Genomic DNA, 72,089 nt, shown 5'->3' with positions numbered 1-72,089 from the left:
GATTGCGAGAGAGTACCCTCTCCACCAGACTCTACATTGTGCTCACAGTTTCAGACAGTGCACTAAAGAATTAGTCCAATACTTTTATGATGTACAAGGATGACTTTCCTGAGAGAAGTTAAGGGTTCTTCTTTGTCCAAAAACTACTTTAAGTAAATAGAGGTAAATTGGACGATTTGTTTGCACTATTTCCTTAAAAATGTTTAAAAAGCCAGGGTGAAACAGGCAGTTCAGAAAATGCAATTTCACATGACATATTATTTTTTATTGCATCTATTCTCACTTCTACATTAAAATTCCTTGGGCCTCATTGATGAGGCCGTGCGTCACTTTTATGTCGCCGGTGCGTCACTTTTTGTGACGCACCAGCAGCGTAAAAAATGTGCCTTGTTGCACCATATTTACAAAGTGACGCATCTAGGTAGATGTGTCACTTTGTAAAACCCTGCGCTACATTATACCTACGCCAGGTATAATGTATGCAGGGGGGCGTTCTAACGCAAGTAGTATCTATAAGATTTCACTGCGCCACTTCTAGGACACAAAAGCGTCAATTTCTTACGCCTGCCTCACAGCAGGCGTAAGACTGACGCAGGCCCTTCCACATGGGGCTTGCCCCATGTGAAAGGACACATTGCTGGTGTTGCGTCACTTTTGTGACACACTCCAGCAATGCGTTACTTTTGCGCCTACAGATACGCCAGAAATACTGACGTATCTGTAAGTCCTTGCGCCAAGATGCCTCATACTGTAAATATGACGCATCATTGGTCTCACAAGGAGGGCGCAATGAAAAGTGACGCATCGCTGTTGTCACTCAGCGATGCGTCACCTTTCATAAATGAGGCCCCTTGTATGTGTAAATTTTTTTTTTTAAATAAACACAGTTCCCCAAAGCAAAGGGAGATTTCTCTTTCTAGATAAAGCAGTATCTCGTTTAGAAATGCAAACTTATTTATTTTGAATAAATACATGTACCACATCCAAACGTGGACAGATTCTTCCTTGAATTTCCATGTTTTGCCATCTCATGTCATGTATGCTACAATACTGCACAAATTACCAACATTATGCAAGAACCAGCATTATTCCAGGTGTGAGTACCATCAGTCCACAGAAGCTCACAATATTCCTTGAATTATCGTTTCCATGACAGGGCTTGCACTCTTAGTTCACTGTCTCCCAACTGGGAGGGACATCTGCATGTCATGGATCGCATGCAATTTAGTCAGCACTATGATAACATAGGACTGTGCACACATTCCTGAACACCAGTACGTCAACTAGACAATGCAGGTACTAAAGTGCGACTGTGTACAAATGATGTACCCTTTCCTATTTACCCGCAGGTATGTGGAAAGTAAAACATGATGAGAATCTTGTCGACAAATAGTACAAAATGTAATCTGTAGAATTAATTCCTGAGTACGCAAATCAAAATGTTGCACAAAGGAACACTTTCCAGAGGAGAGAATCCGAATTTCAATTTGTTTGCCAAGAAGATCCTTGCCAGGTTTTACTTGTCATCAACATCTGGGCAAATAACATTGCTTGCCTAATTTCTCCAGGCGCAATTAGCAATGTGTAGTTAGTGCATGAGCAAATAGCACCCAACTTGGTGAGAGAGCGCAATTTGAATAAAATGTATATCCGAGTCATATTTAGAGGTATATCATATAAACGTAGGAATGAAATGTATATCGAACGTGAAGTTGACGCTTATGGTATAAAGTTAACAGACGTAACCAAAGTAATATAGGAAATACATAATTGTATTCACTTTGAAATGTATTAGATTTAGAAGGCCCGTATACGTAGTGGGCTAATGTAGAAATGTGTAGAAATGCTCATGAACAGAAGAACGTGCAAAGTGAAATTCATGTATGTACGTAACTTTAAATGCAGAAACGGCGAGAAATGTAACATGGAGAAATGTGCAGAGAGCATACACATAACGATGTAACCAATGAGAATATAACTTTATATTCTATGTAAATTATATTCTATGTATTAAGGTTCATATTCTACATAATTGTATTCTATGTAAAATGTATTCACATATGAGCAAGAGATTTGCTAAATGCGTTCATATATAAATGTATGTTAAGGGTTATACTGTATAGAAGAAGTTTGTAGGAATGTTAGAAGAGTTTTAGGTCATTTGTGATTATAACCTGACTGACCAAGGGTTCGCAGGAGTGTAGTCCGCTGTTGGTAATTTAGTGGGCTCACAGGAGTCGTGAATAGCCTTCACTTGAATGTGCGAGCCGAAGAGTCTAGTTCTTGTTAGATTTAAGGTGACAAATGTCGAACGAAGTTTATTGCCTAAACATGAGAGGAGACGATTGGAATTTGAGTCTTGTTTTGAAATGACCATTCACAGGACCAAATGAGGTTAAAGTACAGCCGTAAAGAATAAAAGTTCTGATAAAGGGGATAGATTTTACTCCAAAAGTGTCAAAGGTAAAGTTGAATGAAGTCACCAGCAAGAAGACGAAGATGGCGGCTAAGGTGAAAGGTCAACTTAACGGACGACGCGAAGAGACGAAGCCATGGAAAAAGCTAGAAAATGACATCATGGGGGAAAGTCCGTGGTGGGCGTCGAAGGGGCGTTCCACCCACACTGTGATTGTGTATTTTAGGGACAGCACCCCGGGGAGAAGTTGGCGAATTGCTCAGAGCGAGAACAGCGAGAGGCAAGTTAGAAAGAGCAGATGACTTGAGCAGATGCGCTGAGAGAGATCAGAGCGCAAGGGAGCAGTAGGCCGAGGACCCTTAGAGATCGGATGGGTAGGCAGAGAGGGTACTGCTTCTTTAAACTTAAGTTACCTTTAGAGGCTAAGAGAGTTTGAACTTCTTAGGGAGTCAAACTGCTGACACCTTTTTTAGGGTTCTAGAAACTTGCGAAGTAGGGATGTCACCTAGTATAGAGTAGGGACAGATTTAACTTGATTATTTTTCTCTTTCTGTAGATGACGCAGAAGAACCACTTCATATCGATGCTTTTTAATTTGCTGATTTTGGAACTGACTTTAATTGTATTCGTTTGTAGATTGAGGTTCTTTAGGGAATATATGTTCCTATTGGTTCCTGTATATTTGATGAATTTGATCCTGAGAGGATTGTATATGCAACTTTTCTTAATTTTATATTAAACCTTTTAAACTTTAACAGTCGTAAGTGGTTCTTCAGAGTGGTGTCAGTTAATGGGGTTTATCTAACCTATGCAGGGGTTTGTCTTTTACTCAATGACAGAAATCAACCGATCCAAAATTGTCGAATGAGATAAGTTATCAAATCGATCATAAAAGATATTAAAATCTCATTCCCCGCAGTTGGTAGCAGAGAAAGATGGTTTTCTTCTTGAGGAAGACAACCTAGGTCAGATTTAGTTTACCCCAAGGTCCCTAGTCATCGACGACCAGAAGAAGAATCCCTGCCGAAGAAGGTGCTGACGGTGCGTCGAGAGAAAAGCAGCAGAGTCGGTCGAGAGTGAGTATAAGGGTCATGCGTTGTAAGATTGCGGTGTTTTATGTTGTTCCTGTGTTGTAATGTCAAGCGGAGTTGAATGCCTGTAGTGTGATTGAGGGAAGGTTGTGAGCGCGCGCAACCGGATAAAATCTTATGTCCAGAGAGGGCTTAAGTGGTTCGGGTGTATCGAACACCCAGAGTAATTTGTCTACCATTTAAAGGGGGTCATGAGGTACCATTGATCGCCCGACAGACCGATGATAGGGGGAGCGTTTGAGTGAGTGTATGAGTAAACGCATGCTGGTCGTACGTTTACTGTGTGTAAGTAACCTATCAGTTGAGGTGAACGTCTGACCGTAAGAGGAAGACGTTTCGCCAGTTGAGGTAGCAATTACAGTTAGACTGTGGCCGTACAGTCAGAGAAAAGTGATCGCTTGGACGGAAGTAGTCATTTTTCGGCGTATGAATGAAACGCATGTAAGACCGCGAGACGAGTTGAGAAACGAAGGAAACTGCTGCAGAGGGAACGAGTGACGTCAGCGTAGAGTCGCGCTGAGATTGGTCGGTTAGCGTAGAACCGAATTGGGATAGGCTGATTAGCGAGAATCGCACAGGGATTGGTGGTTTGTCATCGGGACATAAACAAGGAAGAGAATTAATAAGAGAAAATCGTAGATTATCAAAAATGAAGTGCTTTAAGGGTTTAAGAAAAATCTTTAAGAGAAATAGAAGAAACTTATATGCTGGAGAAGAAGCTCCACCAGAAGGCACACCAGCTTATCATATGGCAGTAAATGTCGGCTTACACTCGATATTATGGATCTCCGAGTGGAATAGGCTAACGGAAGGGGAAAAGGAACTGACGTTTCCGAGATTCGGAACATTTAAGCTAGACGTGTTGAACCAACTGAAAGCGGTAATGCTTGCAACAAGACCTCTACCGAGGCCAACACAATTCGAAGCTCTTAGTGCATGGTTTAGAGCAGCTCACGAAAAGAGCGTAAAGAGACGTCAAGAAAGGGTGAGACGATCAGTAAAGGCAGTGCAGGATGCCAAATGGGATGAGGAAGCTAAGAAGTGGAGAGTGCAAAGGATAGAAGCAGACAAACTGTTCACCATGATAGAAGCCACGGGAGAAAAGAAACCTCTAGAGGAGGAAGATGAGGAAAGCGAGACGGAGGAGGATCTGATAGAGAGGCTATTAACAGATAGACCACCTCCGTATAACAGCGAAACCGCAAGTCCCATACTACAGCAAGGGGACGGAGCTAGATGGGGTGAATATAAATCGATCCCAGTAACAGAGTGGGACTCCAACAAGAGTGAGGAAATACCCCAAGCTAGTTCCGAACAGAGAGTAGTGGGAAGATTCGTGGTCCAGAAGGTGCCAGAGACTCAATGCGCAAGGTCGTACCAAATGCCAGACGCTCTACAAGTACCTGTTACCATAGGCCCTATAGTGTCAATCAATAACCCAGAGGGGGTCCAGCAGGAGGAACAGGCACGATGGGACAGGGAAAGGGCAGAGATGGAGAATAGGAATAACACGATGAATCCTCAGAGGCAGATACTAGCACCAGTGAGTCGGAGTACCCCATTAGATTCCGCAACGGGTCCCTGGATAGAACAAGGGGGTCAAAGAGGATCAATGGATTTGAGGGGACCGAAACCGAAATCCTATAAGGAATTAAGGGAATATCTGAAAGAATGGGATACTGCCGAAGAGGCTCGGAATAAAAGTTTAGAAACAGGAGCAGAGTGGAGAGACCAGGATAACAAGATCCTCTCTCATTGTGGAGCTGGCGAAAGCAGCCCGGAGTGGGAGAGAGGGAGTCAAGGAAGCAGAGGAGATACTTGCCCTATTACTAGTGGCAATCGGCAAATGTGTAACGACAGGAGTGCAGGGTGTGGGGAAGTGCCTCGCGTCACCTTTAGTGAGGGAGAACGAAGGACGCAGGAATACCGAAACACTTTCAGATGCACACACCATACTCCGCATGAAAATGTGCAACATTGGAATCACGGGAACATGGAGAGCCGCGAAGGGTCTCGCCATGCGTCCGGTGATCAAGAACAGAGTCACAAGAACATAGGGAGTCGCGAAACGTCTCGCCATACATCCGGTGATCACGAACGAGATCGCGGGAGCATGGAAAGCCATGAAGGTCCTTATCATTTGTTGAGTGATACCAGACAGCAAGCGAGTTACAGTGGTCTAGAACAGCACGGAGGATCCTATCTTGTATCTGGAGAAACAGGGTCGAAAAGACGGAATGTAGGGTTGAGGGATGGAGCATTGTTCCACCACACCCCAAGGGAAGATGGAAAAGCTTGGGATCTAGAGAGGTGGGAACAAAGAGATGGAAGGAAAATTCCTCATAACTCACCTGTGCTTAGGCGTAGGGCGCATAGTGGAGGTGAGAGGGGTATGAGCGATCAACCTAGGACTGACGTACTGAGAGCTGAAATAAAAGCGAGACGGATTGATGTAATGAGTTTAAAATCAGACTTGGACGAAATAATTGACGGCACAGTGGCAATTGAGAGGTTAGAGCTGTACGCACCAGATGAGATTCTGTTTTTGTCTAAAGACGTTACTCGGAAAGCGAGAGCAGCTCATGAAAGGTTATCTGAATTGGCAGAAAAGTACATGATAGACATATCACGAACTAAGGCTTTACAGGCCAACCATAGGTTGAATTGCACGGATCAAGATTTAGATGAGCGCAGAACGATTGGGCTAAGAGTACACATAAGGGAATTGGTCATGTGCATTAGGATATGGAGAGATCTGGATAGATGGGAGGAAAGATGGTCCAAGAAGGGATCTGTCAGACGGAGTACACTTATAAAGTCTCAGGATACAGACTTAATGCGAATGGAAGCTTTCCCTTTGCGAGAAATCGCGAACGGAAACTACGTGCATGTACCATGGAGTAGGGGGGATTTAGCGGCATTCACTAATTCCTTCCCGAAGCTTAGAGAAAATCCCGTAGAGTGGTACAAGCAGGTAGAGAGATTCGTGAAGATCTCTAAGGTACTGTGGATCGATTTGAACACTTTGTTCGATATCGTGGTACCCGGAGATTTGTGGACGGCATGCAAACTTAGTATTGAATGGCCCGCTTGCGAGCCTCCGAGGGATACACAGACAGGCGGTCCATCTGACAGAGTCATGGAAAAATACGAAAGAGTAATAACATGGCTAAAAGAGAAAGTGCCGGTGCAAGACATAGACTGGGTTAAGATAGATCGAACAACTCAGGAGCCTAAAGAGACCGTTCACGAGTTCTATGAGAGGTTACTGAAAGCATTCAAACAGTACAGTGGATTAGACGTAATGGATCCTAAGGACATAGGTCAGTTTGTGTCGAAGTTTGTTCTCGGATTGAGACCAGACATAAGCCTGATGATTCAACAGCATTTAATTTGCTGGCAGAACAAACCTTTAGATGAGATTCTGAGGTATGCAAGGTACTGTAGCGATGAGATAGATACAAAGGCAAAGAAGCTTAAGGAAAAGCTGATGTTAGTACAGATGCAAGCAGCCTGAAAGGGTGGACAGCGACAGCAGGGAACAGGAACGCAAGCAAAGAAACAGAATAATCAGAGCAGAGATGAGGAAGAAAGACCGAGACCGAGAATGGATATCGCAACACTGAAAAAGACGACAAGGTGTCATCAGTGTAATGAGGTGGGACATTGGAGACGCGAGTGTCCTTATAATATTGAGACAGGGGAATTAGAACAGGAGGAGGAAGAGGTACAGAATAACGTGGTTAAGGGAGCGACAGTCCCGAAGGGAAAGTTTATCAAAGGGGGGACTCAGACTCCTCGAGCCCCGTTTCCTCAACCGCCTCGAATTACGAATGGAGGGAAAACCTATAGACAAATGCCATTGTTCGTAGGAGGAGAAGAATGCTACTACGTTGATCCTCTTACAGGGCAACGAGTGAATAGGGAAGAAGACTGTACTCTAGGAGCAGCCCTGGAAGTAGATCAGAGAGGACCATACGTAGAAGCTGAAGTAGCTGGATGTCCTACGACCTTTTTGGTGGATACGGGAGCCAATAGATCCACGTTGAGATCAGCGGTAGTCCCAGGTCTGCCGATATCAGGAGAGATGATTCAGGTGGTAGGAGTCGCAAACAAGAGGATGACGAATCCTCTGACGGAACCAGTGTCAGTAAAGATAGGGAATTACAGTGACGAACATCAGTTTGTGATCTGTGATTCTAGCCCGGTGTGTTTGTTAGGAAGAGATCTGTTGTGTAAACTGAATTGCACAATACATTGCACACCTGAAGGAGTAGAAGTGCAGACCAATGATGAAGATGCCGATTTCAAAGTTGTAAATTCGCAGGAATGTGTGGAATTATATCCTACCTTAACAGTGGAGGAGCTTCCACAAGACTTGAGGGAGAAAGTGTCAGCTGAGGTGTGGGATTTTACTGGAGAGGAAATAGGATTGATCAAAGGGGTAGAACCAGTCAAGATCATGGTAAGACCCAATGCCGAGTATCCAAGAACACCACAGTATAAGTTGACACCGGAGACGATTGCAGGAATAAAGCCTGTGATCGAGTCCATGATTAAACAGGGAATACTGAAGGAGATCGTGGGTAGTCCATGTAACTCACCGATTATGGGTTTGCAGAAGCCTAGTGGAAAATACAGAATAGTGCAGGATCTTCGAAAGATTAATAATATTGTTGTCTCATGTTGTCCAGTGGTACCGAATCCATCAGTGATATTATTTCAGATACCGTTCCAAGCTGAATGGTTCACCGTGATAGACTTGTGCCAGGCTTTCTTTTCGATTCCTTTAGATGAAGAGAGCCAGTATCTTTTCGCTTTCAAGCTGGAAGATCGCGTTTTAACATGGTGTCGTATCCCTCAGGGATATACAGAAAGCCCATCGATTTTTAACCAGCTATTAAAGAGACATCTTGAGAGTCTAGTACTGCCCAAGAACTCAGTTCTAGTCCAGTACATAGACGACCTCCTAGTTGCGTCAGAAACAGAGGAAGCTTGCAGAATAGACACCATCACCTTACTAAATCATTTGGCCGAGAACGGGCATAAGGTGTCTCCAAGTAAATTGCAATATTGTCTTACCGAAGTGCAATACTTGGGCCACAGGATTGAAAAGGGAAAACGGAAGGTGTCTCCAGACAGAATAGAGGCGATTATGAAAATGAACGCGCCTACAACACAAAGAGAGGTCAGGATGTTTCTAGGCATGGTCGGTTATTGTCGGCAGTGGATAGCTAACTTCTCACTGAAGGCAAAACCTTTATTACAACTGACGCACAAAGGAGTGAGTGATCCGGTACCATGGGACAAAGACTGTTTGATGGCGTTTTTGCAGCTGAGGGAGGACTTATGTCGCGCCCCGGCTCTAGGAACGCCGGATTACACAAAACCATTTTTGCTTTACTGCTGCGAAAGAGAGGGATGCGCTTTAGCAGTTTTGGCCCAGATTCATGGAGATGCGCGTAGGCCAGTAGCGTATTTTTCGGCTACATTAGATCCAGTAGCCGCAGCGTTGCCCGGATGTCTCAAATCCGTTGCTGCAACGGGTGTCAGCATTGAAAGATCTGAAAGCGTGGTGATGGGACATCAGTTAGTGGTGTACGTACCGCATTCTGTGGAATTGTTAATGACCAGGACTAAGACTCAGCATCTGACGAATAGCAGGCTCACACGCTACGAGCAGGTCATACTGGCTGCCGAGAATGTGACCCTAAAAAGATGCTCCGTCTTGAATCCTGCAACTTTGATGCCACTTTCAAATGATGTGGATGATGAAATTTGTACAGATCATGATTGCCTTGATGTGACTGAACTATGCACCAAACCGAGACCCGATATCGTAGATGAGCCATTGACTGACCCCGATGAAATTTTCTTTGTTGATGGTTCATGCGTAAGAGACGATATTGGTCAGCTGAGAGCAGCTTATGCAGTTTGTACAATTACCAGAGTTGTAGAAGCCGCTTGCCTGGAAGGAGTACACTCCGCTCAGGTAGCTGAAATTATTGCCTTGACGCGTGCCTGTTTAGCAGGTAACAAAATTCGAGTCACCATATACACCGATAGCCAGTATGGTTTCGGGGTAGTTCACGATTACGGGCAGTTATGGTCTCAAAGAGGTTACATGACCTCCTCGGGTTCTCCCATTAGGAATGGAGAATTCGTGAGATTATTGTTAGAGGCATTGCAAGGCCCGACAGCTATCGCAGTAGTCAAATGTGCTGCGCATACAAAAGGCGTGGATTTTGTGTCACAAGGTAACTGCTATGCGGATGAAGTAGCGCGTTACTGCGCAGAACAAGGATATTCTCACACGGATGTGAAAGTGGGGGGGATCCAAGAAAGAACTGAATTGACAATGTTGTTAGACACTGTAGATACGTGGGATGAGCTAAGGAGTGTTCAGGAGAATGCACCAGACGAGGAGAAAAAGGGCTGGGAAACAGCTGGGTGTATAAAAAGTGAGATGAACTTTTGGATCTCCGCCGATGGGAGAGCAGTTTTACCAAATGAACTTGTTAGTCCAATGGCAAGGAAATTGCATGGATCAGCACACATAGGTAGAGATGCCATGGTGAGAGTATTCAGACAAACATGGTTTAATCCCAAGTTTAGAGTAGCGGCAGAAGCAGTATGTCAGCGATGTGCGATCTGTCAGCAACTAAACGTGGGAAAGAGAACACCAGTTACATTGAGTCACATTGGGAGGTCTGGGGGGCCTTTCAATAGAATGCAGCTTGATTTTATAGAAATGCCTAAATGCAACAGACTCAGATACGTTCTTGTGATTGTCTGTATATTTTCTAGATGGGTTGAAGCTTACCCTACACGTAGATGTGATACACTTACAGTAGCAAAATTGTTACTTAGAGAGTTAATACCGAGGTTTGGGGTGCCATCCTCTTTGGAATCGGACAGAGGAACTCATTTCAACAGCGAAATAGTGAAGATGTTGTGCTCAGCTTTGAGTATCGATCAGAAGCTCCATTGCAGTTATCGACCAGAAGCTTCAGGGATTGTAGAGCAAATCAATAGCACAATTAAGTCCAGACTTGCCAAAGTTTGTTCATCGACATCCCTGAGTTGGCCAGATGCACTACCAGTGGTTCTTATGAGCATACGTAGCACACCAGATAGAAAAACAGGTCTCTCTCCACATGAAGTGATAATGGGGAGAGCTATGAGATTGCCATCGGTTCCGACTGCAGCGTTATTGAACATCACAGACGACTTGATCTTGGACTACTGCAAGGGACTATCTGATGCCATTAATTCTGTGTCCCTCCAGGTCCAGGCTGCAGAGGTTCCATCAGCACAAGACTTGTGCCATGACCTGAGTCCGGGGGACTGGGTCTTGGTGAAAAAGCATGTCAGGAAGAACTGCTTAGACGTGCGTTGGCGAGGACCATTTCAAGTCATACTTGTCACGAACACTGCAGTGAAGTGTGGAGGCCTGCCAAATTGGATACACGCTTCACACACTCGAAGAGTGCCAACACCTCTAGAAGAAACAGCTCCTCTCTCGGATGAGAATCCAGCGGAAAGCGGAGAAGACATAGAGGGGGAAAGCCAAGCTGTAGAGGTGATCAAAGAGGCTGAGACTGTGACGGAACAGGTCGATGAAGGTCAAGACATTAGTGAGACCGAAGTCGCCTCAGGAGAAGAAAGTAACTGGGAGATTGAATCAGATACTGAACAAGCTGAGAGTGACCAAGAGACAAGTCCCAGAACAAGGAGCAGGAGGACAAGGAGTGACGAAGCCAGTTGGCCAGAGAGAAGAAGGAGGCCAAGCTTAAAGACACAACAGGAGAAAACTCTTGTCCCGATCTCTGAAGAATCAGACCAAGAAGAGGAAACTACAGACTCAGGAACTGAGAGTCCAAGAAGATCGAGAAGGGTACGTGTGCCCTGCAGAAGGTACGCCACCCCAGAGTGGACTTATCTAGCAGATGTCTTGGGGACAGAAATCTGGGAGAGTGAAGAACGTGAAAGTAATCGATCTCGATCCATTTGTGGCAGTGGAGATATGGATGTTGACTCCTGGACTCGAGACTGAGGGATTACTGACTTTCACACTTCCCATACCCCCATACTTGAGTCAGATTAAAGATTTTGTGCTAAACAGATTACAATTTCCAACATTTGGTCATCAAATTCCGGAAGAAGAAGAAAAAGTCATTCGTTTTGAATTATTGGAACTTGTTGCGAGAGCTGCAGGTACGAGAATAATTGTTGATATATAAAGACTTTTGTATATAAGCTATAAAGAAGAAGATAACCTAGCGCCGAGTGGAAAGAAGAATAAAATTAGGGATTACATTTAGAGGACGGAGAAGGGTTAGGGTTGCCTGTTGTTAAAAATAAAGAGACATTGTTGCGTAAAAGAGACTTTGGTGATAAAGAGCACTTTACAAACTGAGAAGAAAATAAAGTAAACAAAGCAAGCCAAAGACTGGAAAGGAAAAGAAAACTTTTTCGCAAAAGAAAGAGTTACGCTGTTTTTGACAACATGGAGAACGGCAACCCAAACGGAAAAGCTAGATGTATAATAGGTACACTTATAGCAGTAGTAATATTACTCATAATTACAGTAGTGACAATATCATACATAGTAGGACATGAAACAGATAAAGAAATAGCAGATGTTAAGCCTGTAACGACTTTGAAACCTGCTATTGATGTGAAGAAGGAGGAGAGCAATGTTATTCGTGAAAAAGCGTTACTGGCTGATGAAGCTCGTAGATTACATGTAGACGAGTCACAGGGAAACTTTAGGTCAAACGCATATGCTAAACTGTTATACGAATATATCGATGCCATGGAGGCCAAGGATTGCTATGTATGTATGCAATTGCCGGCTTCTGTAGATGAAGGCATTAGATATCATCATCTCCCATTGACTTATGGGATAACATGTAGTTTACTGCTTAGTATATTTTATGGTAGAGAAGGATTTGAGTACTACTTTTCAAATTATGATTCGGTACTACCTGAAGTTCCGAATTATAAGCAAATGAATAAGTGGGACTATTACAAAAAGGAGGATAGACTAGCTAAATTCTTCCTTCCTTGGGATACATTAGATACATCATACGCACGCAGAAATAATTTGACTTGCAAAGTGTCAGAGATTGAGAAAAAGTTCATAGGACAAGTAGATGACCGATACAGAAGGCAGAAGATTTTAAAAATGTCAGGACAGTGGAAAACTGATTGGACCGAAGAAGAGAAGGCACATAAAAGGAAAGGTAGCAATGGTCCAATAGCATTGGATAGAACGCAGAAAGGAAAGTTATGTTTAACTCGAAGCAAGACATATTATGAGAGTGTATTTGTAGGTGAAGTAAATTGCGAACATTCTTTTCGATTAGAGTACTACACGAAGGATTTCATGAAGGAGATGCAAGTGATTCCTAATGTATATTTTGTATGTGGAAGAAATGCCTATGTAAAACTGCCTGACAATTGGTATGGTTCGTGTTACTTGGCAATTGTCTTCCCCAAAATATACCATGCAAAGGATTTAGCGATCATAGAAGGAAAGGCTTCGACAAGAACGAAAAGAGAAGTAGGAGATGCAGAAGTAGTAGGAGACGTATTTGGAGCGATGTTTCCTATGTTAGGTTTAATACTTAACGATGCTAAGATCAGGAGACTAGCTACAGTCGTAGATAGATTATCTGCAAGTACTGCAAGGTCATTAATGCTAATAGAAGGTGAGATGCAATCGATTAGAGCAATGGTTCTTCAGAATCGACTTGCTCTTGATGTGCTATTAGCAAAAGAAGGCGGAGTTTGCAAGGCTTTGAAGGTCCAGGAATGTTGTACTTATATTCCTGATAATTCAAAACCACTTGAGAAGGTCATAAGAAACATTACACAGATTCATCAAGAAATCGAAGATTTGACAAAAATAAATGTTTGGGAAAAAGTAGGTAATGGAGTAGGAAAGGTTGGAAGTTGGTTTGCCAACCTTGGTAAAAGTATAGTATGGTACATATTAAAACCTGTATTAATAGTATTAATTTGTATAACCATATTGTTAGGATTAGTAAAACTATATAAATGGTATAGGACGAACCGGTTACAAAGATCTATGAGAGAACAAGAAAGGAGATTAGCTGCTTTACAAGATCAACAGTATAAAAGCTTGAGAGCACTTGAAATGATGAAAAGGGGAAATGATGTAACTAGTTCTGTTTAAAAGTGCTATTCAAATTGCATTTAGTGATGACTCCTAAAGGTCATCAAAGGGGGGAACTGAGAGAGCGCAATTTGAATAAAATGTATATCCGAGTCATATTTAGAGGTATATCATATAAACGTAGGAATGAAATGTATATCGAACGTGAAGTTGACGCTTATGGTATAAAGTTAACAGACGTAACCAAAGTAATATAGGAAATACATAATTGTATTCACTTTGAAATGTATTAGATTTAGAAGGCCCGTATACGTAGTGGGCTAATGTAGAAATGTGTAGAAATGCTCATGAACAGAAGAACGTGCAAAGTGAAATTCATGTATGTATGTAACTTTAAATGCAGAAACGGCGAGAAATGTAACATGGAGAAATGTGCAGAGAGCATACACATAACGATGTAACCAATGAGAATATAACTTTATATTCTATGTAAATTATATTCTATGTATTAAGGTTCATATTCTACATAATTGTATTCTATGTAAAATGTATTCACATATGAGCAAGAGATTTGCTAAATGCGTTCATATATAAATGTATGTTAAGGGTTATACTGTATAGAAGAAGTTTGTAGGAATGTTAGAAGAGTTTTAGGTCATTTGTGATTATAACCTGACTGACCAAGGGTTCGCAGGAGTGTAGTCCGCTGTTGGTAATTTAGTGGGCTCACAGGAGTCGTGAATAGCCTTCACTTGAATGTGCGAGCCGAAGAGTCTAGTTCTTGTTAGATTTAAGGTGACAAATGTCGAACGAAGTTTATTGCCTAAACATGAGAGGAGACGATTGGAATTTGAGTCTTGTTTTGAAATGACCATTCACAGGACCAAATGAGGTTAAAGTACAGCCGTAAAGAATAGAAGTTCTGATAAAGGGGAAAGATTTTACTCCAAAAGTGTCAAAGGTAAAGTTGAATGAAGTCACCAGCAAGAAGACGAAGATGGCGGCTAAGGGGAAAGGTCAACTTAACGGACGACGCGAAGAGACGAAGCCATGGAAAAAGCTAGAAAATGACATCATGGGGGAAAGTCCGTGGTGGGCGTCGAAGGGGCGTTCCACCCACACTGTGATTGTGTATTTTAGGGACAGCACCCCGGGGAGAAGTTGGCGAATTGCTCAGAGCGAGAACAGCGAGAGGCAAGTTAGAAAGAGCAGATGACTTGAGCAGATGCGCTGAGAGAGATCAGAGCGCAAGGGAGCAGTAGGCCGAGGACCCTTAGAGATCGGATGGGTAGGCAGAGAGGGTACTGCTTCTTTAAACTTAAGTTACCTTTAGAGGCTAAGAGAGTTTGAACTTCTTAGGGAGTCAAACTGCTGACACCTTTTTTAGGGTTCTAGAAACTTGCGAAGTAGGGATGTCACCTAGTATAGAGTAGGGACAGATTTAACTTGATTATTTTTCTCTTTCTGTAGATGACGCAGAAGAACCACTTCATATCGATGCTTTTTAATTTGCTGATTTTGGAACTGACTTTAATTGTATTCGTTTGTAGATTGAGGTTCTTTAGGGAATATATGTTCCTATTGGTTCCTGTATATTTGATGAATTTGATCCTGAGAGGATTGTATATGCAACTTTTCTTAATTTTATATTAAACCTTTTAAACTTTAACAGTCGTAAGTGGTTCTTCAGAGTGGTGTCAGTTAATGGGGTTTATCTAACCTATGCAGGGGTTTGTCTTTTACTCAATGACAGAAATCAACCGATCCAAAATTGTCGAATGAGATAAGTTATCAAATCGATCATAAAAGATATTAAAATCTCATTCCCCGCAGTGGAATCCTGATGGAATTAGTCCCGTAGTTATAATCGGGTCATATGTGTAATACACGAATCTAAAAAAGACGTCACTTCACAGCGCATCTCACACCTGCCCACAATCTGATAGAGCTGGGTGGGATGGCACACCCACACTATGAGAAACGCTGCAATGCCATGCTAAGAGCAGATTGTGCCATATATAAGTGCTTAATAATAAACAAATGTCATCCTTGTGTAAAATCATCTGTCTGGCTTTTTCTACAGTATGTTGTTAACATATTATATGGGGTTTCACACAACAAAAAATCACTGTGTACTATTTGTTCATTGTGGCGGTAAAAGTACTATATGTATATAAATACTGAATACATGATCTCATTATAGAATGAAATATGAGCTGACTTCACACAGGTGACTATCATCCAGTCACACATCCTCGCATGTCCCTGTCATCCACTCTCACATTAGCACTTGCAACCACTGTCAGCAGAATGTTGTTTCTGTTTTTTGACAGAGCAGGAGTCTAATCACCAACAGATTATAAAAGTAGAAGTAGAGAAACGAAGAATAAAGAAAAGAATAGCAGTAGTCAGGCATAAAGATTGAGACAGTGTTCATAACGGCCTCCACGTTGTGGAATGAGGTTGTGACAGAGAACAGCCCACTTTGAGTGCCATGTCATCTAATAAAAGGAAGGCAGCATTACACCGTGATAGTCCTAAGGATCTAAAAAGGATTAATTTAATATAATTTCTAAAAACACACTTTAAATTGCATTTTTTAGAGCAAAAGTTCGTTGCTTGGCTCTGGAGTGCCATGCTGCTGCCCTTAGTCTTTTTCTGTGAACCTACGGCCTCATTTATGAAAAGTGACGCATTGCTGCGTGAAAACAGCGAAGCGTCACTTTTCATTGCGCCTTCCTTGCGACACCAACGATGCATCATATTTACAGTATGACGCATCATTGCGCAAGGAGATACAGATACGTCAGTATTTTTGACGTATCTGTATGGCGTAAAAGTGACGCATTGCTGGGGTGTTTCACAAAAGTGACGCAACTCCAGCAATGTGTCCTTTCACATGGGGCAAGCCCCATGTGAAAGGGTCTGCGTCAGTCTTACTCCTGCTGTGAGGCAGGCGTAAGAAATTTACACATTTGCGTCCTGGAAGTGGCGCAGTGAAATCATATAGATTTCACTGCGTCACTTCTATGACCTTTTCTTGCGTCAGAACGCCCCCCTGCATACATTATACCTGGCGCAGGTATAACGTAGCGCTGGGGCTTACAAAGTGACGCATCTGCCTAGATGCGTCACTTTGTAAATATGGTGCAACAAGGCACATTTTTTACGCTGCTGGTGCGCCACAAAAAGTGACGCACCGGCGGCGTAAAAGTGACGCACTGCCTCATAAATGAGGCCCCTAGTACTTTCCTAATAAATTCAAGAGTCATGAGGGATGGCCTCTTTAAACGGCTAAAGGCATCAACGCCGCGTGCTTTGCTGTTGGCGTGGGTGCCCAAATAGCGCATCCCTTTTAGATGGAGGCTACTGCCCTCTCAACCTACTACAAAAGACTTGCGGTACGTACAGCATAACTTGTGGTGGGATGCCTAATGGTTAACTGCGGAGGAAGTTCCTTCTCATACCTCATAACTTGGAAGGTATGATTCCTGGATTGCTGCATGTACATGTGTGGCTTGACGGTTGAGGTTCATGTTTGTGAATACAACAGGCTGAATGATTTGTGGAGCGCATTGGATTTCACATACTTGGATGTCAACAAAATGGTGGTCTGTTTTATGCAAATCTAGTTAAGATCCATGCTGTACATAGACGTTTATAGGTTTAAATTAACCAGTTGTCTTAGTGGTTTGGGAAGGTAGCTCCTTTGAGTCAGTACAGTTCCCCTGACAAATTGATATTGTTGAACCGTGCTGAAAAGGACTAGAATATTTAGTGGACAAACTATTATCATATCAGGACCTGAAATAAGACCATATTTAGCATCTATTCATTGCCAAATAGCCTTGCTTCAGGCATTAAATGTTCAGATTAAATGAATTTGGAAACAGATAATATGACCACAACAAATGAATGGAACAGAATTAGCAGAATGATTATCTCAATTGGTATCTTTATTGCATTTTAAAGGACATTTTCATGCCAATTTGATTTACGACTTATAGAGTTCTTATAAGCATTAACAAAAACCTGTAAGAATCAAGTTTAAAAGAAAAAATTCTTCTTTCGCTGAGGAAGAATATTTCATTTGAAATGATTCTTTTGAAGCATATAACCCTCATACAAACCCTCTAAATCTCCAAAATGACCTGTTCCAATTCGGGAGCAGGGTTGCCTGCCCTGTCCGTACTGCAGCATCAAATGCCAAAGGTGGTGTCAGAAACCTTCCAGTTACAAAGATTCCACTTATGCAGGCATACCAGCAGGAAGCAAATGCAGAAGTTGCCCCAGTTCACGTTAGCTTCTGGAAATCCAAATTATCAGTCTCTGAACCACATGTTGGATCGAGAAGGTGGCAAGATAGGAACCGCCCCTGTCCGTGCTTTAGGCAATTATACTCCATCAATTTCTGGTTGACTCCCCTTGACATCAGAAATTTGATCAGATCATTCTGTCTTAATGGTCAGTTTCGAGTGGATGAGATGGTGTAGTAGATAAAGTATTCAAATCCAGAAGATTAAGTAATCCATTACTTTTCATTCTCCAGAAGACCACTGATTTTTATTCATCCGATTGCTTATAAGTAGGGGAGTCCATGCTGTCATCCTTTGTCAGTCCTTTCACAAGCATATACTCTAGGAAGTAACACATTTGGTGCAAGTCCAGTCAAATAAGCTACAAGCGTGAAAGGAATTATTGAGTGCTAGAGCACAAGTAGAAACTTTACGAAAAGTTCTCATAGGCTTCAGACTATGCAGTTCATTAGTTCATGCTAGGAAGTAAAAGAAGATTGTGGTCTATATGAAATACAGTTTATGCTAAAATATGAACTTCACATCATTGAATACGGTACATTAGTTCTTCAATTAGACATGTTAATGACTCACAATTACATTATGTAGGTATAAGGTACGATCTCGCTGTTCGATGCCACGGCAGTCACGGGGGGAGAAATGGCCATGATCCTCCTAGACGCCAAAAAAGCCTTCAACCGTGTGGTCAGGGAATTTATGTGGGAAGTTTTGGCCAGTAGAGGTTTCGGAGAGAAATGCATGAAAGCAATAAAAGCTATGTATCTAGATCCAGTAGCTAGAATTACAACTATGGGATTACAGTCGGAAGAGGTGGTAATTAGGAGAGGCACTCGTCAGGGATGCCCCTGCTCTCCTATACTCTTCTCACTATATATAGATCCCCTAATTAGGGAAATCTTAGCTTCGGATAAAATCTCCCCTGTCATATTAAATGGGCATACTACCAAATTATTGGCCTATGCGGATGATTTGGCAATTGTGACCACTAACCCGCAGACGGCTATAGTAGAACTGAGTCAACTGGCTAAGGCCTTTGGAATCCGATCCGGGTACAAGCTGAACGAAGAAAAACCATAATAATCAGCACTAATAATATCTATAAAGCTGATCAGAGGTATGTGGAATCTTCAGTCTATCTTGGGGTGAGGATTAATGCAAATGTGGAGAAAATTATACAGGAAAACTATGTACCCTTGGTCACAGAAATAGATAAAGAGTTAAGAAGAATAGATGTTCTACACTTATCTCTGATTGGCAGAGTTAATGTTTTGAAGATGTCAATGTTTCCGAGAATATTGTATTTATTTCGTGCCATACCTCTGCTAGTAGAAGAGGGTCTCTTGAAGAAAATGGAAGCTGTTTTTCCCAATTTGTGTGGCAGTACGGGAAAATACGTAGATCTTTGGCTCAATTATCAGCACCACTGGAGGGAGGGGGTCTGTCTGCACCAAATTTGAGGCTGTATCACTGGGTGTGTCTAATGATGCAAATGAATGTGCTATTCAAATATGACGATATAGTTGTACCGACTGGTCTGGACAGAACCCCCACAATATTTGAATTGTTAGTAGGAAGAAAAGCACTGGGGCTCCTTACACGAGAAACAAACTGTAGGTATTTTAAAAGGTGTAAAAGCAAAGTGATGTTTAGTGCTTGGCGCACCTGGCAATCTATAATGAGATTCCTGAAGATTCCTAAAATTAATAGCATATTAGACTTGTGGCGGTCAAAACCATTTGTGCATCTTGGACAGAACAGTAATAGTAGGTTATGGAAGGAGTTGGGTATTAGCTGTTTGGGCGATGTCATGTTTGGGGATGAACTACTTGGTTTTGACTCACTTCAGCAAAAGTTTGGTATACCGGCTAGTCAATGGCTTTTATATAGACAAATGGAGCAAACAGTTAAGTCTATCAGACCCAGGATCTCAATTCAGGAGCTTAACCCAATTGTGAGTTATGTAAGGAAGGGTGGCAAGAAGATCAAAATTGGGTATAGCTATCTCTTGCAGGGTCTGGGGGATGACATCGGACAAATTGAATCAGATTGGGCGGAAAGAATTGGAGATCCTGATATAGATATAGATTTTGCCCAAGCATTGAATAAGAAAGTATTAAGAGCTTCAAACTTAAAGGCACAACACTACAAGAGTATTTTTAACCTATATTATACGCCTGCCAAGTTGTTCAAGTGGGGTAAGAGAGAAAACGATAGATGTCCCAGGTGCGACCATAGCCCTGCAGATTTATCCCACATGTTTTATAACTGTCAGAATCTTACTCCTGTATTTAAAGAAATTGAAAGATTTTTAACGGGGCTGCTAGAGATTCAGATCACTCTATCCCCTACTACTGTTTTGATCGGCAGGGACGAAAACATAAAATTAGAGTACGAGGCTGAAGCATTTATTTTTCTATCTATGGCTGTTTTTAGGATTTTAATCTCCGCTGGTTGGAAAGATTCAGTAGCCCGCACCTTCCAGATGTGGTTAACTAGGCTGTTGGGAACGCACAATATAGAGGAATGTTGAGAGAATTTGGTAAGAAGATATGGGCCCCTCTTAGAAATTGGAGAGAAATCAGATGAACAAGAGTTTAAAGATATATTGGTAACGCGGATTGTATTCCCCTATGTATTTCTGTCCGAAACAAACTAGGTTTTATGATTCTTATGACTGTATTTATAAGATGTATTCTGTACTTTTAATGCCTGATTTTATCCTGTTGATGAATGTATTTTTTTTTGTGATACCCGGAACCATCTCAATAAAAATAAAAAATAAATGTAGGTATAAGGTACCAATATAAAAGAAAATTAAACACCTCATTATTATTTTGCCTTTTAGATTTGCAAATCTCTTATCACGTTGCAAGTTTAATACATCACTCGATATGTTTGAAAAACATATCTAAAATAAACCTTTACGAAGCACAAAATATTATGGCAATTGGTTTTCTATCATCAATATCAGTGTTAACATTACACATTCTAATGTTACTGTTCATTTTCTAAATACCTAAAACATTTTTAGTCATACACGTATAAGAAAATTCATGTTATAGGTTTATCTATTATCTGTTCATTTATGCATAAAGTAAACATATATCAATAGCTTTATTTACTTCTCATTAGTTTCATCTATGGTTAGGTGTCTTTACAAATCTATGCCTAACATGATGCATGCTTTTACGATGCAGTATCTAAATCAAACTTAATTTCATACATTGTTCTCTAAACATGATAACTCAACACAAAATTGTCATATCCGTAAATTATTGTCATACATCATTTGTCTCCCAGGGTGAATTCATAGAGATTAAATGAATAATGACATCCAAGGTCTATCAATATTAAACCCTACCCTCCTCCTGCCAGAAAACTTCATACATTTTGGATGTGACCTCATGAGACTAATATGCATGCTAGCTGCACCAGTTAACACCACCTCAGGAAAAGTTACATTAAAATATTACTATGGATGTACTGATCTCTTGGTTATCATGCCCTTCCAGGATTGGAGGTGCTCCATAAGATTTAAAAGGCAGAAGAGGTCTGTTTGGTCCCTTTATAAGTCCAATGTTTTACATTTTACCTTCAATCAAAGAGGAGTCGCACAACAGTGTAGCTGAGAAACACTGTTACCCCCCAAAAGGACCTTAAAAGTTGCTGTCTTCCACCCAGACTAGGAAGAAGTCAATGCCAAGTTTGGTGAAACTGCTGCTGTAGCTCAGTGGTCAAAGTAGGAGGGATCTGAGGGGCACGATGTGCCCATACTTTTTTAATTTTAGAAAAACTTTTTGTGAAAAGACAACTGCCCTGGGAGCTGAAATGCTTCAGCTGAAGTGTAAGACAGGGAGCCTCCTGTGCTGTGAAACTGAGGGAGGGGCAGACAGCTAAACAAGCCTTCTTCCCAGGGAGCCTGCTTCTCTAAAAGAAATGTAAATGTGTGCAACTGGTCAATCTGCAAATGTAAAGGGTGCTTGGAAGCGGGTATTGGCTTTAATTGATGGAAACGCTTGAACCTTCCTGATGACACACATTTAATGTTTTTGAGCAATATTATAAGAGAACTACCAGCTACACTGTGAAGTGTGTGCTTTCAAAAGACAGTTATACAAAGTATTTGCACTATGTACAGTCTGGGTATTACTTAAATCTATATTTTGACAGCAGTTTTTTATCTTAATCCTTTTTGCCCATTTTGTACCAGTGTAATGCAAGTTTAAAATAGTGACTTACATGTTCACAGTGCTCTCTCTCACAGACTGGGACCTTGTAGCCCTAAACATATACAAGTCACGTTTCTCTACTGAACCAACCAGGATTCAATTCTGTAGCTCTCTGGTGCAGTGCTTTAACTAATAGAGGTTTCCAAATGTACAATAGTGCATTCCCATTGATTAACATATCTTGCAATTAATTTTTATTTAAGACGTGCATTATTATATATGTAATGCGAGACATCCTTGAACACACGTAGTTATACATGCAATTCGATGATCAGATGTGTAATGTGAAGTTGGGATCCAACCCTATCTTTGAAAATAACCAAATTAATTAATGGTGAACTGAGAGAGTGGCATGTTGGATGTTTACCTAATGGTGATGAATATTTTTATTTACTGGTTGATTGTCCTAGATACCTATGCCTTTAAACACTCCCTAAGGTACATAAAGATGAACTTTTTCTGCCAAACAGGCTTATTATTTCGGGGATTAGTGGACTTACTGAGCGGATATCAGGAAAGTTTGCAGATATCTTTTTACAACCCTATGTGACAAACCTACTTTCTCATATTAGAGACATGAAAAATATTTTGATTCTACTCAGTGATATAACATGGAAACCAGGCATGATACTAGATATGCTTCATTTTGTTTTATTATAAATGAGCTTTAAACATGTGCATGCCATTATGGCACTGAGACAAACTTTGAGTGCTAGATCACTTGACCTAATGGAGCACCCAGAGAAGCTGTTTGCAATGGTTAAAATCATGTGCGAGAATAGTGTTTTAGTCAACAATGTATGGATAAGACAACTGCAGGGAACTGCTATGGGCTCCCGGTGTGCCCTTTCTTATACCAGCCTCTTTATGGGGTGGTTTGAGGAGGTGCAGATCTGGGGTCCACAGGGTTCAAGTTGGATTACTCACATATTCTACTGGGGAAGATTAATTGATGACTGTTTTATGATTTGGACTGGAGATGTAAATGAACTAAAGAGGTTTTGTGACTATTTGAATTTGAATGATCCTCATTTGCACTTTACATATCAATACAGTACTGATCATATTGTCTTTTTGGATGTTAAACTATATATCAAAAATAACATCAATAGTAGGATATTTTGGAAATTTACGTCTTGTAATTCGGCATTGCATGCAACCAGCTAAATGTCAGATCAATGCTATATATTTTGATGAGATGATGAGGGCTGATACCTAACTGTAGTGATGAAAGTGAATTTTTGGAACAGAGATTTATTAAGAGGGGGTATGATGCACATATGAGTCGATCTGCTAGGAATAGAATTAAAAAAGCTGATCAGTACACAACACTATGGGCCTGATTTTGAAGTCATCAGAAAGCTTCCAATCACAGGTCGGAGACTTTCTGACCGGCATCAGCGGTTTCAATTCTGACCACCTAATTCCTATCTAGGCGGTCGGAATTTAAACTGGGCAGGCTTTTTGGCTGGCTTCTGACAGGCTCAAGGAGCCCTTCAGCCAGTTGGAACCGGCACGTAATCCCTTTGCGACAGCGTTTCTGTCATCAGGATTACAATGGCGGTATCTGACAGGCTTTCCATGTCGGGCTTTCTGACTATAAAGCCTTTTGGAAAGTTACTTTGGGGGCCCCTTCTACCTGTGACCTCCAGTTGGGGGCCGAACAGGCACCTATGATGCCCCCCATATAATCCCTGCACCATGTCTCCAGCATCTTGAGGTGCCTGCCACGCGCTGCTGGAATTAACAGAATCTCCCATTCTTTATGGGAGCTTCTGCTACAGCTGGTTCACAGCCCCAGCACAAGCGCCCATAGAGAAATGGGAGTGTGCGATCACACCATGTGCGGTCACATTGTAATACTGCAGTCAGGACTGCCGACCAGAGGTCAGTCGGTCCCGAATCTGTGAAGATGTCGGTCGGAGGCAACTCCGATCAACATCATAATCAGGGGCTTTGTGTCAACAAGGTCCAGAGGAATATACAAGAAACTAAAAGGTACAATCAATCACCAACTACAATTGGAACTCTGGCAAACTTTGGAAGTGTTTACGCAAACACTGGCATTTACTCCAGTCAAATAAACAACTTAGTGGGTATGTTTCAGATCGACCTGATATTACTAATCATAAATGAAGATCCTTAAAAATTATCCTTAGTCTGAGTTACCCCAGGCAACAGGAACAGATAAGTTGGTTGACCTCAAAGATCTAGGGGTTTTTATGAATGTAGGCACTGCAGTGTGTGCAGATGGTCCTTGGATAAGATCAAATGATTCAGTTATAGAATTTATGAGGAATTTGTGATTTATATGAATAATATTTGTGGTACTAAATTGGTTGCATATATACTTGTGTGTAAATGCAACAAAATATATGTGGGGAGCGTAATTAGATCACTTAGAGAAATGGTTGGTGAACAATTGTGGACTTTAAAACAAGGTGATATTAACGCCTTGGATGCGGCTGGAATTCCCCCGCGGTGCGGGCGAAATCCAAGTGTGCGCCGTTCAGACACCCCCCTGGTTAAATACTCCATTGTGTTACATACTGTGGAATGTGAAGCCCAGAACCAATGCCATGGCTTCCAATTTTATGGTATAGCTCACATTGCCAGGATCCCCAGGGGTAGCAACAGATGTTTGATTCTCAGATGATGTGGATCATGAAATTAAAAGAAGCAGAACAGGGGTTCATTTTGACCATGAAGGGATGGCGATTATTTTACACTGATGAACTAGAAATTAAAGTGTCAATTATATTTTTTTATCGTACATTAGGCCCTGGGACGGTGGTTGGAATAGTATAAAATTAATACTTATTGACAGTGGTTGTTTACCCTCTCTAAGATGGCAGCCACTTTGGAGAGTAGCTGGAATGCTGCTTATGGATTGTGACGATGGACAAAAGAATATTGTCACTTTCCATTGATAATGTTTGCAGTCATCATTGCCTAATTTGGTAAAGGTGTATTTGAACAGTACATTAATATAGGATTGACAATTATCAATGCTTTTTCCACGCATTTTGTGTTTAGGATGATGATGATGGAAAGACATATTCTACTAGTGGTGAAGGGTTTCCACAATGGCCACTTTAATATGATCGATATGGCATGTGTTTGATTTTCGGTTGCTGTTGGATTTTACTTTTTCTACAATTTATGATTTTGTCACCAGATGTGGGATATCAGTGGAAATGTAATATTAAGGACAGCCTGTGTAAATGGAGATTTTGTTTCATTTCTAGCCCTGATGCAGTTGTGGGTAATACGCCTTTGTGACAAAACACGTGTTGGGAGAGAAGCAATAAAAACTTAAAATGTGACAACTGGAAACGGAACTTGTGATATCATTACAGTGGACTTTTTAATTACATGTGTTCAAGGATGTTTTTCATTGTTTAGGAACCTCTTGGTCTTTTAAGGGTGTTAGGTTACCACCCTTCCTTTGGAGTACAGCAATAGAGATATAGGTGTACAACAGGTATTATTTTATTATGTTAGAAGTGTGCGTCAGTGATACCCAGCCACTGTTGAATCTGTATTGTTTTATATGTAGTTACCTGAAGGTGAAAAACTAAAAAAAGTTATAGAATATTTTGTTTTTGTAGCCAAGCCTTTGACCATGCTCACACAGTCCCAACCCCACTTTGTGCTGCAACACAGTTCCCATGGTTTTCTTCAATGGACTTCAACCACTTCTGTAGTTGCCTTGTGGATCGTGATGAAGAAGCGAAAGTGCAAACTTCCAGAAGTGACTGACTGCTAGTGAAGTACAGACCTTCGATGAACGAAAGGACCACAGGGAGACAGCAATTGGACTACATTGAATCTAGAAATTGATGGCCTCAGTAATGTTGAGTGAGTTAGCAATGATGGAACTCTTTTGGCTCCTGAATGACTCTGTAGAACTGTGACATAAGTGTTAGAGTGTAATGAAGTAAATGCAGGTTTAGAATGTTGAGTTTGCGCTTACACACAGACGAATAAAGACGTGTTATGGTAAGCTCTGTGAGTGGTGTAGTCATTTGCAGGTACCCAGGCTAGTAGGATGCTAAAACTGGCTACAAGATAGGGGATAAACAATCCAAAAATCAACAGTGCTCTCAGAGAGTTTGCCATGGTCAGGAAATTGCTTGTGCGTGCCACTTGTTCCCCAGTCGAAGTGCTGAATCAATGCTTGGTATGAATGAGCACACAATGTCGGAGAGACCTCCACTCTCAGTATCAGCCAATCACACAAATGGTTCCAGTGCCACCACCTTCCTGAAACCCACACCACTATTTGATACTGCCAAAAAGTTGAACACCGTTGACAGATCGACTGTTGGATAGAGACATTTGATGAAGAATATTTACTTATTGTTTATTTATTTTTTATTTAGAAGGTTTTATTTAGCACGAACATGACCGCCGAGGGTATCAGACCACTTTACAGTTAATACAACAAGAATGGTACAAGCAAACAAAATAGAACCAACAAAGCAAAAATTTCCCAGTCTTATAAAGTCCAACATGCTCATTAACCAGGCAGCTGGGTCACAAATCAACGGCAAATTCGCAATATCAAATAGAGTAACCAGACTGAGGCAGACATAATAGCCAGAGAGGTTGCCGAATCAATGAGGTGAGGTTTACAGTTAAGAGCAGTAAGCTGATTCAACCATTGTTCCATGACCGGAGATTGCTTGTGGGGTGCAATTAGGAGGAATTCCGTTTTGAGAGCATTTAGCTTCAGGTGGTTACGTGTCAGCCAACTTTGTGTTTCCAGAAGGACTGAGTTGAGGGACTGAATGTCTTCGGAGGAGGCTATCTTGGGTTGGGTATCATCCGCATACATGTGATAGGGAATGCTGGATGATTTCAGAATTTCCGTCAGAGCGTCCATGAACAGGTTAAAGAGCATGGGAGACAGCGCTGAACCCTGGGGAACCCCCAGAGGTAGTCGGCGTAGGATGAGACAGAGATTGGTTCATCTTGAAGCTTTGGATCTGTTATGTAGGAATGAAGAAAATCAATTTAGTACAGGCCCAGACAGCCCCATCCTGTGTTCTAGGAGGTCAATTAGGTTATCGTGTTTGACACTATTGAATGCTGATGAAAGGTCAAGAAGGATCAGTAGGCACAACTCATTATGGTCCAACATTCTTAGCTCATCATCAATAATGGGTATTAGCGCAGACTCTGTACATTGGCCTGGGCGAAAACCAGATTGCCATTGGTCCAGGAGTTGGGAATGGTCGATGTGGTTACAGAGTTGGGGGAGCACACATTTCTACAGGAGCTTTGCCAAGGTGGGGATGTTGGAGATTGGGCGAAAGTTATGAAGGTCCGTGGGATAAGCAGATGGTTTGTTTAGAATCGGGGTAACTTGACCCGATTTTAGGCCATCCAGAATAGTACCTTGCAGAAGTGATGCATTGACGATCATAGTCCTAAGTGTTAGTAAGGAGGGTCTAACTTTCTGGAAAATATCTGATGGCAGGGGTTGTTTTAGTGATTGGAAGGTTTCAAAGTCGGCAGCATTTTGCATATAGTGCCTTCATCCCAGGTTTGGAAAAGACTCCAGGATGTGTTGTTTCTGGGGAGTTAGGGCTGCGCCAGGTCAGTAATAACCAACTCTGGGGGAAGGAGGGTGTTCAGTGGACTGATCAACTGGTGATCAAGGGCAGAGCGTAATTCAGTACGCTTCAGAGTTATTGATGGATGCCTGTCCGATTCATTAAGGCGATGAATGCTGATTGAAACTCTCAGGGGCATATTCTCAAGGAACTATCGCCGAGTTATTGGCATTTTATCACAGCCAATGTCGCAATAAATGTATCTCCCCATTCACAAGCTGGTGCTAGCAGCCCATAACACCAGTTTACCTGTGATAGCAGCCCCAAAAAACATCGCCACAGATGACACCAGCAACTATCGCTAATGAGATGCAGAGTAGGCGTTCCAGTGCCAAAAGCCGTAACAACACCACTTCCCAACATTCTCAACGACCAGACAGATCGACGATAAGATCACAAAACAGGCGATAAGGCGAGTTAGCAGAGGGAAAATAACACCTGCTCTGACCTGGTGTAAAGTCAGAAGACAGCCTGCACCAGAAAAGGGAGCCCAGCCCAGATCCAATCCTGAAGGGCAACAGATGCCATAGAGTCACCGATCATGCAGGCTGGACACCCAGAGGGCCACAACAGCCACCACCACCCCCAGGAACACCCTCACCCCCCCGGACCCCCACCACCCTCGGACCAACACTGAGGCAGCGCAGACAAAGACAGCGACCTTCAGAAAATGCACCAACCTCACAGACCCAACACCAGAGAATTTCATTGCTCCCTACAGGCTCAAAGGGACAACCATCCTCCACAACCTGACCACCATTGCCCACAGGCTGATGGAACCAACACAGCAGACCAATCAATCAATCAATCAATCAAAAACATTTATAGAGCGCGCTACTCACCCTTGGGGGTCTCAAGGCCCTGAATGGGGGGGGGGGCTGCTACTGTTCGAAGAGCCAGGTCTTGAGGTGTTTCCTGAAGGTGAGATGGTCCTGGGTCGGTCGTAGGTGTGAGGGGAGAGAGTTCCATGTTTTGGCTGCTAGGTAGGAGAATGATCTTCCTCCGGTGGTGGTTCTACAAATCCGTGGGATGGTGGCGAGGGCGAGGCTGGCGGAGCGGAGTTGGCGGGTGGGAGTATAGAATGAGAGGCGGTTGTTGAGATATTCGAGTCCCATTTTGTGGAGTGCTTTGTGTGCGTGGGTGAGGAGCCTGAACGTGATCCTCTTGTTGACGGGGAGCCAGTGCAGGTTTCTCAGGTGGGCGGATATGTGGCTGTGGTGAGGGATGTCGAGGATGAGTCGACCAACATCCCACCTCAGATAAAGCTGCTGGCCGTGCTGCACCTGTTGGCCTCTAGTACCCTCCAACCAACATCTGCCTGAGTCGGAGGAGTCACACAAACAGTCCAATACAAGTTCCTCACAATGGTTGTGGATGACATCATCCGCTTGGTACCCCACTATCTATACTTCCCCCACACTGCGCAAGAACAGATGGAGACCAAGCAAGGCATCTATGCCATAGCTGGCTTCCCGCATGTGTTGGGGGCAATTGACTGCACACATGTCCTACTTGTGCCCCCTGGCAACACTGCACACAATAACCGCAACAGAAAGCACACATATTCCATCAATGTGCAGGCAATAGTGGACTACCAGAGAATCTCCACCAACGTCGACGCCAATCACCGAGGCAGTGTGCATGATTCCTACATCTTCTGACAGTCCATCATCAACCAGCACTACCAGGATGGCGCCTAAGGAAATGCACTGCTCATTGGCCAGTACCAAATGAACACACCACACACCAACTCTACAATCATGCAACTCACAATACTGGCAATGCACACATTGCAATCCCACATACAACATGCCAAACAACATGTAATAATTGTTTCTCAGGCACTGTTGTATATCGCCCCCCGGGACCCTCTAAACAGTTTTACAATCACCTTCCGTCTATTGTAGCTTAACGGGTAAGAACTGCCTCGAACTATACTTTGTTAGGGGACCTTAATTTCCATTTTGATGTCGCCCTGGATCATACTGCTATGACACTTGCAGATGATCTAGCGGCACTACAGTTAGTCCAACGAGTGAAGGCACCTACCCACATTAAAGGTCATTTACTGGACCCTGTGTTCAGTAACTGTACAGAGCTTATGGCGGAGCTGCCAATTCCCCTCCCATGGACTGACCACCTACTTGTGCCTTTCACCTGGACTACATTTAAACCAGTCCCCCCTAGACCTATCGTTAGGAAGGCTAGAGTTTGGTCCCGGTTACCAGTTGACTCCTGGTTTAGCAGACTCGTGAGTGACCAGCCCTCTCATAACGAGGACCCATGTGTGGCCAATCAGGAATATGAAGACTGGATTGTACAATCCCTCGAGGCCACCCTACCCTTATGTAAAATTACATTGAAACGCTCTCAAAAAACCACCCCCTGGTACTCAGAGGCCCTCAGGGAAAAGAAACGCCACAGCAGGAAAATAGAAAGACGGTGGCATTTAGGTTACTCATTGGATGAAAAAACCCAATATAGAGAGGCAATCAGATCCTATAAAGCTGAGGTCAAAGCTGCTCAATCTATGTACTTTTCTGATAAAATCATGCGAGCTAAGTCTAAGCCGCAGGAAATCTTTCAAATAGTGAAAAATCTCACTAAACCTCCCTCCACTAGCACGCATGTGGATAAAACTACAGCCCACTGCAATGACTTGGCTGAATTCTTTCATCAGAAAATCAATCAAATCTATTCATCCTTTCCTTCCATAGCACCAGAACCCATAGCTCAGAGTCAGACAAACTTGAGGGACACCTCATCTTAATCCCTGGTCACCTTGGACCACTTTCCACCACTAGACCTTGAATCTTTGGTTTCTATAGCTCGCAAGGTAAAATCTGGGTCTCCTTGTGATCCAGCACCCCCAGAAGTCATGATGTTGGCATCTCAGGTTGTTTTACCTATCATCATGAACCTCCTGAACGCCTCCATCACCTCGTGTGCCGTTCCTCCTGCTTGGAAGCGGGCCATGGTTCCTGCTCTGCTAAAAAAAACTAATCTGGACCCTGGTGACTTTAGTAATTACCGTCCGATCTCTCTACTCTCATGGGTGAGCAAAATTCTCGAGAGGCACATCAACAGCCACCTGGTGGACTTTCTCGAGAATAACCAGCTGCTAGATGCCACCCAGATGGGCTTAGACCTAGACATGGGACGGAGACCGCTCTGCTGGCATTCACCGAGGAAACCAGAAAGATCCTGGATCAAGGGGGATCAGTGGCAGTGATCCTCCTTGACCTAAGCGCGGCATTCGACACGGTCAGCCATGACACCTTGCTGAGCCGTCTTTCGGATGTCGGAATAGCAGGCGGAGCATGGCTATGGCTCAAATCTATTTTGAGCGACAGGTCCTTCCAAATTTTCGATGGAGACACGCTATCCACGAGGAGGCTATTGAGGTGTGGAGTCCCGCAGGGCTCCTCCTTAAGCCCTGCGCTTTTAACATCTATATGAGACCACTGGCTGAGGTTGTCCATCCGTTTGGTATTAAAATCATCTCCTATGCGGACGACACGCAGCTAGTGGTCTCCTTGTCGCAAGAGGCTGGTCCATCATCCTCAGGCGGGCTGACGAAGTGTCTAGAGGTGGTAAAGGGATGGATGACTTCTTCGTCCCTCAAGCTCAATGGGGACAAAACAGAGCTGATGCTCCTGGGACCCACAAATCCCATTCTTTTTAATTCCCTGTGGCCCCCATGCCTCGGTGTCCCACCAGCACCCAAGGACAACATAAAGAGCCTAGGGGTTTGGCTGGACAAAGCACTATCTTTTAACACCCAGGCTATAAAACTTTCGGCTACCTGCTTTGGTCTCCTTAGGATGTTGAAGAAAGTTCTCCCTCTTCTGCCTGTGGAGGCAAAGCAGGTGGCCATTCAGGGTTTGATTCAGTCCCATCTGGACTTTAACAATGTCCTCTATCTCGGCGCCCCGGAATACACACTGCGCAAGCTACAGATAGTGCAAAATTGTGCGGCCCGCACACTGTTCCAGCTGCCGCGCAGGCTGTCAGCCAAACCTGGACTGAGAAGTTTGCATTGGCTACCAGTACGACAAAGAATCGCCTTTAAGGCTATGTGTATATCCCACCAAGCCTTCTGGGACACAGGACCTCCTATTGCCCGAGACCTTATAACACAGTATCAACCTAGCAGAAATCTTCGTTCCAGCCAGGCATGTATGGCCATAGTCCCTAGAATAAGAAAGGCAAAAGCTGGCGGCAGGATGTTCACTCACAATGCTGCCAAGCTATGGAATTCACTTTCTTTTCAACTCAGGTCCAACCCTAACCTTTCCTCCTTTCGGAAACAGCTGAAGACTTTTCTGTTTAATGCTCCACATTAACCCTCAGCGATTCCCTTCTGTTAAGCAATTTTATAATGGCTGCTAGCGCTTGGACGCCCAAGGGCAGCAATCGCGCTCTATAAATATACATTTCATTTCATTTCATTTCATGCCCACCCACCAGACATGACAGCACAACTTACTGTGGGAACCTGGGCCAGCCATGGACGTAAGCCATCAATGGCATGGCACCTCAGCAAAACATTAGCAGAATTTGCGGAGAGGTGGGAACCAGACATGTGCGAAGGAGGCAAGTGACTCATGAATGAGAATGTACACAATGCTAAGTGTGCCATGGATGTGAGGGCCAGACTGCAGTATGCAGACCACACACATATCCATGTCGACATACACCGCTGGATAATGGAGTGTAGTGGACAGTGGACGCAATCATGTCACCCCAGCCAGTGGGGAAGCTCGCAGAAATGTAGCTTGTTACTGCCCCCCCGTAAGTGTGAGCAGAGTGGGCTGCCCCGGCGTACGTCAGGCCAGCATAGTGGTGTGAATAAAAAGCACGTAACTTTGGGCGTGGTTCTCTTCCAAATGCCCAATGTGTCTCCCAGGGTGGCGTCTCTGACCCCGCCACAAGTCCGATGCCGTCATCGTGAGCGGTGTTGCCTACCAGCATGTGCGCCTGCTGCATCCCAGGCCGCTGGTCCCTGGACCCGTGTTTGCTGCCCCTGCGCACCCAGACGTCACTGCTCACTTGCCAACACCTGCATGTGTCAAAGAGGGCCCACCACGTGCCGTTGCAAGCTCCAAGCCTGAGGCCCGTGACCTTGGCAGCCTCCTCCGGCCATCACCGCCTCCCCGACACAGGCCTGCAGTACTCCTTTCTCGTTGACGTACTCCAACAGCAGACACAGCGACAAGTAGCTCACACATTTGGAACTGAGTATTGATTACGCAATGGCTGAGGACATATTTGATGGCAGAGTTTAGATCACTATACTCCCTTCAATCAGGTGCCACCAACTCAGTGTATAGCATTCCAACCACACATGTCTGTGGTCCCTTGCTGACCACTGGCTTCGGCCTACACTGTGGTTCAGTAGGTCACACATTTGGAACTGAGTCTTGATTTCCCAATGGCAGAGGTCATATCATTGCACGCAAGGAGTGGCGTAAGAGGAAGACGAATTTCAGTCCGGAGTAAAAAGAATTATCGTTACAGGGGTGATCAAACACTACCAACAACTGCCCTGGTGTCACTAACTATGCATCGCAAGCCAAAGACACATGGCTGTGGGCCACTGGGAGGCGCTACCTCTTGCCCACACTGCAGTTGAGTAGGTCACACATTAGAAACTGAGCCTTGATTTATTTATGGATGACTTGATATCATTGTACATGCTTTATCGCAGACTGCACCCCCACTCAGCCCCGGTGCCACTAATTCTGTACCCAGATATTCATAAACACTCTGATTGAACTTTGGTGGCATCTGAGTCTATGGAATGGGGGTTGCCTTCATGTAGCTGATACGGACGTGCTGGTAATAATGAGGCTGTAGCATTCCACTCCTCAATTTGCCGCTTCCGGATGGCTTCTGCCCTCTCCATCATGCCCTTCAGGACACCTTTCACTGTCCCTGCAATCCTCTACCACATTCACCTCGGACATCGGGGAGGACCCACTCAGTCCGCGTCGTCCTACCTCGGTGCACCGCAAGTCACCGTCCCGTGGCGGTGTGCCTGTGCCGGCCGCAGTGCATCCAGGGCCACTAACTCTGTGCAGCTCAAGTCAGGGACCCTGTCTTCTGAGATATTAAATGGCCTCTTAGACGATGGCCTTGGGGTCATCGATGCCATGTGTCTGTGGCCCTGCCCTGTCCGCTGCCTCCGGCCTCAACTGCGGTCCACCAAGGCTCACCATCAAATCGAGTCCTGACCGGGCCGGACGTCCCATCACCGCAGGAGGTACATGCCACCACCGCCAACTGCCAGAGTCGAAACAGTCATACTGGCATACTGACGGAGTTCCTTGCACCTGATGGGGATGCCATCATCTGCCTGATACCCTGCTCAGGTATACATAGAGTGGTCCCAGACAAAACACAACCGATTTAAGAAAATCACAATGTTTAAGTTAAATTAATTCAAAAGAATAAATCTTTCAAAATGCATGGTGTTTTTATTTTCACCGCACCAAAGTCAATCAATGATCAAAAAACTCAATGGAAAATATATACACAATATACACAAGTTCAATATGCCCACAGGGAAAAGGGGGAAGGTACTGGGGAAGGGGTACACATTTTATGATAGTTATACATCACTAATCAAACTTTTTCATGTGCATGAATCTACAGATCACCATCACAGAAATTCATAGATCCCCATACGAGGGGTCAAAGAGCGGTGTGCAAGCATCAAACGAACATTTCAAATAGAAGCTCCTATTCAGCTGTATACATCTGGCTATCCTTAGGAGTTCTAGATTGTAGAAAAAAGTCTACGTTTCGACCCTGAGATTGTAGGACAGTAGATCCTTACTACGCGGGTCTTCGTCAGGACGTGAAGGGAGGGGGGAGGCAGGGTGGGGCTGTTTCCTAGGCAAAATAAAAGTATGACACGAATATTAAAACCGGTCTCAAAAAGAGTCCCAAAGTACTAAATAACAGGATGACCCGTTACGTTCAAGGTATCTACATTTAAATTAAACTAAACTAAACGAAAAAAGGAGGAAGAGGTTTATACTGAGGATGGGCCCATGAATTACCTAAAATTACCTGGTGAGAAATCAAAAAGCGGCCTGAAAAAACGTGTCCCTTGTCGTTGTTGTAACGTAATTATGGCAGTAATTGTCCGTATCTAAAGACCATGATAGAAATAATGACAAGGGCGCCAATTAATTACTATGATCGCCACAGAATTATTACTCAACAATAGTCATCACAATTACTTGATGTAGAACCTACCCTTGCATTAAGGCATGGTTTGATCAAAGGAATCAATCGTATTATTCTTGGATTTCACCTCCATCGTTATGGGGTAGAATTGTGGAAATCAGACTGTCACTTAACATATCTGAAAATGCAAGCGGTAAAAGACGAAGTCAGGAAATACACACGTTGGGGACTACATCAAATAGCAGTAAAGGAGCGCTGGCAAAACGCCCACAGGAACCGCCTTTAGAACACTCACCCTGAAGGGATGATCAGAAAGAATCAATCGTGTTGTTCTTTGATTACACCTCCGTCGTTGCGGAGTAAAAATGTAGATGTCAGATTGTCACTTTTTATCTGAAAAAATGCAAAGCGGTAAAAACTGGAATCAGGAGATGCACACGCTAGCGGCTAAATCAAACGCGGTGAGAGAGCGTGAGCAAACGCCCACAGGTACCGCCCGTGGAACACTCACCCTGAAGGGATTTTTGCAGGTTTTAGGAGCATGGGATGCAGCGTCTTACACCGTCAGGCTAGAACCAGGAAGTGCTGCCCTGGTAACAAGCTAGATTTACCAAGCTAACGTGAAGAAAGACTCACGTTGCTATGGAAACACTAATGCGGTAGAGGAAAGACTCCCGTGATCGTGAATCGAAAAACAGCTACATAAAGTCTAAAAGTATATTGAGATTCTTGTTGTTCGTGACCCTGCTACAACCAACAATTGCCTCCAAATAAATAAGGGACATGGTGTACTATTATTAGAGGCTGTTAGAAAAATACAGTTGCGCGGACCTACCGAATTACACGGCGGTCAAGGCGCACATCAAGTCACGGGGTGTCTCTCTAGATTTCCTGAATACCAAGAAGCTAATACATTATACATTACTCAGCAAGAGATAAGGTACATCATTAGAAAACTGCGCGAACCTACCAAGCATGGTGGTCAAGAGCGCATTATGATTGCATAATACATTGTTCAAAAGACCTCTAGGATGGGGCTTAACATAACATAATCTTAATGAGTCAAAAAGAGTCACAAGGGAGCCAAGCGTGGTGGTCCTGTACAGGGTACATCAGCAAAAGGTATTGCGAATCATTCGAAAAATAGTCTGAGTGGGATAACACACTGATGTTATTACAAAGTCTGCGTGAACCTACCACAAGGTGGTTAAACGCACAATCACTTCAGAGGTTAGCCATTTGGGCAAAACTACTCTCAGATTCATTCAGCCCTCTACGCACAGAATCAAAGAAACTGATCCATTTAATCTCCCTGACGTTGAGGATGGGTTCTATGCTACCACCCCTCGGACCTAATCTCACCTGTTCCAAAATGGTCCACTTAAGGCTTTCTGGGGAGTGATTAAGGTCATTGCAGTGATCTACCAAAGGGGCTCCTTCAACCTTACACCTTATGCGGCTGCAGTGTTGCAGGAAGCGTACTTTGGCTCGTTGCTGTGTCTGTCCTATGTATATTAAATCACACGGGCATATTATGCAGTATATCACGTTTGTAGAGTTGCAGTTCGTGTGTGATTTTAAAAGAACTTGTTGTCGACCATGGGAAAAAAATGTTGTTTGAAGTGTTGCTGGACAGGCTTTACATGAGCCACAGCGGTAGTGTCCCACAATGGGAGGTAAGTTCCACATGGATGTTATAGATGGTCCATGTGGAACTTACCTCCCATTGTGGGACACTACCGCTGTGGCTCATGTAACACTTCAAACAAAAAAAATTTCCCACAATCTGACGAGGAGCACCAAAAGCCCAATGATGAAGCATGACATCCTTCTGGGTGTGTGAGGGCGAATAAGAGGCAAGACTTGGCCTTCCCCTTCGGGATTGGATCCTTGAAACCGGGGATAAACAACTGCCTCTTTTTTCTCTCTCTTTCTCTCCTTCCTCCTTTCTCTTCCTAACCTTTCTCTATCTTTCTTCTCCACTCTCTTGCTTACTTGGGTGACATACATGCGCCCGTTACCACAGAACAGTGTCCTCTTTGATATAGTCATTTACAGAGGAGCACGGACACTGGACCTTAACAAGCTCCTGGTCCCCCCACTCCCCCCATTTGTTGACTGTGTATGCTACATTGACACAGCGTTATTTTCCCGCAATAGACTGTGATATGGAGAGGTGTGTTAAGCTAATTTTGCGGTAAATATCACATGTTCTTGAAAATATCCCCCTTAGTCTGGAGCGCGTTCTCATGGCTGCCCAAGCTGAAGAGTGCGTCGAACCACAAGCTGCTAACATGGAGGGCAGATGGGCCAGAGTGAGTCAGTCATGAACCTGAAAAGTGAGCCAAAGCACAAGGCAGAGGGACTCAGGGTGATGTCTCCACAAAGGATGTGCTTCAGGTGTGGATTTTCATTTCCACATGAAGGGAAATGTCTCACCATTGGACAGGTTGGCAAAGATTGTGGGAAGGATACCCATTTATTAATGCTTTGCCAAGTGAAGGAAAAAGCAAGTCCATCACGGTGCGAAGACAAAATGGCTGCCCGAATGTTCAAGAAGCAACGCGCGATGCATGCCCACAACCCCAAGCAACCACACCAATTAAGGCAAATCGACACTTCACAAAGTCAATCGTCAGCTAACTCATTGTCAGAGAGTTCTTCAGTATCTGCATCAAGTGAAAGTGAAAACGATGGCTGTGCAATGTCAATGTTTACCTCAGAACAATGCGCATGTTGTACTGGCCATTCGTGAAGAAAAATACAGGTCAAAGGAAAATCGACATGAAAAAGCCCTAATGTCATTCAAGCATTGTCCGAAGATTACAATAAAGGTAAACGGGTGCTCAATACCTTTTATTATTAACAGTGGTGTGTTGATAAACATAATGCCTGAGGAGAAATACAATGAACTCTCTCTATTGCCATGGCTTGCTCCAGTAAAAACTAAAATGTATACCTGGGCTGCATCAATGCCATCAAAAAGTCAAGGTTTATTTGAAGCCACAATGAAACACAAGAAAATGAAAGTATTAGCACCCATTCATGTACTGCAAAGTATGGCATCAAGTCCTGATATGTGACTAATATCAGTGAACTATTACATGAATACTTATCATGAAATAGTAAGTGAATAATCTTCGTTGTTTCATGGGTTTAGGAAAGCTCAAGACTTTGAAAGTAACATTACACATTAATGAGTGCGTTTGACCATGGAAACTTGTTTGTGTGTGACATTCGTATTGGAGCCCACATCAGCACCAATTTTATATCCAAGCCGCTTCCAGGTTTGAAGTAAATACAACACAATAAAGGGCTGATATTTGCAAATTGCTTCAAGGAATATGATATCTTGGTCATGAAACTACAGGAACTGGGGTTCCCCAAAAGGTTACTCAAGCGTTCACGCAAGAGAGCGTGGCCTTGTCCACAGCAGACACTTTGGAATCCAAGCAAAAGATTGATCCTTCCCAGCAGAGAATGATTTGTTTCACCACCTGCTGCTGTCAGAGTAATGCCATTAAAAAAGATCATCAACAGCACTGAGGCTTGATCTCTGATGACCTGGGACTCAAAAAGAATCCCATGTATGCATTTAAAAAGGGAAAAAGTGTAAGGGATCATGTGGTGAGTGCCCTTTTGAAATCACCAACCAATCTTGATTTACCATCTTACTGGAACCTACTGCCAGTTCTGGGCACTTCAGTTGAGGACGGTGCACTCACACTGACCATTTAAGGTTTGTCACATAACAACCACAGCTTTACCCGCAAAAGCCACACGAATTGTAATAGTATGGATGTTATCTACGCCAACCAATGTCCCTGTGACCAATGGTACATGGGGCAAATGTGTCAGAGAGTAATAGTGGGAGTCCTGCAGCATTACCACAGGATTCGATGTAAAGTCCAGGGAGCTCCTCTAGTCGAACACTTTACAGCGCTCAACCACTCTAGTCTCAAATGGTTCGTACTTGAGAAATCATGCCCAACCCAAAGGGGGAGACATTTCCAATACCATTAATATGCGCAAATGGATTAATTTACTAGACACAGTGACAAACAGGTTGAATTCATTTGAGGAGATCACGAAACAGGTAGCAACATTAAGCAATGGCATAAAAAATGCCTTTAATTCCTCAGCGTGCTATTGTGCCCATACAAACAGATTATGTGGGATGCACATTGCCCTAGGACGCAGAGAGAATGTCTTGTCTGAATGTACTGAATATTTTTTCATCACACTGACGAATCTGTATAACGAATAAATTGAGTACATAAGTCTTTGTATATATTTCATTTTGGATTCACGAAGTAGCAGTGGTAGTATGTAAGATTATGTGCTTAGGTCCATTACGATTCCAGTTACACTGATGAATTTATGGAACCTTGCAGACCTCGTTTGTAATTGACTGATATGTTGTATGCCCACCGCTGTGTAATGCCACTACAACAATGTATTTATCTTATGGATGAGACTTCAGTTTGATGTGTTCAATATGAGCTCCTGTGTAATCTTTTGGAAATTGAAGCCCTATATTGTATTGTATTAAATGCATGAACTTGCTTAGGGATTTAACACTTGAATGCTGAAAAGCGTCACTGTTCATATAATTAACAGCGATTTGCACCTTAATATGAACGTTTTAAGCAAATGCAGAGATTATTTGATCATTTGGATAAAACCTTAATTTTGGTTTGTTCACGATGCAGCTCTTTGCAAATATTAGCCCTTTATTGTGTTCTATTTACTTCAAACCTGGAAGCAGCGCAGGACATGCAGTTAGCGCTGATGTGCACTCCAATATGAATGTAACACACTTACAAGTTTCTATGAGAAGCACCAATGTGCGTTCTAATCCCTGTAGACATCGGATGCCAATCTGGTATAGACCACCCATACTCCTTACGTCCATGTTAGGAGTAGGTTGTACGCGTGAGTGTGCACGCTCACCCAGCAAGGGTGGATTTCCTTTTCTTCTGGCTGCCGGCTGGAGCCTGGTCTCTCGCACTTGAAGCATTATACAGGCCTGGGCCGCAGGAAGCATTCTCACAGGTTTCCCTAGCCAATTTATCTTCATTTTGAATCCACACTAACTGCAATTTCATGCAGTCTTATCTGCCATTATTTGTTTTCCCAAAGGGGATGATGGACGGAGCGTTTGAGCAAATCAAACACTCACCCTCAGTCAACTGATCTGGGTTTAATCCATCATCATCCTTTAGCTCACTCCACCACGTCAGTTCAGACATGGTCATATGCAAATCAGTATGACCCTGTGCATCATGGGAAGAGTTCAGCCCGAACTTCCAAGCCATGTCTTCCCTGGATGGAAACAAACATCCTGGGACCGGTTTCGGGTTTATATTATTATTATTATTATTATTATGTTTCTTATATAGTGCCTGCATCGACACCCGAAGGGGTATCTCCGCGCTTGCCTTGAGAACCCGTCCTGGCTTTTCCCTGTGAGATAGCCCCTACAGGGTATCCCCCAAGGTGAAAGCCAGGCATCCCGCCACGGGGGGGCCGTTGTGGAGATTAAGCAAGCTTAATGCCCAGAGTTGCAGAGTGTGAACCCATGATTAGGTCAGGCACCGAAGCGAGAATTATCGAGTCCATGGACATTTGAGCTCAAGACCCATCAGCCAGGCTATCTTGAATCCACTGGCAAAGTGAGCAAGCTACCCACGTCTGGGCATATCCTGCCAACTTAGGGAGAACAATGCGATACCAAAGGGGTTGATGGACGGAGCGTTTGAGCAAATGAAACACTCACCCCCAGTCAACTGATCTGGGTTTAATCCATCAGCATTCTGTCCATCAATAGTTCTTTTTTCATTTGTCACCCCGAGTGGGACGGGTATGCTCAGATGTGGGTCCTGTGCTCGCCATGCCACTGGAATCAAGATATCCTGGCTTAAGAGGGGTGAAACCCCATAACTGGTCCTAGGATGCTTGTTGCCAGTCCAGGGGGGCCAGGCCTGGCAGTTTGGGCTGAACTGTTACCATAGGGCGCAGGGTCAAGACTGATTTGCATATGGCTGGTTCCAAACTGGAATGGCATGGTGAGCAAAAACACAATGGATTTAGGCCCAGATCGCTGTACTGGGGTGAATGCATGACATTGTTCTGCATTTAGTCCATCAATAGTTATTTTTGCATTTGTCACCCCGAGTGGGACGGATATGCTCAGACGTGGTTCCCGTTACGTTACGTTAACGTTACGTTAAAATTATTTGTAACGCGCACTATCACCATAGGTTTCTTGGCGCTCAATGACAAATAACGTGATCCAGAGTGAGAGGGTTATACATAGGCGGATTGGAAGAGCAGGGTTTTCAACAGTCTGCGGAAACAGTCATAATTTTGGCAGAGACGGAGGGAAGGTGGCATCGAGTTCCAGGTGGAAGGAGCCAGGACAGAAAAGCTCAGGCCACCATGTTTTTTCCTTTTAAATTTGGGAACAACAAGGAGATTTTGTGATGCTGAGCGAAGAGCTCTAGAAGGGAGGTGACGGGATAGGACCGAGGAGATGAAAGCAGGGGCTGTATCTGAGAGGGCCTTATAGGTTGTGCATGCCAATTTGAAGGTGCAGCGTTTAGAGACAGGGAGCCAATGTAGACTACATTGGCTACAGGTTACAGGCTACAGGTTCCCGTGCTCTGCATGCCACTGGAATCAAGCTATCCTGGCTGAAGAGGGGTGAAACCCAGAAACCAGTCCTAGGATGCTTATTTCCAGTCCAGGGAGGACCTGGCCTGGCAGTTTGGGCTGGATTGTTCCCATGGGGCGCAGGGTCAAGACTGATTTGCATATGGCTGGGTCCTAACTGGAATTGTATGGTGAGCAAAAAAGCGAAGGATTTAGGCCCGTATCTCTGTACTGTAGTGAATGCATGACATTGTTCTGCGTTCTGTCCATCAATAGTTCTTTTTGCATTATTTGTTTTTGACAGATAGTTCCATAAAAGCGTTAAGGAAGAATTGATTTGTCCTCCATTAGATAATTCACTCTAGGGTAAATAATACATTTTAGTAATGAATTTGAATTTTGAATCCATCATGTGAAACTGTCTTCTAGCTTTCCCATTATTGTCTCTACAGCCCATTCCCTCACAATCAGTGTTTTGAAGGGCTTATATCAAGGGCACAATATTGAATTATTGTTTCTGATGAGTTCCTATTCATTTAGTCACTTTTCTGTTAGATCACCCTTGTGGGACCCTCATTGATTAGTGCAATTAATATAATTTAGAACACCCTAAACATGAGCAGGTGATTTCCTGCATGAAACCCACATGGCTTAGAGAAAACACAGCAGCAATATTTTATTTATTTAAACACACCCTGTCCTTACCACACAGGTTGCCCCTCCCTCACGTTCTGATGAAGACACTCTGAGATGATTTCAAGCTAGCACTAATATCTGGGTCAAAACGTTGACAGTATCCATTGTCTGCATCAAAACAATAAACCCCCTTTAGCTTCTAAGAAACTTCTAGAACTCCACCTTGATGAGGATCTTTTATTTTGTTTTGGGCAGTTTGCAGACTGGTGTAGTACTGCATCCCATGTTTTATCGCTTTTTACGTATACAGTTACTTTATCCCTCACATGTTCACTCCACATGTGCGCTTTTGTCACTTTGTTTCCACCTTTTTTGGAACAACCTTTAATCCATTGTGCAAAGATATCTTCATGTACATGTGGTAAAATATACAAAAATACATGCTTTGTTGTGAATAATTGATTTTCCTTGGTTATGTTTTCTCTCTTTTTGGGTGTTGTTGATCAGTTCTTCATTTTCCCTTCAATTTTTCTTGGTTATTTATGCAATTGATTATCAACAATTGTTGTTCTCTCAGATTCAGAACAGCTGTTGATATGAGACTGATATCAGTGATCTATAACATGAATGCTCATCATGAAATAGTAAGCCAGTTCCCTTTGTTGTTTCATAGGTTGGGAAAGCTCAAGACTATGAAAGCACGATTACACATTAATGAGGACATTGGTTCTATTGCTAAAAGACACAGAAGAACTGCATTTCATTTACAAGAAGCTGTTTAAACAGAACTTGAATCAATGCTCAAACATGACATCATTGAACTTTCCATTAGTTCAACGCCATGGGTTTCTCCCATAGAGGTAGTGCCTATAAAGGATAGCGAAGGAACTGTACTCATCTGCGTTGAAATGTGTCAAGCGAACAAGGCAATTTAACGAGAACGACATCCAGGTCCGCACATCATCGACATGATAACCCAATTGAATGGTGTGAACGTCTTTTCTCACCTTGATGTGAATAAATTATATCATCAGTTGGAACTTAAGGAGAGTTGTAGGTACAGTACAAATTTTTCTACACATATTGTTCTTTTCCGGTACAAAAGAGTACGTTTCGATGTGTCATCAGCTGTAGAGCTAGCTCAAGATGTAAATTTATGTTTCATACTGCCTGACATGAATGCGTTTAATTATAGTGATGACATATTGGTTTTCAGAGGTACATAGAAGGAGCACGATAAAGCTCTCATGCAAGCGTGTCATTTACCTGCGGATGCCAGTTTAACTTCGAATGACGATAAATGTGAGTTCCATTAGACAAAGCTAAAATGATTTGGACATATCTTTTCTGATGGGGTATGACACCCGATCTAGCTAAAGTTCAAGCATTGTCCACTTTCAATCCCCCACAAGATGTTTCCATGTTAATATACTTTGCCGCTGTAAGTGCTCAGTTGAAAGCCCTGACAAAAAACAGTATTTCATTGGTCACGTGAATGCAAGTAAAGTTTCAAGAAGATCGAACGAGCTATTGAGAATGCTACTGAAATGGTATTCTTTGATCCAAAGCTTTATACAATGGTTGTTCTTGATGCTACCCCCGTCGAGTTAAGTGCAAACCTTGAACAGCAGTCACGTAAATGCTCAAAGACGCATTGTGGTATATGCAAGTAGAAGTTTGTCCCAAGCTGAATGTGCTTATTCACAACCAGAGAAGCAAAGTTTAGCAGTAGTATGGGCTTGGCAACATTTCCAAGTATTCTCATATGGAAAGCCTTTCACACTTGTTTTTTTTTAAGTTTGATTTATTGAGGAGTAGAAAAAGGGGGAAGGAGGGAAGGGGAAAGGGAGAGAAGAGTTACAGTAAGCGGATCAAAGAAATAAACAATGTAATAACAATAATAATTTCATAAAAAAGTAGCCTTTCACACTTGTGGCAGATCATCAAGCATTGTTGACCTTCTTCGGCAATCCAAAGGCCAAGATGCCTCCTCGCATTGAACGTTGAGGTCTACAATTACAAGAATACAAGTACACAATCGCACACCATCCAGGGAAAGATCAAAACCCTGCTTACTACTTCTCACATGTGTCTCTTGAGTGCTGTGGTGTCCCTTCCAAGACAGCTGAAGCCTACATATCTTTCTTGAAATCGAGCACACCAACTCCCAATTCATTAGAACAAATTGTCACTGCCATGAGTTAAGATAATGAGATGTTGAAACTGAAAGACATTATTTCACATCAGTCTTGGAACCAGCCCACTCGAACTCTTACCAGTGATAGTGAATACCAGAAGTTTAAAATGTTAAAGACAAATTGTCTGTTACTCAAGAAGGCGTCATCCTAAGAGGTTTGAGATTTGTTATTCCTGAGAGTCTGTGACAACAGATAATTGAAGTAGGAGGTGCGCAGTTTGGAGGCATGCTTGTGTTGGCGTGGCTGAACAGAGATCCACAGTGGACGGTGAGGCACTAGCGGTGGCCGTGGCTTGGTCCTTGTGTGTGTGGCCACGGGCACACACTGCCGCAGTTCAGTGCCGGAGGCTCTGTGCTGGATCGCCAGTCCGCAGGGGCGAGGGCCGTCAGCTCCAGTTGATCTGGGCCTAGCAGAAGGTTGCACGGCTGGGGCGCGAAGAAGAGGAGCGAGTGCCAGTGGAGCCAGAAGGCTGTGACCGGCACATGGGGGGGAGGCACCCGTGTGTGACCTCTTCCCCCCAGAGGATCTTATTGGCCTGGGCTCTGCAACGTCTGCCAGAGGCACGCGGCGGAGGAAGAGCACGTGTTGCATGCTGCACCCACGTGGGGTTTGGCTGCAAGAAGAGCGCATGAGTGAAGAGGGCCGCAGACAGGTGAGAATCACCCCCTGTGAGCATGACAGGCAGTCCATAGGTAGAGAATGGGGCTGCTGGCCTGGTGGAAGAAGGACAAAATGAAGACCCAGAGTGCTGCTAAGGTGCAGGGCAGCGACAGTGGAGAGTGTCAGCGTGGGAGCACAGACGCCCAGTATAGATCCCCAGTAACACAGACATTAAGGGAGGATGTCGGTGCAGGCCGATGGAGGGGGCTAAGGGCCTGCAGCGAAGAGGACGAGCACATCGCTGAATGCATTACTCCCATTTAGTCAGCTGGCTGAACCTGCGACGGCTGCGCTGCGGTGGCGCAAATGGATTGGGAAGTTGGAGAACTATTTTATTGTGGGGCGGGAAACAGATGGCGCATTCAAACGCTCCACCATGCTGCACATGGGTGGTGATGAGTTATACGAGTTATTCCAGGACTTACCTAATACGGAAGATATGAATGACTACGAAAAAGCAGTGAGCGCGCTTGCTCGCTATTTTGACCCTCAAGTCAACCCAGACTTTGAACACTTCAAACTAAGGCAAGCTAGACAGAAGGAGGAAGAGTCAGTTGATATGTTTTTCTTGCACATGTGCAAATTAGCGAGCTCCTGCACTGGGATCGATAAACAATTGGAAATCAGAGCGCAGCTGATACAGGGGTGCAAGTCATTGGATCTAGCAAGTTGATTCTGCGTCAGTCAGGAATTTCTTTGGACGACATCCTGGTGCTGGGGAGATCACATGAGTTGGCTGATGCCAGGGCCGGGAGATGGAGCCTGCTCTGGCGAACAGAGCGACAGGGCATCACGCAGCATATCCATGCGCCATCGAGGGAGGGAAGGTGGGTGTGCTACACAAAGGGGCAGGCCATGGAAGAGATAGTGGGAGCGGCAGACCTGGAAGCAAATAATGTGGAAACTGTGGGCTAGAGCCATCCGCTGAGGGGATGTCCAGCACAAGGCAAACAGTGTCTGTGGTGCAACAAAGTCGTACATTATGCAAAAGTATGCATGAGTGCGACCAGACCCACAGCGGGTGGAAGCAGACCAAAGAAGTCGGGTCTCAGAAAACAAATGGTACATGCGGGTGGAAGAAGTAGACAGCATGTGCTGCAGGATGAATGTCACGGAAGATGAGGTGTTCATAATATCGTACACAAGAAGAGCAAACATGAAGAAGATGCCACCCCCAATGTGCCAAATCAGCATCAGGGAGAATACCATTATGACACTCATAGACACCAGAGCATCAGTCAACATTTTGGACGCAGCACATGATAAACGACCCATACCGAAACCCCCGCTTCTCAGGACATCTGCACTTATTTTCACCTATGGAGGAGATACCCCCATTCCACTGAAAGGGATGATAGAAGTCAAAGTTACACACGAAGACGCGTCTGCGGTCACAAGATTCCATGTCACCTTTGATAGTGCAGGGACTGATTCTTATCTTTAAATCTCTCTAAGATTCCTCGGTCGACTGGATATTTATTACCTTTATTAATTAAACAATATAAACTGACTTATTTAAATTCAGAAAATATCACTGACTCCGACTTCAAATTCAGGGGTTTATTACAAAGCCAAAAGTAATTGAACATACAAGCACCTCATGACGAGGTAGAAGAAATAAATGGGCACTAATACAAAGTCATTCTACGCACCAGTCTGATCCGGTGTGGCATAAAAAGAATGAGCAACTCTAAAAATACTAAACAGGCAACAACTGCTCCAAATTCTAAATCAGTCTTCATTAGTGGCTGCAAAAGAAATCCATTAAATCTGTCCCTACACTATCACTAAAGTGGCATCTCTACTTAGCATCTCCCAGGCAAGATCAAGAAAAAGGTGTCAGCTCGTGAAGACTTCCTAAGAAGTACATTCACATTGCAAAAGTTAGTAGTCAAAGCTAAGTCTTCCTTCGAAGTATCGATCCCTTCATCTACCCTCCTCACAGCTCTCTGCTCACTCATCCCTTGGGCATTGTCCCTAATACAAATTGAACACTTTAAAGAACACTCCCCTGAAACACCTTCTCTGTCCAGGCACATCTCATAGATAACTTTCCACCGAAACTTCTACTCAGTCTAGCAACAGTTAGTGTGTCCTTGGGTCTCAGGCGTCTTCCAATTATCGGCATTCCAGGCTACTTTGTTGCAGGTCTCCTCCATACCTAACTCCTAAAAGAAAAGGTGTCAGTCCAGGGCCGGCTCTAGGCTCATGGTGGCCCTGTGCAGGGAGCGTAGGTAGGGGGCCCCGGAAGAGGGGGTCCGGGCGGGGCGGAGTATGTAGCAATCTTAAAATTATAACATTCTGGGCATAGTTTAACTTTGACAACTTTGTTAGAAGCCGGCCCTTGCAACAGAGTGTAGGCGGGAGCGAAAGCAACACAGGGGGTGAGGGAAAGCAACACGCAGGATGTGAGTGGGGAATGGAATGGGGAGAAACACTTTGGTGAGAGCAGAAGGGAGGACTGCGAGGAGAAGCAGTTGGGCAACAGACAGCAACACAGAGTGCAGGGAGAAACACATACGAGAGATGGCTCCAAAACACAGCAGTTAATAGAATGCTTCACAGAAAAGGAAAAAAAAAGTAGTGTTTCGAAAGCAAGCAGTGGAAGCAGCGATGTCAGTCAAACAAAGAAACTAATAAGGCAATGTTCCGTGGGAAGGACATACACAAGATTGGCAAGCTGGGAGAGAAATAAGAAGCAGCTAAAAATGAGAGTTACAAGGAAAGCCAACCTATGTTAAGCATTGGGCAGGCCCCAAGCCCCTCTATGTTCTTAATATAATAAACTACAATATGCCTGCAAGAGGCAGTGTAAGCGCTGCCTAGACTCTAACCTAATGATCTCTTTTGACATTTTTTCTCCCTGGCTGTGGATAACAGAACTTATTCACCTGTTTTGAGCAAATCATATGTGTGTGAAGGTTAAAGTTCACTGGAACTATAAGAAAATATTTCATCTTTAAAAAGCATTTTTGTTTTAATATAGCAGACAAAGGCACTGGTGACTTTCTTTGGACAGGGCAAACTATCTCAACACATGCTAAATCACCCCTGACAGGACAAAGCCGGCTAGATTATTGTAACTGACTCATAATCAACATGTGGTTGACCTCTTGAACCTGTGTCCGTTTTTAATAACCCAGCATTGGCAGCGTTCATGCTCACGACAATTAAATGTAGCGGTGTGTTTATTCATGGGCCTGATGCTTGTTAAAGGATGTATTGAGAAATCTTGCACGGTGGCTCGGCATTTTCAGTCCGATTTGCCAGAAGTATTGGAAGCCGGGGTCGGAGCCGGAGGCCGCCAAATCCTGCCAGTGGACCGCCAGTGCCACGATGTATCATTGATCCTTCCGATCTGATCCTCGTCGTGGCGGCCCCTGGGGTTTCGCGGCCCTGTGCAGGTGCCCACTTTGCACTAGCCTAGGGCCGGCCCTGGTCAGTCTAATTAACAAGAATGGTGTCCTTGCACTTGCAACAGAAGCATGAAAACAGAATAACCTTGCACACACATGAATTTCGCTGATTGCCTTCAAATGACAGCTTTACCAGGGAAAGCACATTTCGGGCCTATAAAATACAGCTTACGTAAGGAAACAATTAGCCCTTTCATAGCAAAACGTGAAGTTTTGCACCTGTAAGCACTATATTTTATAACATTCAAAGAAAAATGAATCATTTCTACATGTGCAGACTTTAATATTGTGCATGTTTAAATCTAATGCATTCCATTACATGTGAGCTACTTCATTAAGCATTGGCAATAAAAATAGAGAATTACATAACTCCATTGAAATACCTCGTTACTTTCTTGAATGCCACTAACTAATTTTCTATTATTACACTTACACATTTCGTTATTACCCCACATTTCTAATGATCATCATTTAGTATAACACAAGAATATATGCTGGTGCGGACTATCCATGATTATAATGCACCCCTGCAATTTTCAGAACATCATGACACCCTATCAGGACCTTGCTGGGCTGTCACGCGGCAGAAGATCTGGGATTGGTGATGTTTGCGAGACAGATCCACCAGTCCCAAGCTGAAGGAATAATGGCAGTATTTCCGGAATTGTTCAGAGGTTTGGGCTATCTAAAAGGTGTGAAAGTCAAACTCCTTATAGACAAAACGATCAAACCAGTGGCACTAAGACATCAAAGAGTGCCATTTCACTTGAGATCTCTAGAAGAGGCTGAATTGGACCGTTTGGAAAACGCTGGCATGATTGAAAAGGTATCTGGCCATACTTCGTGGGTATCCCTGATTGTAATTGTGCCATAACCAAAGCAGCCGGGAGCCATTCGTCTATGTGTGGATATGCGGTTGCCGAATAAAGCAATCAAAAGGGATAGGCACATCACACCCACCATTGATGAAATAGTGACCGATATCAATGGTGCTAAATGGTTCTCTAAAGTGGACTTAAATTCCGGCTTTCACCAACTACTTCTGGATGAGAAAAGTTGATACATAACGACGTGTTTCATCCATGTGGGCATGAGAAGATTCAAACATCTCAGTTTTGGGGTGTCGTCGGCAGCAGAGGTTTTACAGGATGTCATCAGGGAAGCTCTGTCCGGCTTGGTTGGTGTAATAAATCTCAGCAACAATGTGCTAATTTTCTCTAAGTCCCTGAAAAAACATCTTCTACGTCTGAGCGCTGCAGACCTTGTGAATCAAGGCCTGATGTTGCACAAAGAGAAATGCGCATTTTACAAAAACGAAGTTGAGTTCTTTGGTTACAAATTCTCAACACATGGATGGCAAGAGAATCCCGCCAAGGTAGAAGCAATCCGGGCAGGAGCGACACCCCAGAATCAGATGGAGGTGAGGAGCTTCTTAGAGATGGTGAAATACTGTGGCTGGTTTATATCTCATTTGGCCACGATGTCGGAGCCGTTAAGAGCACTCACGAAAAAAGACGTAGAGTAGCTGTGGTCCAGTGCAGAAGCCCAGGCATTTATGGAGATCAAGGGTGCACTGTTGCAAGGTGTGACAGTGACATATTTCGAACCAGGAAAACTGACGGAGTTGGTAGTCGAAGCGAGCCCGGTGGGGCTGGGGGCAGTGCTCCTGCAAAAAGACCAGAGTGAGCAGTAGGTGCCGATTGCATACGCCAGCCAAGCCCTCACGGTGGTGGAAATGCAATATGCTCAGATTGAAAGGAAGGCGTTGGCCATCCGGTGGCCTGTCAACACTTCAATATATATCTGTGTGGACACAAATTCAAGGTGGTAAACAACCACAAAGCACTGGTGCCCTTGATTGGAGGGACAGCAAGGAGTGGCCCACGGTGGGCTGTGCAAGTTCAACATTACAACTTTGAGGCCGTGTACAGACCAGGAGCAAACAATTGGCTAATGTGTTGTAGTGGATGTGTCCTTGTGCTGTGTCTATAGGCCCCGATATCTCTAGGTAATCCCCCAGCCCCGTAGGCCCTCTCAATACCCCTGACCATTACACGAAGCAAAATTCATCCTACAGTGAAAGAATAGGTTCTCTGCAATCTGTTAAAAAGTGGGAATTAAACAAATGTATGTAATGCACAAAAAAATGTAATGGAAACCAGTAAAGTTGAGAAGCATTTATTTCAGAATTCCTGAGCTACCAGACTCCGAATTGAAAAAGTTCTCACAATCACCATGGCTTAATGTAAAAGAGCATTGCTGCCTGACACCCCGCAGAATGTGGCGAGGGTCTCCTGAGACTCCCACATTTATCAGCTATTCATAGACCTTGTACAGGGGTCCCCACTGGAGGATGCCCCACCCCTGTGCCTCAGGGCCTGCATTACTTCTCTGCACAATCACCCTCCCCCAAAGAAAACTGCATCCCATGCGCAACCGCACTGAGTCCTGCCGTGCCCTGGGGTGAAGTATGACCACTCAGGGAACGCTTGGCAAATCCTAGAGGCCTAATTAGGCCTCATCGCGCGTGCGACGTGCTCTGACAGTGCCTGCTCGGTGGCCGGTGGCACACTACCAGTGCCACTCCCAGGGAAAATAAAGGTTTGCCTCTAACCAGGCATGAATGCGGGACGGGCTCGGGGAATGTAAAAATAAAATAAAATATGCACACATATTCAGCTCGAAAATGAAATTACAGCGCCACAGTTATTAAAAACAAATCAAATAAAGCACATCTTTAGTCCGGAGGAATGCAACCTTGCTCTGGGAATACATGCCGGCGATGAAGTCATTGCAGGAATCCAACAGTGCATAGCGCAGACTTTAATCAAACTAAAAACGGTGCTGATTTGTCTTGAAAAGGAGAAAAACGCGAGAAGGAAGGAATACTGGCTGGCTCTTACGCTGTCTGAGACAGCCGGGCGCTTACTCTCGCCGCTTTGATACTCACCGGGGGCCGATTTTAGGGCCTTTTCGGTGGAAGACAGGATTGCAAAGGGCGACGACTTTCGCCGCCATTGCAGCAGAAACACCACGGTCAGCGCTCTAGCGCTCGGGCGAATCACAGCCCGAGCGTATAAGAACAGCAGGCCTATCAAGGATTCTGCTTGCTAACTTGCACTTATTTGAACAGAAAAGCGCTCCTGAGGCGGAAGCCGGGAGTTAGGCACTCCCCTCCCTATTTTAATCTTTTAATATCACTATTGCACTTTGGAAGTGAATAACTGTGTGGGAAACGAACTCTCGCTCTTAATTGATTGCTGGCTCTTACGCTGTCTGAGACAGCCGGGCGCTTACTCTCGCCGCTTTGATACTCACCGGGGGCCGATTTTAGGGCCTTTTCGGTGGAAGACAGGATTGCAAAGGGCGACGACTTTCGCCGCCATTGCAGCAGAAACACCACGGTCAGCGCTCTAGCGCTCGGGCGAATCACAGCCCGAGCGTTACTTAATGAAGTCCGCTTTCCGTCCGCGCAGCGGGCGGGCGCAGCGGGCGCGCCGATGGCGCGCCGGAGGCGCGCCAGAGGCAAGCCCGTCTGGGCCCGTCCGGGCCAGAACGGGCCTAGGGCCAGTCACTATGCCGGTGGCCTCCTCTAGAACCATAAGGTTTTCCAGGGAAACACTTCTATCATTACGGCTCCCTGGTAACTCCGGATGCCCCCCTCGGATCGGTCCAGGCCTCCCTTTCTGCCGATGCCCCGCCTGTCCGGTCCCCACCAGTGAGGGGAATGATGGTAAGAAGGCGGGTAGATCACTGCAGATGGCTCTCCTTAACTGCAGATCGCTGCCAAAGCATGCGGTCGAGATCAACTTGCTGTTAGAAGACAGCAACCTCGACCTGCTCTTCCTGACGGAGACATGGTTAACCCCTCATACAGACTTTGACATTGTCTCTGCGCTACCCAGTGATTTTAACATCCAATGTTTGAACAGGGAGAAAGGCAAGGGGGGGGGACTCGCCATAATCCACCGGGAGTCTCTGAACTGCAGACTGCAGGAGGGTGGAATTTCAGATGCTGAAAGCGCTAGCTTTAATATTCAGCTCTCACCCACTCACTCCCTGTCAGGCCTCCTCATTTACAGACCCCCGGGGAGCGTAAAACACTTCCCTGACTCCCTTCTAGAAATCACCTTATCAGCTGCCGCCCAGGCCCCGAATTTCCTGATTCTGGGCGATTTGAATTTACATTTCGACGACCCCAAGGATAACCCTGCTGTTGAATTGATCACCAACCTCAACTCCTTCGACTTGGAGCTGGCAAATAAGGAAGCCACCCACAACAAAGGCCATCTGCTGGATCCGATCTTCTCCAACATCCCCCAGCTCGCAGCCAAACCCCCGCTGCCGCTACTATGGTCAGACCATTTTTTAGTACCCTTTTCATGGGAATTTTACAATGAAAAAACTAAGGTCTCCTGCCCCCGTATACTCCAAAGGCCATGGCCAAGGCTATCAGTAGAGAAGTTGATTTCTGTTCTCGAACAATCGACTCCTCCGGCAGAACCCGATGTCCTACAGGCAGATGCAAATTTTCAAGATTGGCTGACTAAGTCCCTTGATTCGGTCCTACCTCTTAAACTCTGTACTAAAAAGAGCAACACTTTCAAATCTCCCTGGTTCTCGCCAGAACTAAGAGATCTTAGAAAAGATTGTAAAAGAGCGGAGCGCACATGGCGGAAAGACTGGGCACCTATTAATAAATCTGCATATAAAGCTGCCCTAAAACTCTACAAAGTAGCACGGCAAAAATCTAAAGCTGCCTTCTTCGAAGAAAAAATCCGTCTTTCCTCCAACTCTGCCAGAGAAACATTTAAAATTGTAAACCAGCTACTTAAAGTCCCAGCCCCCACTCTGGTCCATAATGACCCAGTACTGAAATGCGATCAGTTAGCTGAATTCTTCGACACTAAAATTCGGAAAATTCTAGACAGCCTCCCTCAATCCCCAGCCACCGTACCTACCGAGACCCCTCCTCCTGACCCTGTCGGCCCCCAATTTGATGCATTCAGTCCTATATCCAAGGAAGACTTTTGTAACATCTTCTCCTCTGTAAAAAGTGGCTCGCCCTCAGACCCAGCCCCGATGCACATTTTAAAACAAACTTTGAACACCATTGCCCCTGTAGCCACTGAGCTACTCAATACGTCACTATCCTCAGGTATAGTGCCCCCTAGCTGGAAGCAGGCCAGAGTCAAAACGCTTCTGAAGAAGCCGGGACTAAACACCTCTGATCTGGCAAATTTCCGCCCTATCTCCCTGCTACCTGGATTGAGCAAAGTAGCCGAAAAAGTGGCGAATAGACAGATTTCAGAGTATCTGGAGTCCAACCACCTCCTCAGTGATTCTCAAACAGGCTTTCGCCCGGGTCAGGGCACAGACACCGCCCTCTTGGCGGTGACTGAAGAGGTGAGATGCATCTTGGATTCAGGGGGATCGGTAGCTCTGATCCTCCTGGATCTAAGCGCTGCATTCGACACCGTAGATCACGCAGTCCTGGCCCAGCGTTTGGCCCGGCTGGGCATTGCAGGATCAGCCCTCAAATGGCTGCAGTCTTACCTGGAGGAGAGATCATTCAGGATCTGGGAAAACGGGTCCATGTCGAAGGCCATCCCTCTTCAGTGTGGGGTACCGCAGGGCTCCTCCCTCAGCCCCACACTGTTTAATGTTTACATGGCCCCGTTAGAGAAGGTGGTAGCTCCATTCGGGATTAAATCCATTAGTTACGCAGACGACACCCAGCTCGTCGTCTCGTTGTCACAACAAGAGGGCCGCTCATCCGACCTCCCGGATTGTCTTACAGCCATTTCCTCTTGGATGTCTAGTTCGAAACTCAAGCTAAATGGCACTAAGACGGAGATTATGTTCTTAGGCAATCAATTCAACTCTCTGCCCCCGGAGATGTGGCCCGCCTGTATGGGAGATCTTCCTCCTCCCAAGCAACAAATCAAAAGCCTGGGGATCTGGTTTGAACCCCAACTAACCTTCAAGACCCATGCGCAGAAGGTGGCAGGAGGGTGCTTTGGCCTGTTACGGGCAGCCCGGAAGGTCCTCCCCCTCCTTCCGTTCCAATCCAGAAAGCTGCTGATTCAGGGCCTGATCCTGTCCAAACTGGATTACGGCAACTCCCTTTTTCTCGCTGCCCCCCTTGCCACTATTAATACTCTTCAGCGAGCCCAGAACGCTGCAGCTAGGCTGCTGATGGGGGCGCCGAGACGGGCCTCAGCCAAACCACTGCTGAGAGCCCTGCACTGGCTCCCCATCAAAGAGCGGATCACTTTTAAGTCACTCTGCATCGCCCATAAAACTCTGCAGGGCAAAGGCCCTCCGGCCTTGAGAGAACTGATCCGCCCCTACAAGTCGACCAGGGCCCTTCGCTCAGATAGAGAAAATCTGGCCATCATTCCGAGAGTGAGGAAGGCCCGCACAGGAGGCCGCCGGTTCTCATTGAATGTATCAAACAAATGGAATGCCCTCCCGAGAGAACTTCGAATGGAATCGGATCACTTGAGATTCAGAAAAGCACTCAAAACCTTTCTCTTCCCTATCATTCCTTAACTTTGCCTTCGCTTGAGTTCATTGGGTTCAGATTAGGACTAGCGCTGGGACGCTTCAGGGCAGCCATGCGCTCTATAAGTCTAAAATCAAATCAAATCAAATCAAATCAAATACTGTGTACTATCTGTAATGCATGGATGGCTGGTTAGAGCAAATGGCTTTTACAGAGGCCGTTTATCAGTAAACACTGCAGAGGGGCTTAGGTTCTTCCAACAACCAAAATGACTGGTTTCAATCAAACGCCGGAGAGGGAGGGGGATGAAAATCAAAGCCCATAGGAGTAATTACGATTCTCTTGACTGAAACAAAGGGCCATAGGAGCGGGAACAGAAGACGTATGTGTGCTTAAGAGCGCACTTAACTATCTAGTTCAAGGCGACCAGGCAGTGGGAAAACTGCACTTTGGGCCAGATGTGCGAACAGTTTTTGCCTGTGCAAACGGGTTTGCGACCCGTTTGCGCATGCAAAAACTTACAGGGCAATGTAAAATTCCCAAATAGCGAGTCGCAATCTTGATTCGTTGTATATTATTATATATTCGTAATGAAGCATTTAATTCACAAATGTTGATCATAAAATTCTAAGAGCACATAGTGGAAATACATTTCAAGCAATGTTACAGATAATACATTTACAATACAGAGCAAGGTCGAGGGCAGTGTTTATGTAAATCCAAGTACAATGAAAGCATCCTGCTTGAAATAAATGACATCTATACTTATGTATGTTGGATTTATGTTGTTTTGGTCTTCTTTTGATTAGATACATATTGGCTATTTTTCTAAACTGGTGTGGAGTCCTTTTGTAGTGTTTTCAAAGTGTTACTGTATGTGTGCACAAATGCTTTACACATTGCCTCTGAGATGACTACTTGTGCCAAGCTATCAAGGGGGTGGGCACGGGGTATCTTATCTGTGTAATCCCCTTACTCTGACTAGAAGGAAGGGTCCCTATTTGGACAGATGCATTCCACTGCTAACTAGAGACCCACATTTCTAACACAGCGAGCCAAGGGTTCCTGGATCTGGGGCAGCCTGTGTGCTGGCTGTCCCCTCAGTGTTATAGTAGTTCTTACTGGGTTTGGATCATGATATTTCATTGGCAGGACAACTGGGACAAGACACAGTCTTTGCAAGGCTTGTTGCCAACTTGGATGAAGACGGACTCAGGTGCATTCTGTAGGTCTTGTCCCCCCTGCAAGGCCAGTGGGAAGTCATGTAAAAGGTCACAGCCCCCCTGACCTCACTACCTGTTGTTGGGACTCCCTCTGAGAAGGTAAGCATGGACATAGTGGGGCCCTTGGTCCCCAAAACATCCTTAGCCAACAGATTCACCCTGGTCTTGGGGGCCCATGCCACTCACTACCCAAGGCCATCTCTCTGAGGTCGGTGATGGCACCTGTCATAGTCAGGGTCCTAGTGGGGATTTTTACCAGTGTGAAATTCCCCAAAGAGGTAGTGTCTGACAGAGGCACTAACTTCATGTCAGCATACATGAAGTGTGAGGTAACTTATGAGTTCTCAACACACTAGCACCCCAAACGGTCTTGTGGAGACATTCAACAGGACCCTAATGGGCATGATAATGGGCATACCTGAGCCCATGAGGCATAAGTGGCACCTAGGGCAGCAGACTTGTGCGTCAGAATATATACAATTAAGGTGATGTGGGTTAAGGTATGCCCTTTGTAGGAGCATGTATTGTATGAATTTAAATTTAGCGTTAAGGGACACTTTTTTGGGAAATTCTGGCAAGGAGGTCCACTCCTTATCAGTTAGATCTCTGCCAAGATCCCTCATCCAGTTTTCACGTAGAAAAGTAAGAGAGGCCACCACGTGAGTCCTAGTGCCCCTGTACAGACATCTGATTAGATGACGGCCTTCTCGCATCAGGTGTACAGCATAAATTAATCCATGGGAAGAGGGCTCATTCCCGTCCAGGGACCAATGTTGTTTAATGAAGTGAGTGATGGTGGCGTGTAATATGAACAGTGTTTGGGGGATTCTCTGTGTGTGGGCAAAGTTTTCATAATATGCTAATATAGCATCTATAAACAGCTCTCCTACAGTTGTTTCCCCTTCTTGTGCCCATTGGGAGATACTGCATCTATTAATTAGTCCTGTTGCAGTGGGGATTCCAAGTAACGGGTATTAGGTGCATATGGGGGAGTCCGCCTGGTATATTGCAATGCCCTCCTCCAGTATTGTAGAGCTGTTCTAAGTAGAGGGGGTATGCTGGGGGGCATTCCAGTCCCAGGCAGCAGTAGTGTATGGAGCGTGCCCTGATTTAACGCTTGTGGGGCCATATGTAGGTAGCCCAATACCGGTCTGTAACGGCCGAAATTACCGAATTTCGGTTGTTACCGACCAGTATTTGGCATTTGAGATGTAGGGCCATATGTTGGTAACCCAATACCGGTCAGTAACAGCCAAAATTACTGAATTTCGACCGTTACCGACCGGTGTTAGGCATTTGAGATGTAGGGGCCAAATTTAAGGATTCGGTAATTTACTGCATCGTTAATTTAAGGAATCAGTAAATTACCGAATCCTTAAAATACCGATTCGGTAAATAACTGAATCCGTAATGTAGAGAGCACTCAAGTGAGTGCATTTCTGAGTTAAGGATTTGGTATTAACCACCAACTAAAAGTTGGTGGTAAATATCGAAAACCTTAGAAAAACCGAATTTGTGCTTTTCCAAAAGTGCCATGTGGCAGACATACATGCCCTTAGGGCATGTATGTGTGCCACATGTGCACACATGCATGATTCAGGGGTGCAACAGGGTGTCAATGTGACATCCTGCCACCCTTGAATATGCACCCCCTATTACCGATTCGGTATTTACCGAATCAGTAATAGTGAATGGCATCCTATTCATTCCTATGGGCCTCCAGGCCCATAGGAATGAATGGGAATTACCGAATTGGTACATACCGAATCTGTATTTACCGAATTTTACAGATTCGGTAAAATTTACCAAATCAAAACCTAGATACCATTTACCGATTCTGAAATACCGAATCAGTAAAATTTGGTATTTTAGAATCTGTAAATTTGGATTACCTACATATGGCCTGTGGTGTGTAGCCGATTTCATATAAATTGCGTCCAGCAAAACAATATGACAGCCATTGCAGCTGACTAGCCATACAGTATGCACGAAAGTCAGGAGCCCCTAATCCTCCTTCAGCCTGCCTCAATTGCATTTTAGCCAGGCTTACCCTTTTACGTCCTTTTCCCCAGATAAGATCTGAAAGGAGGGATTAGCAAAAAAAAACAATAATCGTGGGAACACCACCATCTTACAGATGGCTATTCTACCCATCACCAAGAGGGTCTAATCACTTTCATCAGATTCCCTTCTATAAGGTTGTGAGGGGTCCTGTAAATCTGTATGCCCGGGTATTTGAAAGTTTGTGGGTCAATTGATAGAGTGAGTTGTCCAAATGTGATGGGCTCTAAGTCTTCTCTATACTGCATAAAGAATGTGTGTGATTTCTTTTCATTGATTGCCAGCCCTGATATACATTTGAATTGCCTGACTATGTGTGGGACGGGTACTAGGTCATCTGTTAGGTGGTTTATACATAATATGAAGTCATCAGCATATGCCTACACTATATGTATTGTTTCTCCAAGTCAGATCCCTTTGGTTTCTGCTTCCCCCTGAAGTTTAATGATAAGGGGTTCTAGAGCTAACACAAATAGCAGTGGTGACAGGGGGCAACCTTGTACTGTACCCCTTGCCACAGGATAATGGTGGGATAAGTAGGAGCCAGTACGGACCCGGGCCGTAGACGCCATATATAATAGCTTGACCCGCTCCAAATAGCCCAGTGGAATATTAAATCTTTCCATGGTTGCTACCATGTATTCCCAATCTAAATTGTTGAATGCCTGCCGTAAATCTAGGGAGATACATCCAGTCTTGCTGGAAATTTCTGAGGCAGCCTCCATGACAGTGCATATGCCTGATGTTAAAGTTTGTATTATGACCTGGGACAAATCCTCACTGATCAATGTGAATTCATTTTGGGAGATAAGACAGCGAGCCAGGGTTTTGCTAAGTGTTTTGTATTCAGTGGGCAACAGGGAGAGTGGGCGGTACCCCAACATGTCCCGTGAATCTCTGTTTGGCTTAGGGAGGGAGGTGACTAATGCTTGCATAGTAGTAAGTGGAAGGGAATGGGCTTTGCAACCAGATCTGTACAAGCATTCGAGGTGTGGAGTTAATTTATCTGCAAAGGTAGAGTAGGATTCTGCCGGCAGATCATCCAGTCCCGAGGTCTTATTATGTGGAAGCTCATGGATAGCCTCATTGATTTCAACTTTAGTGATGGGGGTGTCTTATTCCTTCTGGGACGCCACCGTTAATTTTGGTTAGGTCAAACCATCTAGGAATGTCTCTATTTGCTCAGGTATTTACTGAAGGCGAGATTGCTTTCTACCTGAGTGTGTACCATGGTACCGTCCCGTAATGCCACTTCATGTATAGGGACAGGGGGATGTGTTTCTTGCAGCAGTCATGGAAGCAGGGTACCTGATTTATCCGCTTCTGCATGTTTGTGTTGGGTGTATGCCCGATAGTCAATCGATCGGAGTTGCTCAAGGAGTTCTGTGTGTTGAATTTGCTCTTCTTATAAGGTTGTTTGTTTGTAGGAGTCTTTACTCGCTTCTCGTTCAAGTGCATTTAGAGAAGCCTCTAGTGTTGTTAGGTTTTTATGTACCTCCTGGCGGCCCCCCGCCGTCATCCCTAGAGCCGTGTTAGCATTTTCTTTAAAATAATTTGTGATGGTCGAGCCTAGTTTGTCACAGAAGACCGCGTCTTGCAACATCTGCAGCCATAGTCTGCAAGTAGGGAGGGGTAGGTATTTTCCCCCATTCTAAGGTGATCTAAAGTGAATTATGATCAGACAGAGTTTTCCTGAGATCCTTAGTCTGGGAGATTTAGGGTGTGATGGCCAGGGAGCAGAATATTCTATCTAATTTAGTGTGTAGTTGGTGCGGTGGGGAATATAAGGAGTATTCTCGGTTGGTAGGGTTTCAGAGACAACAAATGTCCTTTATCGCCCAACCTTCTGAACGAGTCTGCAAACATTCTGCATGCTTAATTGATGCAGCTCCCTGAATAAGGGGGTGGGAACGGTCCAGATAGACATATAGAATGGAATTGTAATCTGAACCAAGTACCCATGGAAACTCTACCCAGTCCACCAACACTGTGTTCAGATTAGTGAGAAATTTGTCTTGGTCGTAATTTGGGGCATATATACTGCCAATAACAATATGTATGCCCTCTGGCATACCGTGTATCAGCATGTATCTCCCTTGAGTGTCTGTGCGCTGCTCAGTAATCACAAACAAAACCCCATGTATAATCCATATAAGTGTCCCTCTAGCGAATGCGGAATATGAGGTGGCGAATATTTGGCCCCTCCATTTTTGCATAGTTTAACTGCTTGGGAGTCGGTAAGATGGTTTTCTTGGATTAGGTCGATCTGTGCTTTCCATCTGTTTAGTTGTGCATGGATCCTATGGTGCTTGGGCACTGAGCCCATCCCTCTAATATTCCAGGTGATCGCCTTATATTTACCCAATGTAGCCATATAAAATTTCATGTAGTCGCTATGTGGCCCGAGTTTGTGCAACGGGCGGCATGTGTAATGTAGTGTGGGGTGAGCCAGGAACCCAACAGAACCATTTTAACTAAAACTCCCAATACCAGGACTAGTGCAAGAACTTTGCTGGTCAAAACAATATATAAAAGAGTCTGAGCTTCCATTCGTTTACTGTATGCATTTGCCGCAGAGAGGGTGGTTCTTGTCCGTTGCATAGTACATTAACCCAATACAGAGCTACACACATGATAGGACCCTTGATATGAATGAAGATTAGAGGGAACAGGAGAGCAAGAGAAATTATGCATTTATATTAGGAATGTTTATGCATTTATATTAGGAATGTCTTACTTTCCTTCATCATGGCCACAGAGGATGTTCTCAGGGCAACCCTCTCGGGATCTGTGTGTTCTTAACCAAATAGGTCCTGCACTATTTGTGGAGAGATCCAGGGGAACAGTGGGTTGTTAATTTCAGAGTCAGAGTGCACAGGGTTATCATCCGACTGTTCCTACGATGGCGGGGGATTGGCCTCCCATAAGGCAGCAGCTGCTGCCACCGCCGACTTCTGCCCTTGGACGGCCTGTTACAGGGAAGGGTTTGTTGCAGTGAGTCTGTGGCTCGAACAGTTCCAACGCACTTCCCGTCCTGATGCTCGTTCTGAATCCCGGGGTGTCCTCCTTTGATCGATACTCTCCAGCGCTTGAGAGGAGAGGGTAGCTTCCAGCCAGTCATTTGCTTCCTCCGGACTGTCGAAGAAGTTGGACTTTTGGTCATAGATAGTTTTCAAACGGGCAGGGAACAATAGGGCATATTTAAGATTTAAGGCTGGGAGTTTCTTCTTCAAAGACTGATAGGAGGCTCGTTGTCCTTGAACCAGAACTGTGTAATCCGGATATAAATAGATCCGATAGTTCTCGTGTTGTATGGATGTTTGCTCCCTGGCTTTTGTAGCAGAATATCGCAGTCCTTGTAGTTTAAAATATGGGCTATCATCGGTCTCGGTGGCGCCCCCTCTTTTGGTCTACCTGTTAGGATCGTGTGTGCTTTCTCCACACAGAAGAAGTTTGATTGTCCCAACGGGGCTATTTGGTCCTGCAGCCACTGCTCCATGAACTGGGTCGTGTTAGGGCCTTCTGAGCTTTCTGGCAAGCTTATTACGCAGATGTTGTTGCATCGTGCTCTGCCTTCTGCGTCCACCACCCTGTCAAGGAGATTTTTAAATTGTTGTTGCATTTGGGATATGTGTTCTGTGTGTTCTTTATGTTGCAGCAGCAACTCCATCAGAGTCTGTTTGTTATTTTTAACTGTGGCTGATAATTTTTCATGGTCAGCCTTCAGGAGGGTAAAGCCCATGGTTTTTCATGGTCAGCCTTCAGGAGGGTAAAGCCCATGGTGAGGGTATCTATTTGTTGCTCTATAGACTTCCTTGAGTATTGTATTTCCTGTAAGATTAAGTCTAATTTGCTTGGGGTAGGGTCCATATTAATTGGTGTGATGCAGCTTAACAAGGGTGCTTGGGAAGCCGTGTCCAACTCCTCCTGGGTCGGCAAGTTGGCGGGCGGCATTTCCGACGTTTTACCTTTCGTGCGCCCCATGGTGTTGTGGTCAGCAGGTATTCAACTACTCTAGTACTGCCAGCAAGGCGGCACTACTGTGCTGTTCTTTATGTTGCCAGGCTGCAGGGGGGAGAGAGTGGAAGGCGAAAGTCCCAGGGAACCAGCAGTGGCGTAAAGAAACAATTCCTGTTTTGATCTCGGCCTTCTATTCGGTTCTCTTGTGTCTTGCGCATGTGATATAGTTCAACATGTTTATCCGGAGAATAAATGTGTGCTGGGGGTCAGCAAGCCGGTCGTACAGCAGAGTAGGCCAGTAGGTAAGACACATCAGGAGGGGCCATGGGTCCCAAAAGCCCGGTTTTAGTGTTGTAATGCAGGATCTTGTGGCTTTTAAAATCCTTTCGGCTTGGACTTTGCACATCAGAGGCCTCTTACCTTATATGTGTTTATAGGGTCAGATCAACAGACAGTCTGCAGAACTAACTATTCTCGTACAGCTCTGGGAAGGTGCTGGCCCAAGCCTGCTAGAGCCCAGGTGTCAGTGTACTGCTCCATAGCACAGGAGAGGAAAGATCATCGACATGACCTGGCTACCACCGGCATGGTTCTGTGTGCGGCCTATCTCAGCTTCACTCAGGTCATAGCAAATACGCTTGTAGGCCTCAGATACCCGCTAGTGTACCGCCCAATCCAGCCGCGGAACCACCACGTTGCGGCTCAGCTCGAGGAGCGAAGAGCAGCAGGAAGGGCCTCAAGATGCGAGTGCCCAAATTCAGAAATAGCGCGCTCAATCCTGTATTTATTTGGCTAGTACTACATGCCCACATTGCATCATGGGCATCCCGGTTATCAGCCCAATGTAAAGCAAGGCATTGTCAGGGTAGTCCATGGCGGCCCAGCGGCCCCGCAATAGCGCCAGGTAGTCGCAGGCCCAAAGCCAGAGAGGGCCCAGGGGCTGAAGCCTTCCTTTACAGCGTTGTATGTGGGATATTTGCCTCACCAGGTCTCTCGGGACGGGCTGTTCAGCATAGGTTTCCCAAGCTTCACCCAGATCATATCGGACATTCAGCAGGACCGAGGCCGCTGCTGTTGTTTCACAGAGTTCAATGTGCGTGGGCCCGCTATGTTCCAGGGCATCACGGTCAGGGCTTTGGCAGTCCCTTAGTGGATCTCCGGTCGCAACATCCGGCCAAAGCTAGCACTGTTCAATCCGCACTGCATTGCAGGCAGTGCGTGGGCGCCAATCCTCCACAGGCCCAGCCACTGCCACCACCGTCAGCAGCACCCATTGCACTGTGTTGCCAGAAGGATCCGCATCAGGCTCGGGGGCTCCTCAGCGGTAGACCCGGCTGGCTCCGAAGCAGGTCTATTCCAGAGTCAGTGGCGGCGTCAGGTCCTTCCTCTCAAATCAGCTTCGGGGTGATCACGCAGTGTGGCGTCGATGCCGGGCCACGCCGTAAATCATGCCTTAACAGGGTTGCCCTTTTCCTAGCGTGTTGCTGTTATGGTTGTGTGAGAGTAAGGGGAAAGAATAAGGACAGATGGCACCCAGTGGTAGCAATAGGATTAACGGGTCCCACATCGGAGATCCATCAATTTGCGGCCGCCATGTTCGGCGGATAGCCATGCCCCCTCGAAAAGCTGCCTCTCTTAAATATGTGTGAAGTGCTAACAAGGTGAGAGCTTTTGTTTCCCATCCACTTCATTTGCATCAGGTGTGAGGCTCTCAGTCAAGAGACTCAAACAAAAGGAGGCCTGATGACCCCTCAAATTCTGCCTTTGTTATGGGCCCAGCAGGAATCTTAAATAAGAAAGCCCCATCCTGTCCCTGCCTGCACGTTGATGCTTTTTGCAGATTGAAAGTAAACTATGTGCAGGCGCTGCTGAAAGTGTCCCGGTGTTTGGAAATTACACTGGGACGAGTTCAGCACATTATTCAGTGGGGCCCAAATTCTTGTCAGGGTGGACGGTGTTCACCCTGTGTAAAAAGTGGGTGGACACTGTCCACCCGCGTGTACCTCTGACTCGTGCCCTGCCATTAGAGTGCTCCATGTGAGCTGCCTCAAGCCAATCATTGAGAGGTCTGATGTAAGCATGCTCCTGATGACAGGTGAAGGGATTAAACAGGAGAGCAAGCCTCTCTCTAACCTCCTATTTACCTCCTATTTACCCAAGATCATGATGGATCAGTGGAGGGTGTCAACCTTTCCCTTCCTCTGACCCCAGACCAGCAGAGTGACTGTCGCCAGTTGCTGGGGCTGTTCTCACTGCTCTTCTCTATCACCTATGGACTCACACACCTGTGCATCCATGACATTGAGACTGGAGACAGGCCACCTGTTAAAAATAAGATATACAGGTTATCAGACAGGATGAGGGCCAGGGTCAATGAGGTGGTCTCCGAGATGCTGGTGTGAGGGGTGATTGAGTACTCCAACAGTCCCTGCTACAGCCCTTTGGTACTGGTACCCACGACTGTCCTATCGGGTAGCACTCCAAAACTTAGGTTCTGTGTGAACTACAGGGGACTTATTTTGGCAATGAAGACTGATGTACACCCCATCCCCTGAGCTGATGAGTTCATTGATAGGCTAGTATCTGTCAAGTTCCTGAGTACCTTTGACCTTAAATCAGTCCATTGACAGAATACTCTGACTGAGGAGGGTCTGTATTTTCGAGCCCTAAGAGCAACTTTAAATATAGGCTGATGCTCTTTGGCTTAAAAAATGCCCCTGCCACCTTTCAAACGTTGGTCAACAGGGCCCTGGCTGAGAAGAAGGCATTCTGGGTCGCCTATCTGGCTGGCATAGCTGTGTCCAGCTCCAGCTGGGAGGAACAGCTGTATCACCTCCAGAAGGTACTGCAGGCCCTGAAGCAGGCGGGCCTGACTATCAAGGCCAGTAAGTACCAGATAGGGCAACGATCAGGGGTGTATATGGTCACATGGTCAGTGGAGGCAAGTTGCGGCCACTCCAGGCCAAGATTGAGACTATCCTGGCCTAGCAACCCCCTAAAACATAGACTAAGGTGATCGCCTTCCTGGACCTCACAGTATACTATAGGATGTTTGCTAATGGATATGGCTCCATTGTTGCCCCCTTAACCGAGCTGACTTCAAAGAAGCAGCCCAGAAAAGTAGTCAAGACAGGGGCCTGCCAGAAAGCCTTTGATACCCTCAACGAGGCAATGCATAGAGCACACGTACTCATGGCTCCTGATTTTTTTTAAGGAGTTCAAAGTGTAGACACACACTTTAAAGCATGGCATAGAGCTTTCTTAGCACAGTTTAATGAGAAGGTCCTAGACCAACCGGTAACAGTAACATTAATTAGCAAGAAGTTCTACCCACTGGAACAGAGGTGAAGTGTGATTGAAAGGGAGGGTTTTGCTGTGGTCTGGGTGCTGAAGAAGCTGAAATCATACCTGTTTGGAACTCACTTCCAGGTTCAAACAGACCACAGGCCCCTCAGATGGCTCATGTAAACGAGGGATGAAAATCTCAAATTGTTGAGGTGGCACATATGGCTACAGGGCTACAGAGAATGGCCTTTACGGTGGCACACCCTTGTGGGTCCGACCGTGCTGATGGTCTATCCAGGTTCTTCGGCCTTAGTGATGAGAACTCCCCAGCAGTTGGGTAGTTCTCTCCACATTCAGCTGAGTGGGACACGTTAGACCTGTCACCTTAGGGTAGTCTTACTTCAAACTTTCCACCTTGCTGCCTTAGGACTTTGCACACTTTACCATTGCTAATCAGTGCTAAAGTGCTTGTGCTCCCTCCTTAAAATATGGTAAGATTGGCTCATCCCCATCTGGCATATTTAATTTAGGTATAACTTCGTAGTAAAGTGGTACTACAGGTACCAGGGCCTGTAGATTAAATGCTATTAGTGGGCTTGCAGCCCTGATTTTGCCACGCACATAGGCAGCCCTCTAAAAATGTCTCAGGCTTACCATTGCAGCCTGTGTGTGTGCAGAGTTAAACTGCATTTTTGACCTGACAAAGTAACCCTTTTGCCTGTCCCAAACCTTCCTTTTTAATACATATAACTCACCCCTTGTAAAGGTCCTAGTCAGCCCAGAGGGCAGGGTGTTTTGTATTTAAAAGGTAGGAAATTTGCTTTTTAGTTTTACATGTCAGAAAAACTCTGAAATTCGTTTCTCGCTACTGCAAGACCTACCTTTATCCTAGGATAGCAATGGGGTGAACTTATTACATTTTATAAGTGTAATGACAAAGTGGGACTAGGTAACGCGTTCATGTTTGGTGTCTCTGGAATCCTAATTTAAAATCCTAACTTATGGTGTAATCAGATTTTAAATTGCAGTTTTGAAAATGCCTGTTTTAGGATTTTGCAAAAAGAACAAAGGAAATTGGCATTTTCCTGCCTTAGTCATTTGTTGCCTATACCCTGTCTCTGATCACATAACTGCGTGTAGCTGACAGTTAAGGTTTGTGTATTGCTCTTAGACAGCCATACATGGTAGGAAGCTTGGGTGTGCCTGGATGGGACATCACTTGCAGGATGGGTGGCAGGAGCTGGACACAGCCCCACTTACACCTAAATAGTCTGTGTCCTGCTGCTACACAAATGACTAAATAACCCCTGTTAGTTAGTCTCGAGATTGGACAGGGAGAGCAGTATGCCTGGGGCCTTTAAAGGGAAACCTCTAGAAGCTTCTCCTCCACTTAAAAGGCACATCTGGCTGTAAATACTGGATATCTGACACCACTTCAATACATTGCTGGACCTATGGATCTTCTGCCAGGAAGAAGGACTGTTGAGCTGCTGAAGGACTGTCACTCTGCCAGACTGCTGCCCTGCTGAACTAATACCTTTGTGTGTTCTTGCCTTGCTGTGCTGGCCTGCTGCCCTCCTGCCTGAGTGAGGAGGACTGGACCTGTATCTCTTGAACCCAGAACACCAGAGTGACTCCATAGGCTAGTTAGCTTGCCTCTTGACTTGAGCCACAGGGACACAAGGCTGTCACAAACTTGCTCCTGCACCTGGACTCTACCATCTGTGAGTCTATCCTGTCAAGTGGTACCAGCCCAGTCCTGGACAATTGGAAGTGTGCCTAAGGTGCTCTGTCATCCTCTGTGGATCCAGCAGAACCCACGCATCTCCACTCCGGTGAGGTGCAACCATGATCAGATCAACGCTATGCCACCACTATGTTAATAGGAACTACAGTAAAGGCCTTAATCGCACCCGTCATCGCATCAGAACTGCCACGGCACAATGCATCCTCAGAGCAGGCTTGCACATCTCTTGTCGACGACGCCAGAATGCGGATTTCCACCTCACAGTGCCTCTGAATCGATGCATTGCCCTTACCTCACAACACATCCCCAACACCGGACTTCGCAATGCAAGCCTGTGGAGATGGGATCTTTGACGACAATGCAGCATGATTTCACACTGCAACTCCACCGCATCTCGATACCGACACATTGCTTCAGCTGCGTGACGCATCTCCAGCACAGATCCTCGCAAAACTCAGCAAACCAGGATTTAAGGTACTCTCATCAGGTGGCCTAACTGAGTCCCTGTAGCCAAAACACGCTCCATTGCAGTCGATTGGCACTTGTGACTTTGTCCCGGTCTGGCATGACCATATGTCATATGCCTTAATTGGATTTTTGTCATTTTGGTCTTGTCCTATTTATTTAAAACTGCATTATTTTCTAATCCTGCTGTATGCTCCTTTTGTGGTGTATTTCCACTGTGTTATTGTTCGAAGTGTTGCACAAATACTTTACACATTGCCTTTGAGTTAAGCCTAACTGCTCTGTGCGAAGCTACCTGAGAGCTGAGCACAGGTTAATTTAGGGATTGCTTGTGACTTCTCCCTGAGAAAGGATTTTGGTTGTTGCTTGATAAGGGGTTCACCCCACCACCTCTCAACCTCTAATCCAATTTCTTACAGGCATGGTGAATTTATTGTTAACAGCCCTGTCAGGACTATCCATACAGACTTAATGCGAGGCTAAGTAAAATAATCCTTCCCTCTTTCCTCATGTATTTGACCTTTGATAAAGTATTCCTAATTTTTTAATATAGGTGTCTGGACATTATAAGTGTTTCATTTTAACCTATATGAAGTACACAATTGGTGATACTATTCCTTTGAAAGATCCTCTGTGCTTAGACATGCTGTCACAGAAAGGAAGGATTTTCCCAACTTTTCATAATGTCTCTGTTCGCAATTTAGACAAAACAGGAATTGAATGTGGTCCCATGGCCTGACTGAGACACACTTAAGTGCAACTTATACACCTTTCTTTGCCTCACAAAATGGCTCATATCCGGATAAAATCACCAACACCATTTGGTATTCTTAGCCTCAGACAATAGTCTGCAATTGTACTTATCCTGGCCTTTACCAAATGATTTCACTAAAAGACTCATTTAAGAATTATTGAATTCTGGGAACTTCTTTTGCACCATATCATGTGGACAGTTCAACATGAGATCGCTATCATTCAAATATTTTTAACAAAGTAGCATTCTAGGCAATGTTTTCTCTATTAGCATGTTTGTGTGGGCATACATTTTATATTGAGGCATTAATGCAAACATGTTTTCCCTTCTGTCCTTCTTCCATAACCATTGCTAATACCAGACCTCTGAGTACTTATCAGGTTCATGCAGGCACGCTGCTGGGAGTGTGCTGGGCAGTTGTCCATGCGTGTCTCGAAAGCCTCTACTCTGATTTAGCCTTTGTGGATATTGTAATGTAAATCTGATTCTGACGGGGTGCTAGAACAGAGAACTGGCCACCACAATGCATCTATTTCAGGGGTCTTCAAACTGTTCCACATAGCCCGCAGGGTGGCCGTGGAGTCATAGAAAGATAGTTATGCATTCCTGGCAGCACTTCTGCTTATTATTGTTATTTCCATTTGTAGTGCGCTACTTTTACCAAAAGTGTCCCGGGGCTAATAACCATCTGCTGCCTATGGCAAATGAGAAACACACAGAAGAGGAAGGCCAAGCGGAGCATAGAAATCCGTTTATATCATAAACTGACCTCGGCGAGGAGAGATGAGAGGGTGAGAGGAGACAGGATGAGAGGGGACTGCCGAAAGAGATAAGGTGGGAAGCAAGGGACTGAGAGAATTTGATTTAAGAGGTCAGGGATTAGGAGAAATGTGCGGTGGTGAAGGAAGTGTGGAAATGCAAGAGGAGAGTTGAGTGTGCGAGAAAGGTGAAGCAGCGAGGGGGGCTACTGTTAAATAGTGAAAGAAGAAAACTGAGTGCTAATCTGTGAGGTAAAAAAACATGGGTGAGGGAGAGCAGCAATAGGTTAAGAGAGGGAGTACTGGGTTGGGTGTTGGGGAAATAGGGGAGAGGGACATTGGTTCAAGAAGCTGTGGGGAAACAAAGAGGAGATGTGTAGAAGGAATGGGAGGACTGGAGAGGTGTAAGAAACAAATATATAAAACAGAAACTTGAAGGGAGAGAGACTTGAGGTGAATGAGAAGTATTGAGGGGTGAGAGTAGTGACAGGGTGAGAGAGGCCATAAGATAAATGCAAGAGACTGTTAGAGATCAGGGGAGTGAAAAGACAGAACAGTGAGAGGTGATTAAAAGTGAAGTGAGAGGTTGAATGGAGAGAGTTCAGAAGTTGTAAAAAGGGGTGAAAGAAAATGGGCGGCAAAGGGAGAGAGGGATGTGTCGTTGGGAGAGGTTAGAGGTATGGAAGGGAGGGGGTGAGAGGAAAGAGGCTTGAGTGAACTGCTTAACTCTGCACAAGACCACCAGATTTTTAAGAGACCCCTGCTGCCCCCAGCCAGGGCCAGTAAGCTTCTAATGTGGCAACATGTATTCCTGCGGAGTGGAAGGTCCTTCGCAAAGGTTCCCTAGACATCTTTCTATTGTTTGATTGCTGTATTTTGGTTATAAACTGGTACTGATGAGTTGAAATCTTTCCCCAGTGTTTTAGTGTGTTAAAAATGTCAAAACAATAAAGCATTACTATGCCAAAATATGCCGCATCACATAGCATTATTTCCATTTCCTTATCACACAATTTAGTCAAGCCTGACGCATAATTTGGTCCTCCTCCGCCTCATAATTCCAATCGCCCTGCCTATAGGTTTAGAAATTTTGCTCAGGACGAGGTTCTTACGCCTGCAAATTTTTACAGGGGGGTCTTGGCATTCAAAAGTTTGAAGACTTCTGATCCATTTGAATCATTAAGGTTCTTGGGTAGCAACCTCTTAGTAGCTTGCAGCCATCATTTCAAGGAGCTTCCCTTGACCTGGCCATGTTACGCTGTGCATTCTTTTTAGTTTCTTAACTGATTTGCAGCAGCAGCCCATGCAGGTAAGAGTGGTGGGGTGGTGGGGCTGGGTGGGAGGGATTTTGGCAGACGGTGAGGGAAAAATAATTATTTATTTAATGTTCCCTCTTGGTCTACTATTGAATCCCCCATCCTGGCCCTACCCCTCTTACCTGCAGGGGCCACTCCTGCTTATTTGCACAAACCAGTTTCCTGCCCTGCTTCTTAAACGCCACCCTTTTCATTAGAGGCCACAGTGAACAGTCACTGCCTGCCTGAGCCCAGCCTTCCCAGATAAGAAGTATTCCAGCCACTAATTCAGAATTGGGGCACCCACAGCGGCATTTAAGGCGGGCATGGGGCCAGAAGGCATAAAGAGGGTTGGGCGCTGGCAATCGCAATGTTTTGAGCGTTATATCTTCCCTTGAAGCCTCAGCATGTAAATATAGCGTGAGCGCTGTGGTTTCTTAGTGTTTTAAGAAAGTTGATTAAAATAGATATTAAACAAGTTGATAAAAGATGGCGTCGGTTTATTCACCAGGTTCCCAAGTGTGGGTGATCAGCCATTCACACGTTCACAGGATGGATTAGTGGACTGCATGCAGAAATTGGATACGGGGTTTCACACAAACGCAGTTTGTCTGGATGGGCTTTCCGGGGATGAGATGGAGCAGCATCAGGAACAGACTGGAGAAATGTTTGGCTCTAGGGGGCCCCCTGACCAGCATCTTGGTGATCCATTTGGGGGGAAACGACCTCATTTCCATGGGGAGGAGGGCACTTTTACAAGCCATGAAGTCTGTCCTGGGGGAAATCAGCAAACGCCTGGGACAAAGCGAACTTTGGTGGTCAGAAATCATCCCTCACAGACTTTGGCACGGGGCCAGGTCTAGAGAGGTGGTGGAACATGCACGAAAGAGAGTTAATGGGGCCACGCATAAGTTCACAGGCCAGAGAGGCCTGAGTTTCATCATGCACAAACTGATCCAGTCCAGAGTTGAGGGGTACTTTGAGAGGGACGGGGTCCACCTATCCCCAGTGGATATGGACCTGTTCCTACTTGACTTACAGGAGGCACTGGAGATAGCAGGTTGTAGGTGACAGTGTAGATCGTTGTGGGGGGCTCTGTCATCGACGGTAGCCCCCTTCAGAGCTGTGACAGAGTTACAGGGCGATCTAGAAGCAGACGGGTACAGTAAGGGTACCTCTGCAGCAGACCGGTACAGTAAGGGTACCTCTGTGCTGCACAATAGTGGTGTCTGAGCCAAAGACCAGGAGCCTCAGGGCAATTTCTGGAAAACTGCAACAGTGCCCCATTAGTCCTTCGGGCGGTTGGGGGCCTGACCAACCAGGGGTTTGCTCTGCTACGCTCCACACTAAAAAGTGCGTGAGTAGAAGAGACAGACGTGTCACGTGACGTGGAAGAGGATCAGCAAATTAGGACATAGGGGGTGTTCCCCCAGTGCTGGCTCACCAGGCGGGTGG

The sequence above is a fragment of the Lissotriton vulgaris genome, chromosome 7 (genome assembly GCF_964263255.1).
Source record: "Lissotriton vulgaris chromosome 7, aLisVul1.2, whole genome shotgun sequence".
In the NCBI taxonomy this organism is placed as follows: domain Eukaryota; kingdom Metazoa; phylum Chordata; class Amphibia; order Caudata; family Salamandridae; genus Lissotriton; species Lissotriton vulgaris.
Note: the sequence above shows the minus strand (reverse complement) of the source record.